Consider the following 60,948-nt stretch of genomic DNA (forward strand, 5'->3'; position numbering starts at 1 on the left):
ACCCTTGTAGAAGACGAGCGCCTTCTTGACGCCGATCATGGCGGCGCGGCTGCTGCTGTCGGAACTAGAGCCGGCTCCGGCGGCGGAGAGCGTGATGGGCTTGTCGGTGCCGGTGGCCTTCCAGTAGCCGGAGCCGGCGGCGCGGTTGGGGCGGACGCCGTTGGGGTACTTGCGGTCTCTCGGGCTGAAGAAGTACCACTCCGCCTCCCCGAAAACTGCCTTGGCTGCATGAAACAAAAATGGCAGGAGGAATATATTGAATAATAATGAGCACGATGACTTGCAATATAATTCTCCATGGAAAGACACGAAAGATCGATTATTCGAGATATATGGGCATAATATATACATATATAACCTGGCAGGTCCCATGGGTCGAACTTGTAGATGTCGACCTCGGCGATGACGGGGGCCGGGCACGGCGCCGCGGCGGCGCGCTTGCGGAGGTAGTGGAGGATGAGCTCCTCATCCGTCGGGTGGAACCGGAACCCCGGCGGCAGCGCCGTGCACGGGGTCGACGGCGGCGGCACGCCGCCGACGCGTCGTCCACCGGAAGACGATGACGCCGCCGACGCAGCCAGGCCAAGGTCAATTGTCATCACGATCGTCTATCTATCTGTCCACGACCACGTACGAACACACTTGCTAGTTGCTAGCTACAGGATCGAGCCGTACGGATGGGACCTATGTCTTGATGCGATTTGAAGAAGGGGTGGTGAGCGAGGGAGAGCGAGGGGAGAAGGTGGTGGAAATGGCGAGAGACCTGAAATTTTGAGAGGTGGGGGGTCGGGGGATGTTATATAGAAGCAAGCAGCTAGCGTGAGGAGGAAGGGCGGTTGCTCAAGGAAGACGAAGCTACCTCTAGCTAGCCAGCTGCCTAATAAACTACCAGCATAATGCCACATCAGATGCGATTTCTTTTTTTTTTTTAACTGCGCCGGAGATCATCATCCGATCCCGCCGTTGGATGCAGCAGGCGACGGCGGAAATTACTATGAGGGACCGGGGGACACACCGACGGCAGCCGATGCCGTGCACGTGCGCGTGACGACAGCGATGACCCATGCATGCAAGGGCCGGGCATATATGGTCAGTCATGTCAAGGGCAGTGCATAGTTTGATCGGTCGGCAGTGCAGTGCATATCAAATTGCATATATATGGCCTTGTTTAATTCACTCAAAAATCTGAATTTTTTTTAAGATTTTTCATCACATTGAATCTTGCGACATATGCATAGAGCGTTAAATATAGACGAAAACAAAAAAAAAACTAATTGCATAGTTTATCTGTAAATTACGAAATAGATATTTTGAACTTAGTTAGTCTATAATTAAACAATATTTATCAAATAAAAATAAAAATGGTACAGCATCGAAATTCAAAATATTTTCGAAATTAAACAAAGTGTATACCAACATGCAAGGTACGTATGCGTCGATCTCGTACACGTTCATTTGTGTAGTCGCGGTGCTCGGTCTCGTGATATTTTTGTTATTTTTTTCGTGCAGATCGACATGCTCTTCTTGCTTTGTCTCCGGCATCCCCACGCTGCCACGCACGTGTACTAGCTGGAAACAGAGATCTCCCTGTTGAGTGCTTGTTGGCTATGGAAACCCAAAAGAGGAAATAGGGGGGAAACAAAAAAAAACTTCCACAGATAATTTTGTTGACGGCTTAAAGCCAGCCAATGAGGAATGGCTCGGTTATAAGGCCGTTCGATGTCATACATATTTATTAGAGCGCTATGTCAGCAAAACTGTACTCCCTCTGTTCCTTTTTAATTGTCGTCGTTGGTGTGCGTGCCACAAGTTTGACTCGATTTATAGAAAATACGTGCAACCTTTGTATCTCCAAATAAATTTGTTAAAAAACTAGATTCAAAGATCTTTCTAATGATACTAATTATGTATTATAAATATTGATACTTTTTAATATATAATTGTCGGCAGTTGTTTTTCGGAAAGCGCAAGCGACAATTAAAAAGGGACGGAGAGAGTACTTTTTGCATGAAACGAAGAGGAGAGAGAAGTAAGTAGTTTCACCATGGTGAAACCGTGCGGGCGTTGTTTCCCACGCGGTGAAACGGAATGAAATTCCCACTGAGGGCTAAATCGTTTCACCATCAATTATTTTGCAGTAATTAAATGCTTTGCCAGCCTACGTCAAGGTGAAACTCATGCATTGTGGAGGTTGTTTCATTATTCATTTCATTGATGCCTTGTCAGCAGATTTGTTTTGGAAACAGTGCATTAAAACGGGCTAGTGAGACTAGCCTAAGGGCACTCACAATGCAGACTCTATCATATAGTCTAAAGTTATTTATTACTTCGAACAATGTGGACTTGGAGTCTAAATAAGACTTGGAGTCTTATTTTTTCAACCTCTTTCTTCAATAAATATGCTATCACATCAGCAAAATACCATAAATAATATATAATTAATTTTTTTGATGAATCTGGAGGGGCCTTGGCCCCTGCAGTAACTTTTTATTTTTTTTAAAAAAATAAGTCTGGTGAAGCAGTTACAATGGGAGTTCAAGATACATCGAAGGAGTAGAAAAAAATGTAAAGTAAAGTACAGTCTAAGATAAGTTTTGTATCCATGATTCAAATTCCTGTTTGAGCTGCATTTTGATCCTGTAAGAGACCAACCCTACTTCCTTTAGAAAAAGAGCTTTTACTTCTTGTAATCCCAGCTGATTATTGTTGAATATCATTTCATTTCTGACTTTTCAAATTGTCCAGCACATCATTATTATGGCAATCATGAAGAATCTGGTTTGTGCTTGGTCCTTTATGGCTGTGATGTTCTGAAAAGTTGACCCTGCTGATATTGTTTCAATGTTTATAAGGCCCCAGCATTGTTGAGCAAAGGGGCAGCCCCAAAAGAGGTGTTGTGCCGTTTCCTCTTGTCCAGTGATGCAGATTTCACATGAGTAGATATCTAGGATCATTGTTTTCCTTCTGAGAATGTTTCTGGTACTTAGTCTGTCATTTAACAGTAACCAACAGAAAACCTTATGCTTAGGTTGGCATGGAGACTTCCAAATCCAATGAAACGCAGGTTCAATTTGCTGGTGGCCCATTAATCTTTCGTAGGCTTTAGAGGAACTGTATACGAAATTGTTGCCAAAGAAGGTCCAAACATTAATTACTCTTGCATTGTGAGTGCCAAGCAAACAGATCTCCGGCCGACCGTCACGACGATTTCTAAAGGCTATCCCATAGGGAAATGTTCGTGCGTCAGATTTCGAGTCACGTGCAACCCCGATAGGTGTACCTGTTTGACCCTTACGAAAATTGACTATGCTTGTCGTCGATTCAGAGCCGACAAATTCTTTTAAATTTTTGTTGGTTTGATCACCTTGAAAATAATCCTTCTTGTGCGTTATGTAAAAAAAAATAAACCAACAAATTAATAATGTTGATTTCTTACATGTTACGAGCATAAAGTAACTCGTAACCCACAGAAAACATAGAGTATATATTGGATATTTAGTAGTGTTCCCCAATTTTACTATTTTTTTCAAGCTTCACTACAAGACTAATCACTCCGGTGACTTTGCTGCAACCAAATGCCAGTCGATGACTTTTATCTCCACCTTCAGGAAGCCACTGTCGCAGCCCGTGTCCTCTTGTCGTCGCCATGCCTCCGGGTCGATCACCAAGTCAGCAAGGGCGCGGACAATTGAGGATGCTGAGGCTCATCCCCAAACGGAGTGCCTCGCCCGGATGTGAAGAGAGGAGTTCCAGAACAGCCTTCGAGCTGCCGCTGTCGCCGTCAACATGGAAGGCCATGCTAGTTCTATTTCCAGGCAAGAAGCAGTGGACCTCTAGGGCCGTGCACGATGAATAAGCGTTATCCCTATTAGAGAAGTCGGCTAAATGATGACGTGGAGGAGAGAGAAGAGAAGAGAGAATAAAAACGGGCTGTAAGTTTACAGCCGGCTGGCTCAGACACAAGAACCAAAAAAGTATGTGAGAGAGACAAGTGGACCATGTATTAATAATGATGAACTAACCATTATATGAGTGGGCTGCAAGAAGCGCAGCGACGAAGCCAGTAGTGGGGCTAGGGGGGCTCCAGCCCCCCTAGGCCCCTACTGTTGCTGGTCTAGTGGAATCCCTAGTGCCATCATTCTAATTTTAGACACAAATTTATAAGGTAGAGTGGGCTGAGAACTTTATTTTTTAAATATATTTTGTGAATTTCATCATTAATGTATATTTACAAGGGGTAATAGTAGAGCTAAGTCGATGTAGAACTTTTGTTCAGCTCCCTCTAAATTTTTTCATGGCTTCGTCCCTAAAGAAACCTTACAGCCTACAGTTGACTGTATTATTAGCCTTGCTCTTAAGGTATAATATTTGGTCCCAAATTTACATCCCAAATATATATTGAAAATAAATTTGGTAGTTAGGTCAGTCGCAGCCTGTGATGTTGGCTCCTCACCAGCATCGTTGTTTGGCTTCTCTGTAATGGATTAAAACTTCTTTACTTTTAATGAAAACAGATCTAGTCACATGGCAAAAAAAAAAAATACAAGGCTGGTATCTTTCTTAATATTCTCTTTTGCAAGTGGATAATATTCTCTAATACATTTGGATAACTACCTAAAATAACTATGGATAATTATTTTGTTGGAGATTTGATGAAGCTGCTATTGAATATGCAAAATTATACTCTTTCTATTTTAAATTATAAACCACTTTGATTCTTTCGGTACATCAATTTTGCTATATAACTAGGGCCTTGTTTAGTTCCCAAAAAATTTTGCAAAATTTTTTAGATTTCCCGTCACATCGAATCTTTAGACGCATGCATGAAGTATTAAATATATATGAAAATAAAAACTAATTGCACAGTTTGGTCGAAATTGACGAGACGAATCTTTTGAGCCTAGTTAGTCTCTGATTGGATAATTTTTGTCAAATACAAACGAAAGTGCTACAGTGTCGATTTTGCAAAAAATTTTGGAACTAAACAAGACCTAGATGCAACGTATATTTAGATACATACCAAAATTCATATATTAAAAAAATTTAAAACGATTTGTAGCTTGAAATGGATGGAGTATTATAGAAAAACTATCGATTGGACAGTGCTTTGGGTGGGGTTGGGGGCGATAAAACTCACCAAAATTGTTGCGCAGCCATATATACAAAGTGCCGGAAAATATATATCAGGTTTCTTGTAGTGCTTGCGTTGACTCCATTTTATCGCCATTTCTTAGTAGTACTATGTAATAACCAGTTTGCGTCTAGAATCGCCGAAGACTTGGCACAAAAGGTTTTCTTCCACTCATACTCCATAAGAATATGCGTGCATACATTACCTAATCCATCACATCATCGGTTGAGAAATAAACTAATTATTAAAGCGCTGCGATTCCATCAAATGGAATGACCGTACCGATTGGTGACGACACCATATACTGCATGATGCGTTTCCAAAAAACCAAAAAAAAAAACAATTCCATGCCTGCATGAAGGAAGCAAGCTAGTAAAAATTGTATATTGTATAATTGACTAGTGGTTACCAAACATAGGGTTTGTGTGCGTGCATTCTTAGGGTGAGTGCACGTGTATTGTGAGGATCTGTGTGGTACTCAACACACATAAGCCAGTGATCCACATGGTGCTCACACGAGGACAATCTTTGTTGTGACGTGTATCATCGTTATCCACAAGTGACGCACGCGTGAGGCCACCATTGAAATTAGGAGTAGGATGAGAACGTGCGGTGGGCGGTGTGGCTGGTGGCAAGATTTCCATGGATTGGGGCAGGAAACTAGAGGACTATGGTGAGAATATGATGCTAGGGTTTGGGGTTGATGGGGTTTTCCATGATCGGTAGGCTTAGAACGAGGAGGGGTTCAACAACAATGGCGGGGCTAGTTAGCAAGCTTTTCTCCTTCGGTTGAATTTAGGAGAGGGCAGGGCTAGGCCACTTGCAGTTCATGAGCCGATGGTCACCACCGGCCATGGACGGAAGTAGAGGCCAAAGGCAGAGGTGAGTTGGCATGGTTTATCAAAGAACAACCAGTCATCGAAGAAAATGAACAGTGGAGAGAAAGAGAATCGTAGGCACGGTAATAAAGGTTGTCCTTACTTACAAACGAATAATATACTTCGCTTCAAGCATGGATAACTTAATGAGTAACTGAAATAATAATCTGAACGGAAGAAAAAATTTGTTTAGAATATCCTGCTTGCTTCAGTTTATCTGCCGATTCTATCAGTCATTCAACAGTATTTTTCTCTCATAACAAATCCACATATTATTAGTAACTTTTGTGCAGTGCAATATGAGGCTACTGTTAGTACGTACAAGTACAATCACTACCGTTGACTTTAATCGGTTTGACAGGATCGAAGATTCGAATATAATGGCCAACCTAGTGTGTGCATGCTTTTCAATGATTAGCACACGTGCGCGCACACACACACACACAACAGAGGTGCCGACGTCTATTCTTAGATCTCCTTGGTCCTTTGCTTGCTAGGTAGGAGCACGTTGCCATCAACTTGCTGCCTGCATGCATGTTGTCTATCCATGTGTCCCAGAAATTCTCACCGACTATGGCCGCCCCATTTGTCTGTTCGTGCAAAATCACACACACCGATGCGTACCTATGTCGAGTCATCGAGCACGCACACGGCACACACGCATGGCGAGTCTTCCTACTTAAGATATGTATATATATAGGTTCTTATCGTCCTTATTTAATTAGTTCAGTGACGGACCCATGATTTTAAAATTGGGTATGTCCAAATCAGAAAATATATATCATAAATAAGCAAGGGCATGGATTTGAGATATATCTCTAAATTTTATTAAGAAGGAGAGCGAATTAAGATCTGCTCCGGCTTCTAACTACCATAAATTTCCCATTGAAATTGCCCTTACTATGCTAGCACCAGGTGGAATAGGCGACGGCCCACGGCCAAGCTACGGTTGAACACTTGCTGAGTGCCCGAGCTGCACGAGTGGTGGATATACCGTAGCACTACATGTCTCTGCGCCAGCGACGAAGCTAGAAAAAATTTTAGGTTGGACTGAATAAAATTCGACGGTGAGTTATCTCTACTATGACCCCTAACAAAGTCATAATAGACATATATATAATAGCTTGAATCAATCTTATATTGAAAATGTCGACCAACGATAAATTTCACAAAATACATCATAAAAAAATAAAGTTCATTCAGACTGACCAATTGCGAAACTAATAAACAACCCCACGTTGCTCCACATTATTCGTCCGAAGTAGCAACCTACACAAATATACATAATTTATTAGTCATACATTTATGGATCTCTAAATTATAAATTTAGAAGAGAATAGAGTGTACCACTACTTTCTTAGGCAATAACATATGTCGCTTTTTCATCTCTTGAAACCACTTTTAATCTTTTCATTATCAATCTTTCTAAATATCTCCTTCTCAGTATAACATATCATCAAGTCATTGAGCCATTCATCACCCATTTTATGGCGCAAATCTATCTTTGTAATGCATGTTCAAGGCTGAATCAACTGAAGTTGTTGCCACTTGTACTATCAAGATTAGCTCAATGAGACGATAAACCAATTTAAAAGATATGTGCATTTTAGTCTGACCATAATTTCAGCAATTTTTCAAAGCTCAGTATCCTTACTTCCTTAGCATTCTTCCAATTCTAATAACCTTGATGAGTAAAGACAACACTCCCAAATTTTTAGTCTTCCCCGAATTAAAGAAAAGATAGCAATATAAGCAATAAGCAGCATCCTTGGACTCACTATAATTGTGCATAAAAAATCAAGGCAGGGCTAAGGGGGGCTTCACGTTACCTAGATCGGTAGGTTGGGCTGAAGCCCGGCTTGCCTAGCTAGTAGCTTCATCGCTGCTCTGCGCCCTTAGGGCGTTACTACGCTAGGGTGGTTCCGGCCGACCGAGCATCTACTTCTAATTAGGCAGGCGCTAGGGTTCCATTTTGTGACTCTAGCGCTCTGCCTCCCTAGTTAGTAGACCAAGGAAGGAAACAGGACTAGGATGTCATCCTAAAACTATAAGGGCCATTCAGGGTGGTCAATTGACCTGATAGGTAATGGGCCACAACATGGCTACATAGGCTGTTGTTTTCTGATGAATAAGGTAAGGACAATTGCAAATGGAAACTTAATTATACTATACATATGTATATATGTAAGTATAACCTACTAACCTTTGGGACAAAGATGTTTGGTATACCTAGGAATATCTAGGCACAGCTGCAAGTCCACCCATGTTTTAGTTGAATGACAATTTATGACAAAGTACAGAGTACACATGCGTGCTAAAAAAAGTCAATTGTGTGACCCTATGGATAGTGTGTGCTAAGGATGCCAGGTCAAATAAATAATGTGATAGAATCTGCCATAAGTTTAGCATAAACAAAAAAAAATTAAGTTAATTAGTTTGGTTCCTTGCGACAGAACCAAGTCCACCCAACCCTTGAATCAACATGTATGCTTGTATTTTTTGGATAATTATGTGAACACAAGGTTGATATGTGCCTATATGTTCTAAGTGATGAAGGTTTGTCAGGTAGATAATCAAAGCTTTGGTAAAATATGTGTGGGACTCAACGAGGCTTGAATTGTGTGTGCAACATATCTCTTACCTTGTGAATGTGCGGTAGTGAGTGTAAGATAGTCGATGATAGTGGAAAAAGTTAATCAAGGAGTATGTGCCTAATGAACCGAAATGGTGAAGGATGGAAACAAAGGCTCAGACCAATCGCAGGTATATATGTACATAATAATCCACACAAACAAGAAACAAGTACAAGCCAAGGTTGAAAAATAAACATTTGTACTTAATATTAGTTTTAAGTATTGAAAAGAGAAGGGCTCCATATATGGTTGAGAGATAAAACTATACTCTACAGTTGTAGGCTGTAAGGTGATTGTATAGTTTTTCCTTCTATATGAAAGTTTACTTACAATATAAGCAAAATGCACCTCTCCATACATACTATGTACTTTCTCCTATTGAAAGTATCGTTTTTGACTTTTTGTACTGTGTTTGATTGTTCGTCTTATTTATTTTTTTAAATGATAAAAATTATTAAAGTATTTCTAATAATAAAATAATTAATATAAAAATAATTAATATTTATATAAAATTTTTAAATAAGACGAATAATCAAACAAGATGACACGAAATCCAAAACGTTATTTTTATTGGAACGGGGGGAGTTCATACGAGGGTGGTAACAGGATGCCATGTGGCCATTCCTGGCCTTGGCATGGCATGTGGCGGTTGCCATCTGTCACCTGTGGATACGTGTACGTGCCAGAGCGACTCGGACGGACAGCCGAGATGGCGATGGGGCGATGAAGAAGAATCCGGTGGAGCTCGATTTCCATCCACCGGTCGGGCAACGCGTACCTAAGCTAGCTTTAGCTTCCGTTTCTTTATTTCCCTCAAACCTAGCATATATGCCACCACATGATGTGGCCATGTACACGTATGCAGGTCGATAATCAGAAAGAAAGAAACCATCCATCATTATTGTTAAACTGAAAACCTGTCGATCCATTATTAACAGTTGCTTTGGAGTAGCTATGAGGTCGTCACACAAAACCAGAGCCAGCCAGGACCTGCAGCTAGCTGCAGGTACGTACGTGTGCAATCCGAGCACACACACATATCTGGCCTTGTCGCAACCAGATTTTTCAATTTCTCTTAGTAATGTGGGTTTTTTTCTAGTGTTTTAGCATTTAAAATTTAGTATAAATTTTTTTAGTAAATGCCTCCTAGTGAGGATTCTCTAGTGTTTGACTAGTGGTAGTGTTTTATTACTAACTAAAAATACTAGGAGAACTCTACCATTTTGTAGCGTGTTGTTGTAAATTAAAAACCGTCGACGATATATGATGAGTTGGAGGCAGTGGCAAGCAACACTTGCATGCCAGTCAAAAGGAGCGAGTGTAACGTGCGTGCCTGGTACGGTTTGGCGATATGTATGACTGGCGGATCGTCGTCAGAGATCGGGTGGAGGCTTCTCACTGCCACATCGCATTCAGGCTAAAGCGAGCCAACAACTAAGATCGGACGCACGTACGGGTGTCAACACGTGAATAATTTAGAATTTATCCCGGAGTACAAGCAACAACATGGTCCATATGATCACCAAAAAAAAAAAAGCTCCCCCTTGGTTTTTCTTAGGCCCTATTTGGAGCCGAGACCGGCCAACGTGTGACCGCAATAAGCCGAACGCAGTTCGAATTTTGCGATTTGTGATTTCGGCTTTCGTAGTTTATTTTCATACTTATTTAGTTACGCACGACCGATCAACACGTAAAAATCACAGGGCGTTCAGGATTTTCTCTGGCATCTCGGGTATAAGCGCCACAACCGCGGATACAATCACGGCCTTAGTGATAAGCTAACATAAACATTAGTTCAGAAATAAGCTTGTCCCAAATTAACATGCATCGTATATATTTAATTAAGGCCTTGTTTAGTTCCCAAAATATTTTGTAAAATTTTTCACATTTCCTGTCACATCGAATCTTGCGGCACATGCATGTAACACTAAATATAAATAAAATAAATAACTAATTATACCGTTTATCTGTAATTTGCGAGACGAATCTTTTGAGCCTAGTTATTCCATTATTGGACAATATTTGTCAAATACAAACGAAAGTGCTACTGTTCATATTTTGCAAATTTTTTTTGAAGTAAATAAGGCCAAAACAACAAAATGGACTCAACTGGTTGTGTCAACGCACAGTACTTGCATAATACATACTATTTGTTTCCTGGCCCACCTTTATTTAGGCCTTATTTAGTTCACCCCAAAACCAAAAAGTTTTCAAGATTCTCTGTCACATCGAATCTTTTGGCACATGCATGAAGCATTAAATATAGACGAAAATAAAAACTAATTGCACAGTTTAACTGTAAATCGCAAGACGAATCTTTTGATCTTAGTTAATCCATGATTGGATAATATTTGCCACAAATAAACGAAAGTGCTACAATAGCGAAATCCAAAATCTTTTCGCATCTAAACAAGGCCTTAGACTCTCCTACCAAGGTTATGTTTTTCTCAAGTGCATAATTTAGCATTTTAAATAAATAAATTTGGTCATCATCTTTTATCCCCGTGCTCCATTGTCCATTCCATTATGGAATTTGCATATGAGTGATGGCCCAACAGTGTAGGTGCATACATCAGTGATGATGATTCCATTTCAACAAGACCACACGTGTGTCGAAAAAGCTCAAAGAAATCTTTGAACAAGTCCGGAAAAAAAAACTTTTATTCGATTCAGCTCACGCACGCACGCACGGCTGATTAACTTGTTATATATTATACTGTAATAATAATGAGGCGAAAAGTCCGGTCCAAGTCTGCTAGCTAGCAAGCTGCTAGCCGCACACATGTTTCCTGCTTGCTTGCGTCGTCTGCAGATCTGCACGATGATGTCAGGCTAATTAGATCTGATCCTCCAGTTTTCTTGGAGCATCTGCGGGGAAAAAAAAAATCCACAGTCGCAGAATTGACTCTTTGTTTTTTTTTTAAAAAAAAGAGAAAAACTCAAACGGTCATGCGTCAGTCCTAATTCTGCTGTAAAAAAAGGAAAATGTAAAACTGACCAAGTGGAGAAGACACATCTCTGCATCGCTCATCGCGCCAAATGGGCACTGGAACTAGAAAATGGTGGAAGTGGAACGTGATTTTACCACGAGTGCACATCGGGTAGCTGGCGCAGGTGTCCACCTCAGAATTATCCACAGTAGCCGCCGCAAGGAGAAGCACTGCACCAAGACTGGACTATGAACGTGCAGTCACCATCCATATGCATGTGTGCCTTCTTCAGTGAGTGCTTATCTCTCTCTCTCTCGTTATCCACTGTAGTGCACTAATGCCACGAAGGAGCAGTGATCCTACCTGCTCGAGGTGACCATCAGCAGAGGCACACTAGTAGTACTAATTTACAAGCTACTACCTGGTGGGTGGTGGCTAGGCTGAAAATTAAAGAATGGCTTTGCCTAATGCAATCATGAGAATGGAAACACGTACGTGAAACGACAGCGAAGGTTACCTCAACGAGCTCAAGTTCTCCGCTCTGCACACACGATCCGTTACATAATCTATCCTAAGGGATGTTTAGTTGAGGTTGGTAAATTTTAACATGTACTGTATGCATGTATTCAAATATTTGATATGACGGACGGTAAAGTTTACCGAAGGAAACCAAACACCCCCTAAATCAGATGCCCAGGAGGAACAGATAGCTGCGAACAATCGAGCGCAGCGAAAGTAATCGACCACATCAGTATGAGTCAGTACTCAGTACAGACGAATCTGTTCAGTGCTAAAACATTCAACATAGCCTGCAGACGAGCACTTGCAATATAGGCTGAATCAGTCACGGACTCCTTCCAGAAAAGAGCAAATCAAAAGTGGACAGCTAAAACGTGCGCCACTGTATTCTTCACGAGTCAAATTTGCACCAGCGACAGATCTGCGATCGCCAGGCGCCAGGCGAGACCTGGCATCCAGTCAAACAACCGTCTCTCACAAGGAATACATGGTTATACCAAGACACGAATTCTTTCTGACTTTTTGGGTTTCTGACCCAGATTTACCAGAGACGCACCTAAAATATGCAAACAGCTTGACCTGGGAATCTCCTCTAAAAGAAACAACAGACATGCTTTTGATTGGCATCTCCCTGCCTTATTGTCAATATACAACAGGATAAGTGTTCACACATGACACGGTAAAGCGAGATGGAACTTCCCACAAGTTACATCTTACGCGCTGCTCCAGGCTGACATTGACAACCTAGAGTGCTTAGACTACCAAACCATATCGGCAATCATCAAGAGTACTCGATGGGCATATATATATGATACATTTATAGTGCATGAGTACTTATTTTGTGCCGTGACAAAAGTTTCAAACGGTGGTAAACACACATACTGATCGCTGCTTCTAGGCCAGCTCCTTCCAAAGGGAGCCTTAAGTAGTGGAGTTGAACATTACCATGAGAAGACATCTGTCATTGGTGCATTCTTAGGAGAAGACCATGTCTTATTTATCTGCCAATTGGTTGTTTAGGAAGTCAAGAACCGAAAGGCGCTGCATTTGTACATGACGAAGGTTAGTTCAGAAAAACAGATACAGGCTGAGGAGGAATAATGAGGATCAATATTCAGAAAAACAGATACAGGCTGAGGAGGAATAATGAGGATCAATAATAGCTACCCGCTGTTCAAGGCTAGCTTGTTCAGAATCCAGCTTCAACTTCTCAAGGCATTGAATTGCTTCCTCAAAACCCTCAACTGCTGCACTTTCATTCCCAAGATTTCTATCCACATCCGCGACTTTGGCAAGAGAAGTTGCTAGATCAATGACCTATATCCAAACATTGCACATTAAAATACCATAGTACACTATCCAGAAGCAAACCACTCTCTGAATCATGTGACCATTCTATGCAACAGCTTAGCTCTAATAGAAACAGCTAAAATCAAGCTTGCCTGTTCAAACAAAACAATTCTCAATCTCAAAAACAAAAGTTTCGCCAAATGCTAGCAACCCCCACAACCCCAGAGGAGAGAATTAAGTTAAAATTCAAGTACTGCAGGTTGACCCAAAAGAGGCATTTGGATCCTAGCAAGGACAGGATTTGACTAAACACCTGCAGTGAAGCAGTTAGTTTTCATATAGTTTGACCGAAAATTATTGATTTTTAGGCCATCGGTTCAAAAAGAATCGGTCAGAAAAGTACAAAAAGTCCACTCCTATCCAATTACGACAGACTAACATTTTCGCCAGAAGAACAGTAAAAGTACTATTGTGCCAAATTTCCAGATCATTAGTTTGGTTGCTCCCCCTATTTCCTCTTTCCTATCACATCACTTCCACATAGCACTTCACAGATAATCCTCTATTCTAACTAAACGTTCTGCCATATGTGCATGTCAGCATTTGCTTCCTCTCATGTATACTTGTGTTTGTGTACTACTGCCGTTGTGTTTATGTGAATACATTGTCATGCCTTGTGTGCCAGTGTCCCTTTGTCCATGTTGACATCTAATGACAAACACCTTACAGCATCTGATTTTCTCTACATGTTCATTTAATAACCCAAACTACAGATAAATGCAGGGCTGTTGAAAATTTTGTCCTTCAGGAGTGACAGTGACACAAGAGCAAAATTTTGTATCCTGAAGGTATATATAAGTCACTTGATCGGAACTAATGCATATAGATATCTAGGTTTGTGCCCGTGCGTTGGAACATATCCTAATCGTCCTTGGACTGTCTTCAATATACCAGTCCAAAAATCTGTCCAAGCCTTCTTCTCTATTGTGGTCGTTCCTGTGTTTGGTTGCTGCAACCCTATTTTGGACAGGCAGATGGATATTTGGCCAAAGCATTGCTGATCTTGCACCTCAAGTTATGACCTTAGTTTCCACAAGGAAGAGGAACAGGCAGACTGTTCTTGAAGCTCTCACTGATCGAGTGATCATGCCTGGGTGCACTACATTCATGGTGCCCTGTCTGCTGAGTGCTGTGTTCTTTTCTGAATACTTCCCCTTTGGGACATCATCCCTGAAATTGTTCTACAGCAGTACAACGAGATGTGGAAGACTCAAGTTTCGAGGTTCTCTTGTGACGGCCATTATTCACAAAAATCGGCCTCCTACGAAAGCATGTTTCAGGGTACTGTTCTATTTGGTCCATATGAAAGAATTTGGAAATCTTGGGCACCCGGCAAGTGTCATTTCTTCATATGGCTAGTAGTGTGTGATAAGTGCTGGACTGCTGATCAGCTTGCAAGGGGAGGTCTTCCACATCTGGCCTGCTGCTCCTCTGTGACCAGGAAGAAGATATAAAACGCCTAATGACAACCTGCGTCTTTGCTCGTGAATTTTGGTTCTTTCTCCTGAGTCAGGTCGGTTTGCGTAATCCCACTCCCCAACCTGATGACTGTTCTTGAGTTAGTTTGGAAACTTAAATCTCCTAGGGATCCCTGACTTTTCCCAGGGTGAACAATCCATGGGGATGTTATTTGAATAAGATATTTAGTTATTCATGGGAGGTTTTCCCTCCCTGCATTTGGCTCCCCTTGTTCCCAAATTAGGCCTTGATGATTGGTGGGACAAAGGCTCTAGTGTGCTCGCTGACCATTTAAGAAAGGGTCTCAACTCTATTATCATCTTAGGGGCCTGGTCCTTGTGGAATCTTCGCAGCCGCTGTATTCTTTATGGTGATTCTCCTAACTTGGCTAGAGCCCTGTTGCTTGTGAATGAGGAGCTTTCTAGGAGATGGCTGGGCCATGAGCCCAAGGGATGAATGTGGACTGATTTCTAGTAGGGGTCATTTCTTTTGTATGTAAAAGGCACGTCTTTTCTGTTTTATAAATCCTAGTGGTGTATGTTGGTGGCATGATGTGGCTTTGTATGGACTCTTCTCTCTTTTTTTCTTCTTAATACAAATATACACACCTCTCGCATGTTCGAGAAAAAAAATCACAAAAAAGTTATAATGTTTTGTCTTGTGCAAATGCCACCATCAGGCCAAAAATAAGACATCAGTGTTCATGTTAATGTATATCTAGATGTCTTTTGTACAATGATTTTATTTAAAAAAAACAATCAGATCAAACAAGACTAATACAGTCATATCCTTCTCCTTTTCAGAACTTCTTTGTGTGAAGTCGACATAACCAATAACTAATCAATTTTATCCTGCAAGCTAGTTACATGTGATTAGGATCTTTAGGATTAAGGTTTCCGTACAAATAGAGATAAGCTACTCCCTCCATTCCAAATTATAAGTCATTTTGGCTTATCTAGACAGCGTATATCTAGATGCATAGCAAAACCTATGTACTTATAAAAGCAAAAACAACACATAATTTGGAACTGAGGGGGTAGTATTCTTAGTTTGTTACCAAGTCAGCTGGTTGGCTAAGGGAAATGAGGCGCCTAATCTATAAAGATTGACATAGGGTGTAGCGTATCACAAAATTAAGCAAGGAATTATCAGGAGAAATCCACCCTCTACCCAAAACCTTGGGTTTAGGTGTCGCTGTCGCCTTGGCAGCACCTGATATCAAGTGTACGGTTCAGCATCGGTTTACCAAACACTCTGAATTCCTTCATCCCCGTAGCTCTCGAATATCTGGTTTCTGATACTATACTATATCTCTCAATTCAGCATGCTTGTCAGACAAATCCTTACTTATCATGTGAAATCATACCCCCTCCCTGACCCCCCACCCCACCACCATATTATACTTCACATTGTACTATTTCCATGATGTGTGTCCATAAGTACAAAATCCTTTGCAGTGCAAGAGTTTAAGAGTAGTACAGGTCCCCCACAATGTACCTGAGAAGCCACTGCAGAGTGTTCTTTTACTGCATTTCTGCGAACATCCAATGAACGGGCATAGTAGTTTCTTGCAGATTGAAGATCGCCATCATAGTAGCGAAGGTCACCAATTTTATTTAGTGAAACAGAGAGAGTATGAACCAGCTGCAGATGAACATAAAAAGATAAATCAGCATACATTATTTTCAATGTTGTTACAATTACACTAAAATTGAATATAACCTCAAGATCTTTTGCAGGGGGTTTCGAGAGGAACTCAGCACTTTCTTCATAGTAAGTGATTGCTGAAGGAACATCTCCCAAGGTCCGACTGAAAACACAGTACAATGATAAGGATGCAGTGTGGAATGAGTTCCATGATTAAATGATTAACAAAATAAGCAAAATTATGTTGATCAACACTGAATGAAGTACAAGATAATTATATGGAAAATGACTGAATGAGGCATGGTACTATAACAGTGATGGAGTGAACATTCACTAATGATAAGTAGCAAAATAAGGCCACCACAGATTCAGAGACATATCAGATACATCAAAGCAATCAGATTCAGATACATGAAAGAAAAAGGAACAGTAAGACTTCACTGTTCTTAAATGGAAAAGATTTCAGGTAGTTGAAACTTAGAACAATCTGATACATGAAAGAACTAACAAGGATTGCTCTTTGAATAAGTACAACTATGCAGGAACCAAGCTCAATATACAGTTAAAATATCAATGTAACATCTGCAGAAAAGAAACATATTTGCTCCCTTATACCAGAATGCACTCTTTAGAGCCTAGAGCCCTAGACCAATACACTCACTATATATAGAAGGGGTAGCAAAAGAAACTAATTGGTAGAGAGATATGGTATGTTAAAAAAAATTGTACACGTCTTTTGTTTTTCTAATCCTAGTTTAACTCATCACAGTATTTTCTTAGTCTGCGGTAAGTGGAAAGAACTTCTCAAGGGAAATAGTTAAGGGCGAACAGACATACCAGCAGTCCCCAAGCATTCCTAATACAGCTCCAAGCTGTGAACATAAGTCTAGGTTAGCTTCTGAAGATTTCAACTCCTCCCTGATGTCATCCGCACACATAGTAAGCCTTGATTTTGCACTTTCAATGTTCTGGGCGCGAAAAGCCTGGAGATGCAATAGTTAGGGTCAATATCTTAAATAGATCCATGAATAATAGAGGACAATTAATTGTGAAAATTTTACAGGTTCAAGAATCTAGTGTTCAATGTAAGAGGCTAAAGCAGTTGATTTAATTACTGACCCTCATAGCTTGCTGCACCAGAAAAGCTCCTCTCTCCATGGAGACATCCTCATATATGACTTTATTCTTGCCACCTGCTGCTTCTACATCCCCTTTAGCATGTGATCGCTTGATTCTGGCATGGCCATCAATGAAGCGATCAACAAGAGTTTGAAGCTCAGCATCAGGCTCAATACCCTCTATATCAGCACCACATAGTGGGCAGTCTTTAAAGCGTGATATACATGCCCTGTCAAAGAAATCCAGTAAGAACCTCTTGAAGCAAGGAATGAAACATGAAGTGCACTTAAGCTGGATGTGAGGCACGAGACACACTTGCAGAATTTATGGGCACACGGCTTGCATTTGCTACTCTCATGGAGCAGTGCCTGGCAGACAATGCAGCTGAGCGGACCAAGCTTGAACATGTTGGAGTCATAGCCAAATGGGCATTTTGCTGGCACAACACGAGGATCAGTGCTCTTTTCCTCACCATGGTCACTACTTTCCTTGAGCTCGCTACCATGATCCTTCCCAGTGACAGGGCATACGCCGCTGATGCTCTTGTCAGATTTTGCAGGGCACACCCCAGCGTTGCTCTTATCAGATTTCACAGGGCATACGCCACCACCATTGGTGGCTCGCGCGAAAGGACAGAGCGAGCTCATGATTTCACTCGTGCTTCCCTGCAGAAAATGGGACAAGAAAATTGAAGCTGTAGATTTGGAGCACCAAATTTATCATATGACAGTGCAACAGAGATTCTATATGTATGTGTGCATAAGTAGAGTCCAGGTATTGGTGCAGAAACAGATTGTTTGAATCAAATACCTAGGGTTGGCTTCCGAATTAACCACACAGTGAGAGTGAGAGTGACATGGCCAGGAAGAGCAAACTACACAGAATTGTTGTTGGGCAAGCAAAGTGCCAGAGACCCAAATAATAACAGAAGCAATTCAATTCGATGGAATTGGGGAACACTAGGCGAACAAACATTGAGGCGTTTGGTTGCAATTGGGTTGGTTAACGGCACAAAGTGAGGGGGGAAGGTCAGTACGAGTAAATATGGAAGGAAGTTGAAAACGAAGGCATGTGAAATTCAAAGTTCAGTAAATTTCAAGTGCATTACAGAGTAGTTTGAGCATTGGAACACACAAATTTCTAAGCTAAGATTTCAAAGTTTGAGTCGCATCGACCAATTTTCTAGTAACAACTAACTTCAATCCCAACCAGGTAGAAGAGGGCGAGAATCACCCACCGCGGCTACTCCGGGCCTTCCCCCGCGGACCTCCCCACGCGACGCCGAGAACAGGCCCGCCGCCGTCCACCTCTGGGCGCAAGGCCCTGCTGCCGCCTCCGGTCCTCCTCCCCCCTGCCACCGCTGCCGCCGGCGTCCTCTCGCACGGGGAGACGAGAGACCGCGAGGGCTCAGGACGTCGATTCACGTGGCGGCGCGGATGTAAGGGCGCCCGGTCCTCGGCTCGGAAAGAAAGAGAGGTCAGATTCCGCGGCGCGGGCGGGGCGGAGAGATCGACGACGACTCGCGACGGCGATATTCTGGTTGTTGTTGGTGGTTCCTTTTGATCTTTTTTTTTTTTTAGGTGAACAAGGTTGGAGGTTGCTATTTTCGGGCAAAAGGCGAAAGAAGAGAGAGCGGCCACGAGCGCGAGTCGTGGCTCGTCGTGGGGAAGACGAGGCTCCAACGGTTAGATGTGTGCCACGTGTGAAGATCCGACGACCACGCTATAACCACCGTTAACGTGTAGTAGTGTACTACTAGTCTCTGTTTTTCTCTCTCGCGCACAAAAAGGAAAAGAAAGGAACATGGGCTGGACTGCCAGAGAAACAAAGGTCGGCCCAGCCCATTTGGCCTCCGGGTTGCCGCTGCTCCCGGGCCCCCGCGGCAGACAGCGAGGACAGCAGGGTTTAATGCGCTGCTGGTGGCCTCAGCCCTTGGTTTGGTGCGCCCTCATTTATGACGCGCGCAGTCTTCACTCTTCAGTCGTCGTCAGAATTTCTTTTTTTTTTTCTTCTACTTCTACTTCTTCCCCTCTCAAGTCTCCAGCGTCGCCGCATCCCGTCAGCCTATGCTGCGGCGAGCCGGCGACTGACCGCAGCTTTCTGCCGTCTCCAGTGGAGGCAGCGGGGTTAGCGCGCGGCCTCCGCTGCGACGGCGACGGCGGCGGCGTGGGAGGGCCATGGCGGTCCCCGAGCTCGCCTTCCACTTGTTCCTGGCTGCCTCCCTGCTCTCCGTCGCCGCTCCTGCGGTGGCTCGGAGCCGTGAGTCGCCCTCTCCCTGTCGCCCCGCCCCCCTCCCTCCCTTCTCCCTCTGCCTTCGGAGGCAGCTAGATCCACCGTTTCTTGTTTTAGCGACCGATTCTAAAACGAGCCGCGATTGCTGGTTTCTTTCGTCGCTTGCGTCATCGGCCCGGGTGTATTTATCTTGTTTGCCGTCGTCATGTATGTACAGTACTACGCTGTACCTAAGGCACCGAAGAACCCAGCTACCAAGTTGATATGATTCCTTGTTGTAACCTCTGTGCTGCCTGCTAATTCTCGAAGAATATGGGGATGCAATCTGTCTTGTAGTAGTTTCGGATGGGGATTTTGCCTCACCACAAAGAGACTACAAGAGGAAAAACAGACAGCAACCATTTCTTACTTCACTTTCCTCTTTTAGTTCTTCTTTACATTTTGGTCTGGCCGTGACTTTTGCAATTTTCCGTCCACACCTAAGATGGTGTTTATGTTTGTTATATGTATAAAAGACAGCTTTCAAGTACTTCTGAATTCGTTATGCGGCTCGTGTGCATCGTCATATGGTTGTCTTTAGTTTCTAGTTCACTTGCTCCCCTATCAGTAAATTTCTGAGCTTTGACATCAGCAACTTCAATTTTGTGCAGCATCTTGCCCTGATGGTTGGCAAGTCGGTCCTGCTCAGAACAAATGCTTCATGTACATATCAACCTCCCTTTCCTGGGATAGATCCGAGGCTCTCTGCCATAACTACAGCGGGCATCTGGCTGCATTATCATCAGTCCAGGAGCGAAATTTTGTGAAGTCTCTCTGTGGATCATCGTCCTTGGGATGCTGGGTTGGAGGGCATCACTACAACACTAGTACTGGTAATGGTTGGAAATGGTCTGATGATTCCTCTGTTTGGAACGAGACTGTCTTTCTTGGTGAGCCATTGCATGCCTGCAGTGATGCTGCATGCAAAGTAGCCACCGGCAGTGATTTGTGTACTTTGGTGACTAATAATGGTCGGGTTTCAATTATTATGGAAAAAAGGTGCAGTGAGGCCCATGGTCTGATTTGCATGATGAACCACGGTGAGTCTGTAATTTATTAAGGCTTACCAATTTCGCTAAAAATGATAGTTTGATTTTCATGGCATTCAGATATATTTGCACTGACAGTCTATTTTTTGTCATCAGTGGACAGATGCTACCATGATCACTGCCACAAGGAATATTTCATAGCCATCATTGCTGTGAGTGGTTTCATTCTGACAACCACTCTAGCCGTTGTGGTTTGGCTGCTTGTCTACAGGCGAAGCAAGAAAAGAAGAAGATCGCGAGAAGTGTTAAGTGCTTCAGCTGCCGCATTGGTGGCACCACAATGGAAAGTATTCACTAGTGAAGAACTTAGATCAATCACAAAGAACTTCAGCGAGGGAAACAGGCTTCCTGGTAACGCAAAGACAGGCGGAACCTATAGCGGAATCTTACCAGATGGATCCAAAGTAGCAATCAAGAGACTTAAGAGATCCAGTCTGCAAAGGAAGAAGGACTTCTACTCTGAGATTCGTAGAGTTGCAAAGCTGTATCATCCTAATTTGGTGGCTGTAAAAGGATGTTGTTATGATCATGGTGATCGGTTTATTGTCTATGAGTTTGTCGCAAATGGTCCTTTGGATGTGTGGCTGCATCATATTCCTAGAGGAGGGCGGAGCCTTGATTGGGCAATGAGAATGAGAGCTGCCACTACTCTTGCTCAGGGGATTGCGTAAGTCACCCTCCCCAGGAAATACTTTGTTCTTACTATGAATTCTCTTAGGTCATTTCCCTCCAGGACATTGAAATAGTGATCGATGAATGTGTTAGGCTTCTTATGTTCTACCTGGATTTGTTTTTGTTATCCAATTTTTTTGTTCCACAATATCACTCTTTTTATAATTCCCACTAACATTTGACTCATGCATAGGCTTATGAATATATTTTTGCTGTGCACTAGTTTTCATGCAGATTTTACATAACGCTCGCATAAAGAAAAAAGATGTGTTTGTCCACTCTACTTCATAATCTGGTCTGGTATTATTGGATGGTTTGCTTTACCCATAGTCATTAGATATCTGTATCAATCGGGTGGAGGAACATGGATTGGCACTTGAAAGTACCATACGAAGGGGATATACATCCTTAGGGCGATAATTTATGGACATGGTATGTGACCCTAGATATTCTTGGCTGCTGACCCCAGGAAGAAGCAGGATTGAAATGCAAAGATCCATGCCGTGAACCCACAGATAAATGAATCACATGCCTTAAAGGAAAAAGTAAAGAAAAGGAAAATGAATATAAGGATAGTTGGCCTGACATTTCATGTACCAGTACCACCCAGTCCATCTCTACCTTGCCTTGCCTTCCCTTCTAATCCTCAACTGAATCTCCCATGCATGCACAACAACCTCCTTCATTTCCTCTCTCCATTGCTGTTCTCTGTATCTCCTTCCACAGCACAGGGGACTGCTGCACCTCCTCAATCCTTCAAAATAGTACCATCTCCCATTGCCTCTGAAGCCGGCAGCAGCGCCACACTCTCAATCCCATTCATGATTCGCTGCAGCAGCAGCTCCAGCATCTTGTTGTCAGCTTCTCCTATCATTTCTAGCTGGAGCTGATGACTCCACAGCAAAACAAAAAGACAACCAGCCTAAAATGGGACGTCAACCCCGTGCAACCCCAACCATTGTGGCCACACTCTCAATCCCATTCATGATTCGCTGCAGCAGCAGCTCCAGCATCTTGTTGTCAGCTTCTCCCATCATCTCTAGCTGAGCTGACAACCCTGCAGCAAAACAAAAAGACAACCAGCCTAAAATGGGACGTCGACCCTGTGCAACCCCAACCCTTGTATTGTTACGATGCCCTGGGGTCACGGAACACTCCTCTGACTGCACTCCTGTGACTATGGTTTTGCCATATTACATGAAACATATAGCAACACCATACTAGGTTAGTAGGTTCTGTTTTTGTCATTTGTGGCATAAATTTATTATTGCATTTATGGTTGATTTTAAACATTTACAAGCTACCATGCATTGGAATGCCATTTGGCATACTTGTTTTTAACTTACTATAACCTGTAAATAATGATTACGGTATAAGACACGACACGTGTTCTGTAGCGGCGAGTCATACAGAAGATTTGTACAGTCACTAAACAGTTTTGATTCACAAGTTGTGTTTACCTTCAATAAGAACTGCAATAAGTTCAAATTACTTAATATGCGAGCTGTTTGTATCTATTTTTATCTTTGAGGCCTTACTTTCTTATATAAGTATTCCCCACTCACTTCAATTAGTGTTCTATATCTTATTATTTACTACTGGCCATTTAATGCAGATTCTTGCACGACAAGGTAAAGCCGCAGGTGGTGCACCGTGATATCCGTGCAAGTAATGTCTTACTCGATGAGGAATTTGGTTCACATTTGATGGGGGTCGGCCTTTCAAAGTTTGTACCATGGGAAGTGATGCATGAGAGAACTGTCAAGGCCGCATCCTATGGCTACCTTGCTCCTGAGTTTATATACAGGAACGAGTTGACAACAAAGAGCGACGTCTACAGCTTTGGTGTGCTGCTCCTAGAAATTATCAGTGGTCGTCGCCCTGCACAGTCAGTTGAGTCTGTTGGGTGGCAGACCATATTTGAATGGGCAACTCCTCTAGTGCAGTCCCACCGCTATCTTGATCTGCTAGATCCACACATCCAGGAATTGCCGGATACAGGAGTTATCCAGAAGGTTGTTGATCTTGTCTACTCCTGCACTCAGCATGTTCCTTCGGTGCGCCCAAGGATGTCGCATGTCGTGCATCAACTACAGCAGCTTGAACTGAAGTCTGCAGCGTCGGAGCAGCAGCTAAGGAGCGGGACAAGCACCAGCGCAACATCTCCAATGTTGCCATTGGAGGTCCGGACTCCTCGCTGAAAATCCGCTAGCAGAATTTGAGAACCTTTTATGTACTACAGCTTCAGTCAGCACTCCGTAGGTGGTAGCACATTCTTTAAGAGTGTATAATGACCCAAGAGCCACCATTATCGTAATCAGTAGTTTAGTCTCCCCAAGTGCTGATGGGGTAAGTTGTAGTCATTTGTACTCAGGTTGACCTCTACTCTGCTACATATCTCATGGGTTTTGTGTAGTGACCTAAAGAAGCTTTAGGCCTATGCTCTGAAGTCTGAAGAAGCAACTCGTGTATTTGACAGAGTAATACCAAGTAGTATGTAGTACTTCCTATCTACACAACTAGCAGTTTGGTTTCTATCATATTTACATTCGACAGCAAAAATATACCAGTATCGACATTCAGGGGCTGCACGTGCATTTATCATCTCTCTACGTATTGACAATCCCAGGTGCGAAAGTGTGTTCTTGATCTGTACAATTAGGTGTAGTTAAGCGCAGGAGAGCATGCGCCAAGGTCAGGTCAGGTAGGGAGCTTTCTCCTAAGCCTGTTGAAGGAAGGTCGCAGCGGCTGGCTTGCGATCGGCTCACGCGGCAGCAACGGCTTCTTGATCTGTTTACTGGCAGGTGCCAGTGCCGCGCCTGTGCTGGCCTTGCTGATGTTCGCTCTCTGCTTCTTCGCCCTGGGGGGCTCCAGCCTCTCCAGAATCCTTGAAGTCTTCTCATCCAGTGGCTTCACTGCAGGAGACGGTGCCTTGGGGCGGGGAGGTTTGTCAACAGCAGACCTGGGATGGGCGGGGCTGACAAAGTCATCGTCGAGGTCGTCGATGATGATGAGCTTCTCCCACTCCTCACTGATGCTGGGAGAGACCTTCCCCTTCTTGGACTGGATCGATAGCTTGTTCTTGCTTGGAGTTATGAATGTTGATGTCTGAGGCTCGCTGAACGAGTGCAGATGGTCGTTGAGATCTCCAGCTGCGTCCTCAGGTTGGTCCAGGAACATGCTTTCTTCCAGGTCCTGACATGTTGGTACCTGAGGTTCGCTGAACGAACCAATGTTGTGAGGGTCCTTCGGGGCACAGGATGGAGCAATTGATCTGCAAAATGAAGTCGGTCCAATCATGGACATCTTATTTGGCGATTGTTTCCAGGATCGATCATGATAGCCAGCGACAGAAAACAAGCAAATAACTGAAACCATGAAAGAGGATTACCCAAATTGCAGGCTGTCCTTTACCAGACGATTCAGTTCTGAATGAAAGCCTCTTTCATGATGTAGCGGGTTGTAATCCTTCAGCATAATCTGAAGAAATCAGTTGCTAGATTGTTAACGTGGGGGTAAGGAAGCTGCTAATAGTATGCGGAACAAGTTTATAGAGGCGTGAAGCGAGGAAGCTACTTTCCGTATAGAGAACACGGAATGAAAATCATTTGATGACGGCAAGTCGCAACAACACAAAAAAAAGGTGATACAGCGACGTACTTTAGACAAAGAGGTTTCGATTGAATTCTTGATTTCCATGGTAATCTTAGAGCTGCAATCCCGAGTCATGTCTGGGAGAGGCAATATCTCTTCAGATCCAGCAAGTCTCTGCAGCATGATGTGTTCAGATCATTAACGCAAGCCTATAACAGACCACAAAATACTTTCTATTCTGGCAACTTATAAGCATCTAAAGTAGAAGCTTTATGACAAAGATAGTTATTCAGCGTTAGGTTTTCCAATCCAATATGGTTTTAGGCTACTACTACAAGCGGTGAAATATGCCATTCACTACGTCACAAATCAAAGTAGAACAGGGAAGTGTTGCCTATACCCTCAGAAGCATTGGTCCTTTCTCAGATGGTTGGAGAAGATAGTAACACTGAAGAGTTCCAATTTTCATCGTTTCAATATTACATGATGAAGAGCAAACAAGTCCCTGGTCAAGCTTGAAAAGAGTTTCACATAGACCATAGAAAACTGCACAGCATAGATAATATTGACATATCAGTATCGTTTGAGAAGCTAGAGATACATCATAGTACATAAACTTGAAATACTAACTTTGGATGTTCTGATCTGAACTCTCGTCAGTTAGAGAAGCTTCAACATCATTTGAACTGGGGGTCACAACATATGACCTCCCCATTATGACTCCTGTTAACACATGTTGTCATTTGTACTTTAGTGTTCCTAATCCCTCACTAACTTTTTAATTTACCAAAAAAAATGTATCTGAACAGAAAGCAGTCGTGTGTACCTTCATTCATTGAGGCTAATTCAGTGCGCTCAATTACATGAAAAGAAATGGAAGTAGAGACTCGCTGCAAGTTTGAACTACCTTCCAAAGTAGGCAGAAACAATAATGTTTGTTCTCCAATCCTCACAGCAGTATCAATAACATCAGAAGCTGCAAGCTGTCGATTAGTTGTTGGACATATCCGTTTTGCCTTATTTGGGATGATAAGATCAATAGGGTGACCATGGCACTTGCATGCCTGTCCAATCAATGTGTTTTGCGTTAGCATAGCTGTTGAAGAGGCTAACTGTGAATAGGAGTCATGGATACGTAATTGCCATTATGTGAAAGAAATAAAAAGTTGAAACAAAAGATGATCAAATCACCAAAAATATCTACAGAAGTTCCTTTTATCAGTCATTCTTCCACTAACAAATAGGTATATAGAACAAACTCAATGCTTGCAAGTCACAGAAATGAACATTGAGCAGTGAAAGGGAAACATCAGACTCAGATATGTTCTGTCACTGAACTTTTTGAATTAAATAGTGAGTGGGGTTATAAAATGACTCATATCACCTGGCAAGGTGGAAAACCATCAGTTATCTGGTTTGCTGATGCATACAGATTGCAATATATGTGTTTAGCAGAATCAATAATGGGATCTCTGAACACAAATACAGCTTGCAGTGTATCCTCCTTGTCATCCTTTAGCTCTTCTAACCACCTCTTTACTAGCCCATGCAGAACTTGGGTCTCTGCAGTTCGAAATATATAGCAAACATATAGTTTTAGGTTACCTTACATGTAAGAAGTGTTGAATGTTAACCTGAGTGTAAGGAACTCCTAATATGGAAGTAATAGTTGTGTAAGTCAAAATGTAACTCCGTGATAGTATGATCTTAAATGATATAGAAAACAAACTAAATACCATGGCCATGTTATGATTTAGTAGGTTGAATGGTTGATCATGAAAGATCATCTTATTATTCTAACATAAACACCAGCAAATGTTTACTAATATCATGAGATTTCCTTACCAGGATTGTATCTCCGTACCACACAGTTTTCAAGATCACAAATTCTGTTTACAAAAGAATTGGCATTTTCAGAAGCACCACCATACATGAATGCAGCTTCTGCTTCCAACATTATAAAATCCACTGCAACACACTGTTCTGCTGCATCCTGATGACAATACAAGACAGTGATCAGAAGATGCTATCATAAAGATCAAGGAGTTAATGGGGGAAAGCATCACTCAACCCCTTTCAGAAAAAATACAAATTAGTATGCTAATACCATAAGAGATTTTCGGAGAGCTTCTGTATTTTGTGCAGACATACATATAGCAATCACTTTCTTGGAGATGTCATCAGTAGCCCAAGAATAGATGGCTTTGTTGCTAAAAAGGTTTGTTAATGACACATCTGTGCATAAGAAACAGGATCAGGCAAGTCTGCATCTGAAGATCATTATCCTGTTAAAATACATGCATATTCACAATATTTATGTTCTTCAGAGTTTGTTTTGATCTTGTATCCATCAAACAATGAAACAGGAAGGTCATGGACCAATATAATTGCCGTTACCTCCAGTAGGCAAAGATCCACCATGTTGGTCAGCAAGAAAGCCATCCAGAGGTATGTTATTTACTGCATGGTGGAAACCTCGTAGACTGAATTTTTCTCCAGGCCTATACCCAATCTTTAGCTGAACAAAGTTCAGATGTTAGAAAATACTAATATGACAGTGTCAGAACAGTAGGAAGGCATGGTAAGTATCTGCATTAAAAAAAGCACTACAAACAGGATGAGCTGTGTGAACATATCGCTATGTTCGCAAGTAATGCAGGTAGAAATACAATGTGAATTGTCATCGGTTAAGTTCTCCACAGAGACAGCAAATGCATATGCATTTTACTTTAACCAGCTGAAAAACATTGTGCCTCAGTAGCTGCTAAAGGTGAAATAGAAGTGATTCAAGTAATCCCAAATTCTTATATAACTGGCAGCACGCACAATCATTTGTATAATAACAGTGAAGTGATAAATTGGTCCCCATTCCTTGCAAACAGAAGGTGGCAAACCAACCGGTTCTGCCATATGAGCATGAAAAAGGAGCACACGAAGTTAACTGTGGGTCCTGTATAGGCAAAAACGCAAACAAAGGGAGCACACTGCATATACAGCAATGGAGCATCAGTGGTGTGTATCAGTGTCCAATTCGGGCCCAAAACAAACAAAGGGAGCACTACATGTCGATCGGCAGTTGGTGATGTGGTCAATTTGGAATCAGCAAACAGCTGTGCACGCAACAATAAACAAACAGGATCCGATCGGCAGCAAGGAGGGACGGATACGGACCTCAGCCCAAGAGGAGGAGCACGAGGAGGACGGTTTGGATGAAGGAGCGTAGACGTAGCCGAGGGCCAGGCGGTCGGGGAGCGCGCCGGCGGCGGCGGGGGATGCCGTCCCTGCGTGTGGCTGTGACGTAGTGGCGGCGTAGAGGTTGGCAAGGTCGAGCAGGCACTGCACGCGAGCGGCAAACCGTACGATGTTAGACTAGGGCTGGGAGCTCAGCTCGAGAGATGAAAATGCGGCGGAGCCGCGGCGAGAGGGAGTGCGTGAGCGGGCGGGCGCGGTGGTAGGTACCGTACCTCCTTGAGGAGGTGGAGCAGGGCAGGGGGGATGTTGCGCAGGTCCAGCAGGAAGCAGAGCAGCGCCATGGTCGCCGGCCCACATGCGTCCACCCCTGGTGATGTCGCCCGCTCAGTAGCCCTTCTCCTCCAGCGCCGGCGGCGACCTGGCGACGCGTGCGGGTGCCTGCCTTCACCAGCGCCTCGCCCCGCCGCCGCGCCGCGGGGAGGGAGTTTTGAACGGGTGCCTTGCAGAGCACGCCCCCCGCCCGTACGACGCAACGCCACGCAACGGTATATGTAGACAGGTGGTGGACAAACTCATCAGTCCACTTCATCTCCAGAGGCCCAACCCATAAGGCCTAGTGAAAACATTTTAGATATTACATCGGATATTTTATAGGACGTTAAAAAAAAATAACTCGTCTGAAAACCGCGAGACAGATTTATTAAACCTAATTAATCTATCATTAGAACATGTAAATTACTGTATCACTTAAGGCTAATTATGAACTAATTAAACTTAAAAGATTTATCTCGCGATTTCTAACTAAATTGTGTAATTAGTTTATTTATATATATATATATATATATTTAATACTTCATGCATACGTGCTAAGTGAAAAAATTTTTGGTTTGGGAACTAAACAAGGCCTTAGTGAAAACTTTTGTGTCTGACCACTGTAGCATTTTCATTTATATTTGACAATTATTGTCTAATTATGTACTACCTAGGCTAAAAAGATTCGTCTAGCAAATTATAGACAAACTATGTAATTAATTATTTTTTATCTATATTTAATGCTTCATGTATATGTCTAAAGATTCGATGCGACGAAAAATCATAAAGAATCTTAGAAATTTTTTTGAGAACTAAACAAGTGATTTAATGCTCCATGTATGTATAAAGATTCGATGTGACAGGAAATCTTGAAAATTTTTGGGATTTGGAAAGAAACTAAACAAGGCCTTAGTTCCACCCAAAAACCAAAAACTTTTCAAGATTCCACGTCACATCAAATCTTGCGGCACATGCATGGAATATTAAATATAAATAAACAAAAACTAACTGCACAGTTTATCCACTAGACGAATCTTTTAAGTCTAGTTACTCCATGATTGGACAATATTTGTCAAAAAAAACAAAAGTGCTACAATGCACCAAAAAATTTTCGTGTAGGAACTAAACAAGGCCTTCACCAAAAACTTTTCAAAATTTCCGTCACGTCGAATCTTGCGGCACATGATAGTGTATTAAATATAAATTAAAAAATAACTAAGTACACAATGGCTGTAATTTGCGAAACGAATCTTTTGAGCCTAGTTAGACCATGGTTGTACAACAATTGATAAATACAAACGAAAGTGCTACATTGTCTAAATCCAAAAAGATTTTGGATCTAAACAAGGCCTAAGCACATGATCTGCCAGAAACCTAGAGTCAGGCCTTGTTTAGATGCAAAATTTTTTTGGATTTTGACACTGTAACACTTTCGTTTTTATTTAACAAACATTGTTCAATCATGGAATAACTAGGCTTAAAAGATTCGTTTCGTGATTTACAGGCAAACTGTACAATTAATTTCTATTTTCATCTATATTTAATGCTCCATGTATGTGTCGTAAGATTCAATGTGACGGAGAATCTTGAAAAGTTTTTGGTTTTTGAGGTGAACTAAACAAGGCCTCATTGCCTTGTATTATTGTACTAGCCTTGTAGGAGTAGCACTATACTATCTTTCTCTAGAGTACAAGTTACAGAGGAACTGTTGCTAAAAAAAAAGGTACAGAGGAACTGGAACCTGTACTGCTTCTACACAAGTTCAAACTCAACTAAAGCCCTGAGGAAGTCAGATTCAGAATAGAAAAAGCTGGAGCTACACCTGTGTTTCATCCAGCAATCTATGTTATCTGCTTGTGTTGATTCTGTTCAGGATAGCAGGAAGGTGAAGATCGGCAGCGAATTCGGCTCATTCATGAGCTCATGCTCTCTACAGGCCTCTGTAATTTACTGCCACAAGCCCACAACACAAGCAATAGAGTGAACATGTCAACCCAGATCAGATAACAAGCCTCTGGGTCCAATCAAATGAACACAAGAAAGTGTGTTCCATCTTCCATTCCCATCACTGCAGCGGCCATTAGGTCAGGACTTCCGGATAGAGAAGATGGAACCATCGTTCAGCGGCAGGAGGCTAAAGTAGGACCCATTCTCGTCGAGACAGCACGCGTGCCACTTTATCTGATACGAGCCTTCAGGGAACGAGGAGACATCCAGCAGGCAGCCTGAGAACCCCTGCCCACTATCGGTTGGTTCAAAGCAGGCAAAGGCAGTCACCATGTCCATGCCACAATGGGAATTCTTCGTTTCATTCTTGGCCTTCCTCAGATCACTCTTTATGTACTGCAGCAGCTTGGAATTCAGTTCGACCATTTCAGTGGTCCTACGTGGATCAAACTGCTTGCTTCTCGTTCCTGCTGCGTCCAGGCAGGTCTCTAAGCTTGTGGCTAGAATGCAGTACAATTTCACGGCGCGAATGGCGCTTCTTTCTAACATGCGCTTCCACTTCATGCAGAGGGTTAGAGACAATAGGGAACCAGGCTCTATTGACATTCCTTTTTCATTCACAGGATTCGAACCAAACATGTAAAGTTCGGCACCAAGGCAAGGCCTGCATACATGCCAAAAATGAAAAGTGTCATATCATGTTTGGAAGCTCCATTCAAACATTAGCATAGTGTTTGGAACATTATCACATAAATAGGAAAGATAGCAAAGCATCTCCTGCTGTAAAAGTAGCAATTTAGTACTAATTACAATAACTTTTCTTTCTGTCCCTAGACAATACTAAACACATGCTAATATAAAAAAGGGCATTTCGTATATAATTCATCCAGCATAGTAAAACAGCATACTTACCTTACTCTGAAAAAGTACTTGGGAACCACGAAAGGAAATTCCAAATACTTCTGCAAGATGCTGGACAACACTTGCAACCCTCCTTGCAAAGCAGATAAACAATCCTCTCCATTTTGTATTTGTTCAGCTTCAGCACTACCACATACAGCAAGCAAAGATGCCACAGCAAAATGGTAAAGAGAATACAAATCCTTCTCCAGATTACATGAACCATTGATCCGTGTGCTGGACTGTAAGCTGTCAAGTTCATCAAAAGAAGTGGGCATGAACTGTCGCAGCTGGGAAACAACCTGCCAGTCAGACCCATCTACTCTTCCATGCAGATCTTGTAGGATTGAAGCATGAGAAAACCTTTTTGGAAGCTTGCAGGACTCTACGTAGTTACATGCCTTTGGGAAATAAACAGAATATGTGGTACAAAATGCCAAAAGTGAGCACATGAAAGCAAGCCTGGATATACTACTTGAGCTATGTCGATCCAGGTCCATATGGGATGCGGCAAGAAGATCATAACTCTTTGCCAAGTCACTTAATCTTAGAGAGCAATGATCCAAAGCAAGTGCTTGGTCTTTGATAAACTCTCCAGATAAAGTTAAATGGTCTCCTCTTGCTTCATAAGAAGAGTGTGCACTAAGGATATCAAGAACATTTGTTAGGACCTCAAGAAATGATGATCTAAGGCTGATGAACCACCTCTGGAATAAGAAGTCATGATCTGAAGAAGCACTGGATGCAAGAGCATTATTTGCTAATAATGTTCTGCCACAAATATCAGATATCTTTGCTCGGAAACCATGCAACTCTGATGATCTACTGAGGGTGCTATCGGCATCTGTTTCAGTACAGTAAAGATCCTCACTAAAATCACCCTCCATTTTTAACTCACCTACTAACTTTACAGTTGCTGAGGGAAAAAGCAATAGTTTCATCTCAATTTCACCAGCAGAAAGTAGCAGCAACGATTTGAGCCAAAAACTGAAAGAGTCTGCTTTAAAACCATCTGCCAGTTTTCTGAAGACAAAAGAAGCTGTGAACCAGAGACCTTTACGACAACAGTACATAGAAGACTTATAAGCTTCCCAGTATTTCTGCTTCTTTATAAGCATTTTGGTCATTCGAAGTGCGCATAATTCCTGAGTTATCCAAACAGAAGGAGCGAAAAGTGTATTACGATGCTCTTTTGAATCACCAGATTCATTATTACCACCACTAATTTTACAAGTATTCCGGGTAACACAAGCACACATTACCAAATGGAAGGATTCATATGTGCTCCAGTGCTGAGGGGCATCCTGATGCACATACTTGATTAGACCCTTGATGCTCTCATGAGAATTAGATTTAGCACCAGATGTTTCACAGAGCACCTCATGACAAGCATTTGCAAATTTGAGCGTGCAATGAATTAGGTCATTCATTATGGACTTTCTATTCTTGCAATCAAATTTGATAAGATCCAGTTTTCCATTGCCAATATCTGTTTCAGTGCAGGAAGCTTCAATGCTTGTAGCTAACAGTTGAACATTGTCATCTGAAGTGTTCAATTCTTCAAGGGCAACACTTGTCTGGAATGGTTCAGCAGAAGTAACAGAAACTTCAGAGTAATCACTTCCATTAATTAGAAACAGTTCTTTTGCAAGGCTTTTCAGTATATCAAGAGCTACAGCAGCAGCAGAAGGGTAGCATGAAACAAGCTTCAGCATAAGTCTGAAAGGAGTTTTGCATGCCTTATCCACTTCAGATGATAAGCAGGTATTTCTGCTAGCAACTTCATTGACCAGAGATATAATATGATTCACAATCATTGTAATTATCCTACACAGAGGTCCGTTCATACTATTTTCTTCAGTTAATGGTATGTTGTTCATTGCTCCTTGCCACTCAGCATATGCAAATGATGAACCCTTAAGAACTGATATGTTATTTGACCTCACTTCCTTGAGAATACAAAAGATTTCCACAAGAATTTCCAGAGCGGTACCTTGTATCTCCAAAGAAGAATCTAAAGAACTTTCAGCGGCTAGAAGAAGCTTAGATAACTCAGAACCATTGGCATGATGATTACTTGACGCTTTACTGCATAACATCTGAAAATGTATTTTTTACAATCAGATAAGAGAAAAAAAAAGGAGTATAAATGAAGCAGAGGCAATAGTCATCACCTTCTGTAGAATCCTTAACACATCGCTCTTACAGTCAAGTGGAAAATCCTCATCATCAATTAGTGGCAACAATCTGCCAAAAACAGTCCTGATAACTGGAAAATGGCAGGTATTTCTGCGAAACATAAAACGCATACATTTTAACGCCACAGACTTCACAGAAGATGAATCATGATCCATAAACAGTAAAAGTAAATCCACCTGCAATAGAAAGTTGATCAAAGAAATTAAATTAGTTCATTCAATGAACAGTGGACAATAGTCATATTTGTGGATCATTGCTAGCCCCGAAGGTCTCTAATCCGGAGAATCAGATAAATAAATAGCTTTTAAAATTAATATAGAAGTTTTGCAGGCATATAAAACGGAGGGTGCAATATGAATGCTAGCGCCAAAGAAGGGAGGAGAAAATGGCTATTATAGGACTCCAATCGTTGTGGTTTCTCTCAAATAGGACTGCAAACATTTGTGTATATCATGGACAAATGTTTGGAGTCCTATTTTAGAGAAGCCACAACGATTGGAGACCTATAATAGCCATTTTCTCAGAAGGGAAGGAGGTTTTTTTGGGTAACCTCCAAGAACTATGAAGATGTGTATATCATGGACATAATTTAAATCTTATCTAGCAGTGCTTTTACTTTACAGAAATCACAAAGAAGAAGCTGTATTCCAGTAAACTGACAAAGAATGAAGTATAGGGGAAAATTTCACAAGGGAGGCCAACGGAGGGGCCTCCCAGTGCCAACGCCGGAGATCAAACCCAGATCACCGGCTTGAGAGCTGGCTCAAGGAGCCACTCAACTCAGACTCACCAGCCCTACATATAAGAAAATTAATGTTGTTTGAAAAAGGAAAAATGCAATTGCCAATAGAAATTTGGGACCATAACCATATGTCACTTAAATTGAATCTTTTCAATAAATAAAACTATATGGTTAACATGACATAATAGGAAACACAATTAAAGGGATGATAGCATTGTGCTACCTGGTCAGGAAACAAAATGATCGACTTAGATGACAATCTTGAGAGCGAAAAGAGCATTTCAGATTTGAAGACATCTTCCAGTGTGCCTAGAACCATCTGTTTTCCAACCTGTGAGGTTGACAATAAAAATGTCTTCTTAAAGTTCAGTGAAAACAACGGCATACAAAAATATGAAGAATAACTCCTTTATAGGAATGTGAAAGCAGAATGTAACACTATCCTGTTCTCTCCATTTCAAAAATCCCCTGTATCAGTTATCAGATTTTTTTTTATCAATGACATGTATGTTAGTTTGGCCATGAGCGTGACTTAAGTTCAATATGCGTGGGTGAACAATCATCTATATGTAAAATTTGCACAGGCAGCACACATGTTGACAAAATTGAAGTAAATGGATAAATTTTGGGTTTAAGCGACAAATGTATATCCATAAACACCTCATGAACTCTATGGATAACAGCCAACGTACAATCAAGCTTCCAGAAAGCCTTAATTGCTGCCATGATAACTTGTGGCTCTGATGTCTGAGAACATATCAATCTTCTGAACAATTCAAGAATGATCCTTGAGAAGTCCTCTGACAGATGACAAATGCAGCCAGCTGCAAAAATTGCTGCCTTGACCTGCTAATCGACGAGCGTGTTTGTTAATCTTCAAAAGTGGACAAACTACAGCTTGCAAACACTTGATGGAAATTACAATTTACTATCCAATAAGGTAGGAAATGTGTCTTGGACATATCATTCGCGGCGCTGCTGAGTGGTAAAGAAAGGTACTGACCTCCAAAGGACTGGGAGCACCCAAGCTGGAAAGTATGAGAGAGCGGACGTGCACGCTGTCCTTGGCGATGTCGGCGAAGCACCCGAACACGCGCAGTGCAAGCGCCCTGTCCCGTTTGTTCCCCGTGTCGTAGACCGCCTTCACCCTCCTGAGCAGCTGGTCGGGCTCCGCGACGCACGCCCCGGCTAGCACCCCTGGCCCCGTGGAGGTGTTGAGGAGAGTCCTGACGATGCGGACCCGCATGGCGCCGTCGGCGGTCCTGAACTCAGTGGCGAGGCGGAGGAGCATGGTCTCCGCGAAGACGCGCGCCTCCCCGGGCAGGACGCCGTACGCGGAGGCGACGGGCGCGGGGGCGGTGGCGCAAGTGCAGAGCTGGCGGAGGCGTGGGCCGGCGGCGTCGACGGCGCGGACGCGCGTTGCTGCGGCCGGACGAGAGCGGAGGTGAGCTAGGGGATAGAGGAAAGAGATGAAGAAGGGAGATTGGGGCAGTCGACTCTACCTGGTTGGCGGGAGCGGAGGCCCCTGTCGAGGTCGATGCTCCAGTCCATGGCGGACGCCGCTGGAATCCGCTCCAACTCCATCGACGCCGCCGCCGCCGACGGCGGACGGTGGTCCCTGTGTTTTCTAGGCCGCGCCGCCGCACGGAGAGTCACAACGACGTTCGATCTTGATCCTACGGTTTTCTATCTCCATAAACCGTAAGAACCTTTTCGCTCACCCTATCCCACGGGCTTCGGATTTTTAGGCGTACAATTTGAACTTCTCAAATTTATATAAAAAAACACTAACCTCTCCAACATCAAATTAGTTTTACTAAATTCATAATTAAATACGTCTGGGCACTATATTTATTTGATATCATAGATTTTAGTGTATTCTTTTAGAGAAGTTTAATCTAAAACAATACTACTAAATAGTCTATAAAGTTAAATAGATAGAGTAACACAATTTTTGGGACGAGTAAATCAGTTTCAATTCCATTTATAAATCACTATAGAAACCCTAGTAAACTAATGCAAAAGAAATTAGTTCCGGCTAGAAACAATTATTAAGGTTTGGATGAGTAAATCAGCGGCCCTGTTTGTGCCACGGTTAAAGTTTACCTTCGTCATATCGAATGTTTGGACATGAAGCACTAAATATAAACTATTTACAAAATTAAAAACACAGCTAGAGAGTAATTTGCGAGCCGAATTTTTTGAGCATAATTATTCTATGATTGAACACAAATTGTTAGATAAAACAAAAATACTAACCCAAACTAAACACCCCCTTAGAAATCACTAGGAACATTAGTAAAGAAAACAAAACAGATTTGTTCCGGATACAAACAATTATAAAACAAACACAAAACAGATTAGTTCCGGATTGAAACAATTGTAAGTTTTTTTTACCGGGGATTAGAATCCAAATGACTTCCACAGTAATTGTACATTTTATATTTATATGTCAGAAAAGTGGAAATCAGTCTCGTTTAGATCATCACTCACTCTAAGAGTTTGGTTAAAATTAGTAGCCAAATTCTAATGTTTAGCCATTTTGTAAAATAGATAACTTGTTAAAAAAGACGAGGTTCACAACAGCCTTGCTATCAGATAGCTAGTGTCAGTGTTTGGCTATATATGACCAACGAAAATCAAGAGATAGCAAACTTTCTATTTTACAAAACCAAATAGCACATCTGTTGGAGCCTATTTTTCTCCAATAAAAGTTATAAAAGATCTCCATAATAAGAATAGCAGAGCTGTTGGAGTTGCTCTAATGACTCTATAATTAAACATTTACAAGCGGTTTGATGATGAATGGTCGGATGGTCTTTCACGAGCCGTAGCTTTTTTTAAAAAAATGGTCTATTTTTTCTAACACTTAAAGATAATTGTTCGGTTAATTAATTTAATTGTTTCAGTTGCAAACTTTTTCAACAGTAAATTTTTTTCATGGTACTACAACTAAAATCGTTCTTCCGTGTTGTGTGAATGGGGTGTTTAGAAAAAAATTGTAATTTTTAACGGATGTGAAAAAATCGTTTTTATATGCATATAGGGGACATGAAATTAGCTTTTCCACTTTTTTTGACAAGGTGCTTTTCCACTTTGTTGAATGAGTTTTAGTGAGGGCTTTCCAATGCAACACTAAAAACAAAGCCATGGGACTACAATGACTGATAGATAGTGGTTTTAGATGTTTTTTCTTGCATTCGTAGAACTAAACTTTACTCCAGAACTAATATAGGTCTGCATGGCTACTGCCCTAATAGGATAGGTAAATTGCAACGAGCCCACCGTGCCTATGTCACTATGTGCTCGCGAGAGCCAAGAAGAGGTTCACATTATACATTGAGTTTTGTTTTTCTCATACATATACTTTTTAGTGTTGTTACTCTAGAGTAAATTTTATAATATAATTTATTTTCTAGACATCTTTTTTTCACTATTCCACACCTTAGTTTGTATATCCTACTCAACCGCTATCAATGACTCCACACTCTCGCTAGCCAAAATTACCCCTCATGTCCCCCCATTGTCCTTCGTCATCGTGGCCCCCTCCCTCCCTCACTCACTCTCCATTGCCTGCGCAACCTCTCGCCCACTCCCTCACTTACATGGCTTCCTTGACCACCTTCACATGTGTCATTCTCTAGTTGTTTCCATCGCCTATGTCGCCATCATGCTTAAGTGCAAGTGCACTATTGTGCTCTAAGGGGGTGATTGGTTGCCCCCACGGTGGCATCCTAAGGCCCATCCGGTATGACTGTGTGCACCTGGCCCATGTTTGGTTCCTTACCTTATATCGTTTTGGTGTATCTTCTCATTCTCCTCTCCCCCTCTGTCCCAGCTGAGGTCGTCTTCTCGAGGTGAGCTTCCCTCGCCATCCTTCCATGGTGCGCTCCTTGGTGGGAAGGGGAGGCGCGAGCGCGGGAGATTGGAGCGTCCCGCCGATAAAATCACGCGCATGGGTGGGCGTTAGGGTTACCTCCCCCATTTGGCGCCTCTCCTTCCTCTACTCTCTCGGTGCGATGAATCCTCTTCCACCTTCTCGGCCTCCCTCCGCCATCACCGTCGTCAATCTCCGGCGGACCCTTGGCATTCCTCCCTAGGTCGTGTTGGTATACAAGTCACCTCCCCCTCCCTCTCCCCCTGTATGAGCTTTGATGTGCGCGGTGATTTTGTTTGCAGTTTGCATATGGAGCTAGGGTTCTTGATGTTATCCGGTTAGATCTGTGCGGTGCTTGTGTAGATTTACCAGTCAACTTGTGATTTCACATGTTCTACATTCAGATCTGTCATGGTTAAACCCTTTTTTGAGCTTTGGACATGTGGTCTGCTCTTCCACTTGCATATGATGATGCTTTGATTTATTACAAACTGAGCAAAGTGCCTAGGTTGATGATGTGAATGTAACTGTAGGCGCTGGAGGAGCACCTTTGAGTGTGGTAGCCGCACCTTGTTTATCTTGTGATGGCTGAACTTTTGCTTGCATTCTCTAATCTGTACTGATAAGTAGCATTGGTGGATTTATGTAATAAGCACTGAGACCTATGGCACTTTGCAATGATGTGTTGTTTCTTCTCTTACATTTTTGTGTGGTTAATAGAACTTTGGTGCTATCAAATTACCAATGATGATATCTTATTTGCATGTCAACTGTGTTACCAAAAACTAATGACCTTGAGCTTGTGTTGAGGTACTAAAACTTTGTTTCTTATGCTCCAAGCTCAAGTTCAACCGAGGAGCAACTGATATCTGAGGCCAATCTGTTGAATACTACATCATTTATTGCTATAATTTAGTTTTGTTCTTGCTGGTGACTAGAGTGGTAACCTCACCAAACCATACATGTGTGCTCACACCTTCTGTCATGCACCAAACCAAACATAGCTGGTCACACCAAGTCATACCACAAAACTGTCCAAACAAGCAACCAAACACGATTCCTATGATCCAGTATGCTACACTCATTTGCAACCAAATAGGCTAACGTGATGGTCTCATTTGGAATAGTTTGAGCCTGCACAAGCCCTCCATCCCGGATGGCAAACCAAGGAGCAACCAATCACCCCCTAAGTTAGTTGTGACGGAGAAGGATGATAACAAGGAGGCGATTACTAGTTGTGACAGAGAAAGATGATAACAAGGATGACATCATCTATTGGTTCATCGATCTTGACCTCACTTGTTCTTCAACGTTGCCTTGATCCATCAGCACCAAGTCTTGCTCAAGCTTCACCATCACGTGCGGTCCCTCTCTTCAATGCCTCCGACTTGCCCTTCACTCTTGCAACTGGTCCATCGAACCAAGCTGTCACACCCGGTTTTAAGGAACAAAACCAGGCTAGATAGGGCAAGAGAGTACACTACCCCACTTTAACAAGATTGAGCTACTTCTCAAGATGGTTCCTTCTCGATCTCCTTTGAAATATAAGAACAGAGACAACACATAGGCATCACGCAAACAAGACAAGCACACAACACATCTTCGATTCTACACATGTTTCTTCAACAATGGTGGTCATCCTAAAGGGCAGATGAGAGATGATATAGGCGATCGAACTTTTGAATGAAATAGGATTAGAAAACTTTTAATAAACTTACATAGAACAAAAACAAGGGAGTAAGCAGTAATAGCTCAAAGGAAGCTATCAAGGAGGGGATACAACGGGACAAGGATTGAGAAATAATCAAAATTAAAGAGTCAATGGATAATAAAATAGTTTTATAGCAAATTAGACTTTTCTAATCGACCAGTTCTATCTAGGCATACGTCCTACAGTCAACACTGCTCTGATACCACTCTGTCACACCCGGTTTTAAGGAACAAAACCAGGCTAGCTATATGTGTGCCCAGGAAGTCCACACATACAACAATACAAAGGAACAGTATCAGAAACAATGTTATATAGCGAAAACATACTTATAATTAACACTTACATCAGAGTATCGCGGAACGGTAACTAATCTTCACGCTCAATCTTCATAGGGACGGTTGAGTGGGGGTAACATATGCCTAGCACTTATTGTAACCTGAGAACATCGGATGTAACTCCTTCGCTCCTCTGATAACTCTTACTAGTAAACTGGGGTGGTGGGAAATAGCAAGAGTGAGCACATATCGTACTCAACAAGTATAACCAGGGGTTCATGAGGCTCAATTAGCTGACACTGGTTTGACTGCATTTAGCTTTTATATGTAGATAGCATATTTAATCGTTGGATAGCAAATATTAAGGTAGCATAATTAATCCCATAACCACATGATCAATGTATACAAGAATTAAGAATATCACATATAAACAACATAATAAACCATCATTTATCATCATTAATCATGTTCATCAGTGTCCATCTATTCCGTCAGTTTTCCGGGCCGCCCGTATCCGTGGGCACAGCTAGTATACCAGATTTAACACTCTGCAGAGGTTGTACATCTTTACCCATGAGTCATGATTTACCCTTTCGCCCGAGGTAGCTAGTCTCTAACCCCCTTCCTAGGGAGGTCGGCAGGGATCACTATAAAGTCTTTCAAAAGTTCGTCTAACAAGTTAGGGCCGCTTGGTTTCATTAGTCAGTCCATGTGATTCATCCGCAGGAATCCACGGTCATATAGCCCTCATGGTTGTACGAGTTGTCCCAGCTTTTGCCAAGGGATAAGTCCTTATGGAGGGTCAAGATCAATCCAGCAAAAGCCAGAGTTCTTTCCACCTTTATATTCAAGTTGCTAGAAAGTTTATTTTATTGTTTATTGTATATCCAAATATTCATGTTACAAGATCATGGATTATAATCAAGCACTAGCAAAACTATCCAAATGCATATCCAAATAGGTAACAAGAAATCCAGGTAACAATCATCTATGATTTTGCTAAGGTCATCAAGGTGGACACATGCATATGATATATGTATTAAAAGTGTGTAGGTAACAAGGATGATCCCAAGTTATACTTGCCTTGAATATTTGCTTAATTCTTACATCATCAGCTTTTAGTCATCACCTTCTGACCTTCAACACTCACAAGCGGTTCTCGTCTACTCGCAGATCACAGCAACCAAGCACACCAAAAAACACATACAAGCAACAAATAGAAACAACTAAGAACAACACACGAGACAATGTTAAACAACATACTAAAAGAGAGCTCGCTGCTACGGTCACGAGAGCGCAAGAAAACATTAAGAACAAGTCTATAGTTAAAAAGAAAACAACTATAGAGAGTTATATATTATTTTATTATTCTATTTTATAAAAGAAAACCTACATCCTTGATTTATTTCGATTTAGCAAAACCATAAGAAGCAAGTTAATTTAGATTACACAAATTATATCCTAGTTTAGAAAACATTTATCTATAAATATTGTCATATAGCTTTAACAAGTTAAACAAAATCATGACAAAATATATTTTAATTCAAAAGCTAAGTTAAGACTAGTCATATTTTATTAACATATATTATCGTATAATTCAACTTAGATTTATCTTGGCCAAATTAAAAATAACGTGTGGGAACACCTACTCAAAGTGCATGTGGCGTGAATTCAAGCTAAACAAGTTATAATATAAAAATACATTTATGATACTAATTAACTAAACCATATAAATATTTTTATTTAAACTATCGAAGTGTAACTCCTACGTCATTTTTGTAATTAGCAAACTAAAGTAAATTTAATCATATTTAATAAAGTTAAATTTTTATCTTTGCAAAAGAAAAAGCATATGCAAAAGCAGCTAATTATATTAATACTTTATTTATAAATAAACATGTCTTATACTATTATTTAATTCATTTAAACTTTAATTGGCAAAAATAAATAAAAATATCAGAGCGATACTATAATCTAACTATAAAGGACACGTGATTTTAAATTAAAATTTGTTTCTGTTGTAGTTAATCAAGTTAACAATGGATACTGGAAAGGCCAAGGTCAAACCATGTGTTTGCTTGCTTCGATTGAATGATAATGCTATCTTTTGCTAAAGATACATAGGCACCAAAGCTAGTAACAGAGCTACAGAGAGATCATGCAGAGAGACGTGGATATGCTCACCATAGCTAAAGACGAACGATCAGGCACAGATAATAGCATCCTTGCCCTGACGATGAGAAGAGCCAGCGGCAAGAGCTTCACCTAGCCGTGCTCCTCCGTCAGCACGAAATCTCGCAGCATCCGACTGCGCAGGGTCCCAGCATGATATACAAGTATTCACGATGTTCATGGCTGTGGTCTGCTAGCCTCTAGTTGACGAACTTGAGAAGATGACTCACAAACCTTTAAGAGGATTGGGCTTCAAACAATGCTCCATGGCTCACGGCTGGAGATGCCGGACCAAAGATGATCAGAGCATCAACATGGGGATCTTTGGCCTGCTATTGATGGCCGATGAACTGGACTTAGGGCAGTGCGTTAACGCATCTAGGGATTTGACGTGTGATGCTTTGATGGATGTGGTCGGCGGCGCCAGCAAAAGAAGTCGGCGAGGCGCAGATTGCCGGCCGGGAACAAGACGCACCCATGTTGGAGATCGGTAGGAACACAGCCGGCGGCTTTGCTAGCTCAGATGTTGTGTGCGGCGGCGTGGATCATAATCAATTGCCTTATTTTCAAGGGTTTGCAAAAGAAACGTTAGATGCTATTTATAGTCAGATACGACTAGATAAATATAAAATTTCCGGCGTGTGCGATTCATAGAGATTGATATATATATATATAATATTATATAAATGATTGATTACTTTATGAGGAAGCGCACGATGTGATCTTTAACCATGAAGGACGTGGCCTGGTCGATTGCTCCTTTTGGAATGTAAATACGTGTCATCACGCCAAGCAAAATAGCCCAAATAAAGTATCTGGAGTCCAATAAATATGAGTTTCCTTGGATATGTTGGAAAAAGTTTTAGCAGAATTCAGAATATTTCCGGTGAAGATATATATTAGAGATAATTTGATGTGCAATGATCTCAAATAGATTATTTGAATTGGAAGAAAGATATTTTGGGAAACTCTAAACATAAAAAAAATTAAGCTTGAGAAAGTGGCGAAGTGATTTTAGAAAAAAATAGAAAAACGCGCTCTAAAATTTTACCCACTCACAATACAAAGCCAAACAACAAACAAGCATCACACCACATCAACAAAATCCCATTAAGTTAATTTGGAACGATTTGAAAATTCATATTTTTCTATAACTAAATTTGCACTAACTCAAATTAAACTTGGCAAATCTTATACAAATATTAAATTCATTTTATATTTATTTAGTGTGTTCTATGCACAACCCAAAATTAGAAATTTTGGGGTGTGACACAAGCCTCATTCTGATCTTCTCCACCTTGGTCACATGACTCCACGTCATGTCTCATATGCAATGAGCTCCTCCATCATCACATAATCACCTGTGGACTAATCTCTCGTGTATCTCACATAAATACTATCAGTTCACCTAAGTTATCACTCAATTACCAAAACCAAACATGGACCTTTCTGTGGGGTTTGGGGAATTAGGGGTGGTGAGCGCCTAGGGTTTTTTTAGAAAGGGCTGAGCACCTAGTAGGATGGGCTGCAGGAATGGCAGGCTCCCAAAAAAAATTCTGACAGGTGGGCCACATAAAAAGTTGGGCAGGAAGTGGGCCAAATTGCCGCGTGGTATGGCAGCCAATTGGTGGCGACGGTTAGTGTGTTGTTAAAAGTTGGATATAGGGACAAACAGTCCGACATTAAAGCCAATTAACGTCAAACGGTGTATCGCTATAAGGAGCTATAACGTCGGATAGTCCATGAGTAATTTTTGACGTCGAACCTTCTAACATTAAATCGATATTTTTAGCGACTCCAGACGACGTTAATTCTGGGATGTGGCGTAGTGTTAGGCCATCTCCAATCTACAATGGTAAGAATCAGGTGTTGCCTTTTAGATGACATCTCATCTTGTATGCTCCACATGAAAATGCATCTTTTTATTCTATATATACATTCTCTCTTCCTTCATCTATGCAAGACTGCAAGAGAGTATAGAGAAGGTATGTGATGAAGACGTCACTCCTTTAGGTACTCGTAACACTTCTCGAGTTGATATCCAACAACTAATTCACAATAATTATTAAATCTCAAGATAAACTCATCCTAAGTACTTATTTTTATGATTATTAAAAATACCACCTAATGATAGTTCAGACATGAAATTAGGCCAAAAAGTAAAACTAAGGACCGAAACAGCCAATTCTTCTTCTTCTTTTTTGAAAAAAAAAGTTTAAAATTTGCACCCAATATCAATAGAAACATACACGTCTTGAGACCAAATCAAGGGGGCATATATATATACAGTACTAGCTAGAGATAAGAGAAGACAAGCTTTGTGTTGCATCTCACGAACCTGCCCTGAAACTTTGAGCAAAACAAAACTTTGTAATTCATCTTCTGGGTGTAGACGTGTAGTTGCCCCTTCTTCTGTTCTTTCGTGGACTGCAGTTGAGAGTTGAGACTTGAGACTCCCCCTCTCTTCTGTATCCGCGCGCGGCTTCCTCGCGCCTTCATCTCCGCACTCCGGCTCTGCATTAGAAAAACTCCCGGCAGTTCGAGCTCAAGCGTCACCCCGAGGCACGAAGTCAACGACCTAGCTGATCACCCATCCATCCCGCTCAGCGCGGCGCTCATCGGATCTGCCGCAAGAAAGGTTATGTTATTATAAGCAAGCTGCTGTTGTGTGGCAGCCACGGATCGTCATCTTGCCCCAACTCCATAGCGTAGCGCGCAGAGGGAGCCTTCTTGCTTAGGACAGTCCAGAACACGAGGCAACGGCGACGGCTATGGGCGGACATGGCCACCCTTACTCGCCGGCGGAGCTGGAGCTGCCAGGGTTCGTGCCGCAGCGGCTGTCGCAGGGCCAGATCCTCGCCCCTTTCGTGGGCACCGCCGTCTTCTCCGTCCTCGGCGCCTGGCTCATCTCCGGTAACCCCACCACTGCCTCCACTCTCCTTCCCGATTCGTTCAAAAAAAAACTCTCCTTCCCGATGATCCTCTGCACAGGTGTGGATCCCGATCGGTGATGGTGATTGATTTGCATGCGCGCGCGCTTCGCAGGAAGATGCGGCGGCGGTAGATTATCCAAGACCGACCGCTTGCTCTTGGGCTGGTGGGTGTTCACCGCGCTGGCTCACATCGTCTTCGAGCCACCCTTCCTCTTCACCCCTGATTTCCTCAGCAAGGAGAACCCAAATTTCTTCGACGAGATGTGTGAGTTCTCGATCTGGCGCTGCTACGCTACGACCCCAGAGATCTCGATCGCTGTGCCAATTGGCCACCAGTCGTAGTTTTCAAATCAGATTATTGTTCTTTTTTTAAGGCCGTGTATTATTGTTTGACTGACTGACCACTGACAGAGCAAATGCAAATGATGTTTCAGTTAAAGAGTACAGCAAAGGTGACTCCAGATACGCCTCTCGGAACACTGTAGTCCTCGCACTTGAAGTGATAACTGTTGGGTTCAAAGGCCCTGCATCGCTTCTTGCAGTGTAAGAGCAGAGCTGATTCTCATCTCTTTCCAAGCACGCAAAATTGGTCACTTCAAGTTATTTTTCCTATGTAACCACATGCTTTGCTTGATGCTTGCATTGCAGCTATGCGATTGCATCCCGGAAGTCGTACAGCCACATCCTCCAGTTCGCCGTTTCTCTGAGCCAGCTATACGGATGCTTGGTTTACTTCATCACCGCGTACTTGGATGGCTTCAACTTCTGGGTCAGTCCGTTCTACTTCTGGGCATATTTCATCGGTTCCAACAGTTCATGGGTGATCATACCGACGCTCGTCGCCACAAGGAGCTGGAAGAAGATTTCGGCAGCATTTCAAGCTGAGAAGGTCAAGACCAGATAATCCTGCATTCCTGTGTGGTTGTGTCCTGCCGTGCGTTTGCCACACGTCAGAAGTTTTATCCTCTTCGCTTGAGCTTTTATGTATATTCAACAGTATTTTTTCCTCACAATAAATCAGTGGATAGTACTTTGAGTTAAACAAACAGTACTGTACAATGCATGCTATACGAGAATGGGCATCATGATCATTTGTTGCTGAATATGGGGTTCTTGTGTTCTTGGTAAAAGTAAACCTATATGCCTTTTGTGAAACTTGTACTGTTTTGCCGCTTTTCATGCAGTAATAGGCAACAGTAATGGTCTTATTTCAGCCTGGCGTGTAGAGCAACTCACGTTTTGGCATTTCATTTGAAGCTGCTCCTTTCTTCTGCCATATAATTTCGTTTGCATGCCTTATCATTATAACGGAAACAGGAAGCGAAACCACAACATGATGTTTTTTTTTAAAAAAAACACCCTAATTACTCTAAGGTCTTAGATAATCATTCATTGTTTTTTTCTTTCACGTCACACCACAAAGTGTTTCTGATGTGTTTAGTTCAAATCTAAGCTTAATATACGTGTTCAATAACATGTAAATTGATACGCTCATCGTTTCCTTCATACATGAATATGAGGTTTGCATGAAGTCCAGTTCATTAGGTTACTTCTGACTAGAGCTAGGATTTGGGCCGTGCCGTTTGAGGGCGGATCATGACACAGTCTTTTGGCACGACCTGAAGCACAACACGGCACGAAATATTTTAGGCCGTGTTAGCACGACACGAACACAAGAGTCATGCCGACGGTGCCGTTCCCACAATATTGCCACAACGGGCTATATGGCCTGGCCCGTATCTTAGGCCGTGCTTGGGCCGACACGACACAAAATTGACATGTAGACATTTCTCTGTCCTCTCTTCGTCCTCAGTGACTCCTCACCAGCGCCTTGCACCGTCTGCTTTTTTCTCGCAGAGCCATGGACGCCATCGAGCACGCCATCCAACTCCGCAAGGAGGATGTCAGGGCCATCACGCGGATCTAGAACCGCACCACCGCCATCGCGCGGATCTAGTCACATTGTTGTCGGGTCTGGCTCCTTTCCGTGGTGTCGGATCCTCACCGTGGTATGCGAGCGCGGGCCGTCGGGCACCACGGTGGGGCAGCTCCCACACGCATGCCGGGGAGCACCGGCGGTAGGGGGCTCCTGCATGCAAATGGTGGAGCGGACATGGTGGGATGGGGCACGACCTGGGAAAGGGCATGTGGGGCTGGAGGTTAGCAGGGCTTGCCACAGCTCGTGTGGCGGCCGATGAGGGTGCAACAATTGCTGGCATGGGCATGGGCGTAGGCGCAGGCGCGGCCCCGACCCACGTCGTGGGCGGGACGGTGCGGCCAACATCTAGAAGAGAACAGATAGAGGAAGGTTTGGGCTGCTGACTAACGGGCCCCACTATAGGGCAAAATGGTCCTTTCATCTGTCTATTTGACAGCGTTAGAGGTAAAAATTGACGAAATGACATATTGGGCAAAATAGTTTAGCGTTATGGCATCGGGGTCCGTCTGAACTTTTTAGTAACATATAGGAATCAACTATCTTTTATAATGACATACGGGAAAAATGTTTCTAAGTAATCACTTCTTGGTTACCACAATTATGTACTAAACGTCAAAAATTTCGGGTATGGAGAGAGTACTATTCTCTTTGTAGTAAGGCCAGTCTCAATGCATAGTTTCATGGCACAGTTACCAAGACTATAAACTAGGTAACCGAGCCATATAAGTTTTATGGGGATGAAACTCCTCTCTTATCTGATGAAACTCTTTCATTTAATGACTCTGCCAAGTCAGCAATTATGCTTATGTGGCACCCATTTAATGTGCATGACACTCTCATAAAACATGCATTGAGACTGACCTAAACGACTTGCTTGTCGACCTTAAATTTATTGGTCTAATCTTTCACAGAGGTTTGTTATAGTTGGAACCAATTTGCATACCAGTTAGATTAATAGGACGACTCATATGGGGAAAGAGGTATTATGTTTCCCCGTGTGGTTGACTCAATACAAACTAAAATGAAGAGGCTTTACTCAGAGCATCTCCAAGAGCTTTTCTAAATTTAACTCTTTAAATCATTATTTAGAAAGTCATTTGTATAGAAATCACTTTTTATATTTCTTCTCTCTCCAACAGTTTTTCTATATCTCATACATACTTTAGAGAGTCATTCTCGTCTTTTATATTTAGCTAGCAAAAAATCCAGAATAGAAGATGACTATATTTAGATAACCATTTAGATAAGCCGTTGGATGATAGTTTTTCACTAAAATCTATATTCCTAACATTTAGAAAGGATATGGAGAGTATCTTAGAGATGCTCAGTGTTAATTTTTTTTAAAAAAAATAAAATGATATTAATATAGGGACTCTATTACAGAACTATATCTAATTAATAATAGAATCAGATAAAATAAGGGATTTGACCAAAGCGGTACGGACACAAGGTTCGTTCCACTGTAAAAAGTTGGCTAACTAAAAGCAGTATGAATGTTTATACAACATATACACGTACTGTACCTTTTTAATTATCAAAAAGGCAGGTCAAAAAGCACAATGGCAGCATTGCTACAACGTTCTTGGTTATTGCACAGACAACTCAAAGAACACACAACGAAGGCAACGCTATTTGAAGTTTCTTTCTTTAGTTTTGATCGGACACATAGCTACACGTTGGCCAGGCAAATCAAGAGCAGTGCGTGGATGGAGCTTTGACCGAGTTCTATCTACCTGAGGAAGCCGTGTGCCATCTTAGGCTTTGTTCAGCTCCCTGGAACCATATTCTTGCCCTTCAACAGTTCCGGGTTAGGATCAAGCAGTCTACTTCCTCCACTCATTTCTACACTCGGGTCAGAAACCGATGAGAGGTTCGATTTCATTCCGGGCCGTGGAGATTAGAAAAAAAAAAGGCAGTTTTTTTGGAATAATTTTCATTCCAGATCAGCCCAATGAATACATATTTTAGTTCTGATCCGATTTAAAAACGAGTTATAGTAATCCACTTAGAATGGGCCCGAAAACAAGTCAATCCTGTAGAAACAAACAACGCCTTAAACAGCTCATCGGCAGCACTGCCGACACTTTCCTCCCTGCCACCCTGCTTCTCCACCAGCTGCTCAGCACCCTTCACGACGTCCCGGTGCAAGCACAAGCTCCTTGAGATATAACTTAGGCCTTGTTTGATACAGCTCAACTTCACTAGTAAAGCTGTTTTTTTAGAAAATAGCTTTATGAGCAACTTTCTAGATGAAGCTAAGCTATTTTGAAAAAAGTGTTTGGTAAAATAGCTTCACCAACTACTTCTTACATAGATGAGAGAGAGAAATGAGAGAGAGAGCTGCAATAAGCTACTTTTTTCAGCTTCATCCCAACTCATGTCTTTGGGAGAGAAGAACAAAAACAGCTTCATCCATGAAGCTGTTTTAGAAACAAGTGTTTGGCAAAAAAAAAAACAGCTCACAACAGCTCATGAAACTGTTGTGAGTTGTATCAAACAGGCCCTTAAATATGACATAGCAAGGGCAAAGTAGTCCAGAAACACGCCTGTGGGCCTGTGGCCGTCTGGCGACTTCCTTTGCTTCTCTTTCCTCTCTTCCTAGGACAACTACTAGAAGCTATACGGAGAGCGAGTATGTCTTGCATATTGAGATAGATCATGAGATGTTGTGGATAATTTGCATTAAGATGTTGGAAGTTAGTGGCATGGCATGACTATTAGTGGAAGATGATGTTGATGTCTTGCTTGTTCAAAAAAAACTTGAGATGATGCATGGATAGCTTACATTAAGAGGTTGAAAGTTAGTTGTACGACATGTCAATTAGTAGAAGATGATGTGGATGTCTTGTATGTTAAGATAGAAGTTGAGATGCATGAATAGCTTGCATGAAGAGGTTGGAAAGTAGTGGCATGACATGTCTATTAGTGAAGGTTGGAAGTTAGTTGTATGACATGGCAATTAGTGAAAGATGACGTGGATGTCTTGCATGTTAAGATAGCACTGAGATGCATGCATAGCTTTCATGAAGAGATTGGAATGTAGTGACATGACATGTCTATTAGTGAAAGATGATGTGGATCATATTAAGATATAACTTGTCATGTATACCTACTATCAAGAGGTTAGAAGGTAGTGGTATGACATGTCTATTAGTGGAAGATTATGCGGATGTCTTGTATGTTGAGATAGCACTTGAGATGACGCGGATAACTTGTACTAAGAGATTGGAAGTTAGTGGCATGACTTGGCTACTAGTGGAAGATAATGTGAATGTCTTGCATGTTGAGATAGAACTTGAGATGATGTGAATAAATTGCATTAAGAGGCTGGAAGTTAGTGACATGCCATGATTATTGTGAAAAATGACGTGGATGTCTTACATGTTAAGATAGAACTAGATGACGTGGATACCTTGGTTCAAAGTTAGGGCAAAGATGACGTGAATATCTTGCATGGTAAGATAGATCATGGGGTGGGGATTAACTTTAGGAAAAAGTTCATATTGCTCCCTCCAAGTTTGGCTTATGCCAAAAAAAAATCCCAAACTAACATTTGGTTCAATTTACTCCCTCCAACTATTTAAGTTGGTGCAACTAACACCTTAAAGAGATTTTTCTTTTTTTTTGTCTATGCACAAATTATATTTTAGTTTCAAATTTTGTGAGGTCATAGAGGACGTTGTATTTTGTGTTAGAAAAATACACTATGAATTTTTCATCACTGTATTTTATACAATATTGTATCTTTAATATTAATTTATTATTAAATTTTCTAAGCTACAAAAATATAGTGGCAAAAAGATAAGATACATTTTTTTAATATAACTTATGATGTTCTCCACAATATCACAAAGACTCTAATACATGGAAAAATAAAAATAATAAATTATGTTAAGAGGTAAACTAGACCAACTGAAATAGTTGGGGTGAATAAACTGAACAAGTATTTATTTAATCCTCTGTATCCTTGCTCTTATTAGCAAGCTGCTGTTGTCAGCAGCGACGATCGTCATCTTCCCCAACTCTATAGCGTAGTAGAGGGCTCCTTAGGCTTGCTTTAGGCTAGTCCAGAACACGAGGCGGTGGCTGGCGGCGACGGCGGCTATGGGCGAAAATGGCCACCCTTACTCGCCGGCGGAGCTGGAGCTGCCAGGGTTCGTGCCGCAGCGGCTGTCGCAGGGCCAGATCCTCGCGCCTTTCGTCGGCAACGCCGTCTTCTCCGTCCTCGGCGCCTGGCTCATTTCCGGTAACCCCACTGCCTCCACTCCTTTCGATTATATAACCAAAATCTGTACAGATCCCGATCGATGATGGGCTTCGCAGGAAGATGCCGCGGCGGCGGTAGATTATCCAGGACCGACCGCTTGCTCATGGGCTGGTGGCTGTTCGCCGCGCTGACTTACATCGTCTTAGAGTCACCCTTCCTCTTCACCCCTGATTTCCTCAGCAAGGAAAACCCTAATTACTTCGACGAGCTATGTGAGTTCTTGGGCGCTGCTTCTACCCAGATCAGCATATATTGCTAACTGTAGTTTCGAAATCAGCAGATGGTGTATTGCTTTGGCCTTGTTTAGTTCTATTTTGGCACTGTAGTATTCTCGTTTTTATTTGACAAATATTATCTAATCAGGCTTAAAAGATTCATCTCGTGATTTACAGACAAACTGTGCAATTAGTTTTTATTTTTGTCTATATCTAATGCTTAATGCATGTGCTCCAAGATTTAATGTGACGGAGAATCTTGAAAAGTTTTTGGTTTTCGGGGTGAACTAAACAAGGCACTGACATAGCAAATAATGCAAATGTTGATTCAGTTAAGGAGTACAGCAAAGGTGACTCTAGATTCGCCGCTAGGAACTCCACAGTCCTCGCGCTTGAAGTGGTAACCATCGTGCTGGAAGGACCTGCAGCTCTTCTTGCAGCGTAAGAGCACAGCTGTTTCTCATCCCTTAATTTCCAAGCACGCAAAAATTGATCACTTTAAGCTATTCTTTTCTAATGGTAGAATGTGTAGTTTAAAAATAGATTTAGCTAGTGCCACTACTAGTCTACTAGTATTCCTCGTACTGGCAGAGGTATTGTTATTTATTTGGAAAACATAATTAATTAAGCCCATTGATGATATATAGTTCTTTCTTCTTATTCAGAAGTTCATAATTCATGGAAGAACTAAGAGAAGTTTGTAATTACTAATATAAGATGAGATGGCTTATTTGTTCTATGTAACCACACATGCTTTCCTTGCTGCTTGCAGCTATGCGATTGCATCCCGGAAGTCGTACAGCCACATCCTCCAGTTCGCCGTTTCTTTGGCCCAGCTATACGGACGCTTGCTTTACTTCATCACCGCGTACCTGGATGGCTTCAACTTCTGGGTCAGTCCGTACTACTTCTGGGCATATTTCATCGGTTCCAACAGTTCATGGGTGATCATACCAACTCTCGTCGCCACAAGAAGCTGGAAGAAGATTTCAGCAGCATTTCAAGCTGAGAAGATCAAGACCAGATAATCCTGCATTCCTGTGTCCTGCCGTGCGTTTGTCATAATTGCTTGGAAGTTGTAACACCCAAAATTTGATTTCGGATTAATAGGATTTAATTTGATTTAATTAAGTATTTTTGAGAGCATTTAAATTTAGCACTTAAATAATTTTGTGGAAAATAAAATTTATCATAAGTTTTAGAAACATGTTGTTGCATTCATGTTGGAGCACATTTTATTCTATGCTTGTTGTTTTTTTTATGAGAATTTATTTTGCACACAAAACTCTAGTTGGAAAATGTTTGGAAAAAGAAAACAGAAAAGATTTTTGAAAAAAAAACCCAGCCGAAACCCCCCTCACTCCCTCGGCCCAGCCCCTCTCCGGCCTGCTTACTTTTCCCCACCTTGGCCCATCCGCGGCGGCCCAGTTGGGCAGCTCACCCGCGCCCTTCTCTCCCTCCCTTTGGCTGACGCGCGGGCCCAGCGCGCAGCGCCTTTCTTCTTCCCTGCCGTAGCCTGGTAGGTTTCGGTTGGGAGCGAAACAGAACCGAGCCCAATCTTCCCAATCCCGAAAACCCCGGGATAACTTGCCTTTCCGAGCCCTATAAATATCTCTAGCCTCGCCCGCATCCCGTTTTCCCACCGCGCCGCTGAAATTGAACCGTAGCTACCGAATTCGTCGAAGTTGGATCACGCCGTAACGTGCAGGAAGTTTCTTCCTCGTCTCCTCGCGGCCGGACCATCCTAAGCCATCCCCGACGCCCGCTAAGTGGTTAGGTGAGTCCGCGGCGAGCTCCTCTTCCCGCCGGTGTTTTTATTTCTTGAAACCGTGCTCGGAAACGAGAAGTCAACATTCTCCGGCGAGCTTTCCGGCGGCTCGCATGGCCACCGCCGCACCGGAATGCCCCTGGTGGCCGGCGCCACCGTGATTTGGTCCTGGAAGCTCGTGAACCGTCGGATCCAAGATCAAGGGCCAGGATTAGAAGATACCCTTTCATTGCGAGAATTCGTGAAGAGTCCCTGGAAAGATTGGTTAATTACCCCGCGGTCCCTGGCGCCCTGGAACAGATTACGTTTCCTTGTGTTGAAAGCGTATTTACGTTTGGTTAAGGCCAAATACGTTTTCGGCTAATTACAGTTTTGCCACTGGTTTGGTTTTGCTCATAAAATATTCATTTTAACTCCGTTTTTGTCCATTCAAATTCCGTTGGATTCGTATTTACGATCTCTACATGTTAGAAATATTAGTTTACTGTTTTGAAACTTTTTAATTCTGCAGTAGCATTTAATTAATTATTTCTTTATAGGAAATCTTAGAAAATTCATATCTTTCGCGTTTTAATTCCGATTTTCGTGAACTTTACGTTTGTGATCGTAGCGCTGCGTAGAATATTTTGATAAACTTTTATATTTGTTTTACCACTGTTTGGTGTAATGTTCTAATTATACCTTGTTTGCTTTGTGTATGATTGTCTCCATTGGATTGCGTGTTGTTGATTGATGTTTGGGAATAGACGGTGAGCTGTACGTTGGTGATCAAGACCAAGCTTTTGAAGACCAGCGGGCTCAGGAGAGCTTTGGTCAAGGCAAGTATAACTTGGGATCATCCTTATTACCTATACACACATAATACAATATTTATCATATGCATGTGTCCCCCTTGATGACCTTAGCAAGATCATAGATGATTGTTACCCTGAATTCCTTGTTACCTATTTTGGATATGCATTTGGTAGTTCTTGCTAGTGCTTGATTATTAATCCATGATCTTGTGACATGAATATTTGAATATACAATAAACAATAAAATAAGCTTTCTAGCAACTTGAATATAAAGGGTGGAAAGAACTCTGGCTTCTGCTGGATTGATCTTGACCCTCCATAAGAACTTATCCCTTGGCAAAAGCTGGGATAGCACGTACAACCATGAGGGCTATATGGCTCTGGCTTTAGCTCAGTATGAAGAACTTTTCTAGCTTGTTAGCGGTTACCCGAAAGGGCGCTAGAGGGGCTGAACCGTTTTGGGTATAGTGTGGCCTCTGTCTGTATGTGTATAGGCTGCGAGTCATTGTGCCATCGGAAGGGGGGCTCTATATCTGCGCGCAAAGGAAACCTTGCGGCCCTAACATGTTAGACGAACTTTTGAAAGGCTTCATAGTGATCCCTGCTGACCTCCCTTGGAAGGGGGTTAAGAGACTAGCTACCTCGGGCGAAAGGGTAAATCATGACTCATGGGTAAAGATGTACAACCTCTGCAGAGTGTTAAACCTGGTATACTAGCTGTGCCCACGGATACGGGCGGCCCGGAAAACTGACGGAATAGATGGACACTGATGAACGTGAATAATGATAATAAATGATGGTTTATTGTGTTGTTTATATGTGTTATTCTTAATTCTTGTATACATTGATCATGTGGTTATGGAATTTATTATGCTACCTTGACATTTGCTATCCAATGATTAAACATGCTATCAACTATTAAAAGCTAAATGCAGTCAAACCAGTGTCAGCTATTTGAGCCTCATGAACCCCTAGTTATACTTGTTGAGTACGAAATGTGCTCACTCTTGCAATTTCCCAACACCTCAGGATATGACAATGAAGATGACTGGAATGAGGATTACCGTTATGAGTACTAGGTTTGAAGTCAACCAGTCAACAGTGTCCCTGTGTGGAGCTTCCGTCGAGAGCGTTGTTTACTTATTGCTATCATTCTTGTATGAGACTATGTGATATATTATGTTCCGCTATGTAATAAGCACTGCGATGGTACATTTGAGATTTGTCTACTTATGTGTGCGACTGTTTCTGGGGCACATATGAGTCTTTTTATGCATCCTATTTTGTTCTTAAAATATGGGTGTGACAGAAGTTTATTGGGAGGTACTGTACAATGCATGCTGTACAATAATATGGGCAAATCATGATCATTTGTTCCTGAATCTGGGATTCTTGTGTTCTTGGTAAAAGTAAACCTGTACTATTTTGCATCCTTTTTGTTTTTGTGCAGTCAGTCATATGCAATGGTCTTATTTCTTTTTAAGCAAATTGGCAGGTGCTCTGCCGTTTTCACAATGGTCTTATTTTGAGCCTGGCGTGTTCAGGTCAAACAACTGGATTGTGACTGTACCAACTCACATTGTGGCATTTGATTCGAAGCTGCCCCTTTTGTTGTGCCATATAATTTTGTTTATATATATGGCTTGTCGTTACAATGGAAACAGGAAACAAAACCACAATATGATTATTTTTTTTTAAAAAAAAAGTCCACCACACGCTATTCTTTATCCATTATTGATGCTAGTTGAGAGATGTCCGACCGACTCGCTAAGAGCAAGTATTATGGTGTGTTGTAAGCTGGCTAAATGCTGATGTGGAGGAGAGAAGAGAGGAGAGAGAGGAGAAGCAGGCTGTAAGCTTACAGCCAGCTTAGACACAATAACCAAGAAACTTTGTGAGAGAGATAAGTGGGCCATGTATTAATAGTGAATAGCTAACTATTGTATGGATGGGCTGGGAGAAGGCTGTAAGGAACCTTACAGTCAGCAAGTGGGTTGTATTATTAAACTTGCTCTAACCTGCCCAACTGCCCAAGTTTCCGCAGTCTGGCTTCCTGAACTTAAAGCCAGCCAATAATTGAGCTGCTGCTGCCAGGCTGAGATATAAAATTACTATAGATTCAAGAATCCTTATTGAAAATTTGTGTTTATCGGATGATATGGGTCCTTGATGAAAATAATATGACTATAGTTCACTCGATATTCTTTTAGTGTGTTTTCACTTGGAAACATTAAGCAAAATTGTACTTGTACATTACCTTTTCTTTTTCATTTGCAATTCTAGTCATATAAACTGTAACATTAGATTTATAGTATTGGACAACACAAGTTATTTTAATTTATGTTGATCGTCAAATACTTTTGCGTTAGACATATTAAGTACGGGATTTGACCAAAGTGGTACGGACACAAGGTTCTGCTGTTTAAAGTTGACAAACTAAAAAAGCAGTACAAGGCCCACCTGAAATTTTAAAACTTTTTAAGATTCTTCTTTGTATCGAATCTTACGGTACATGCATGAAGTATTAAATATAAATATAAATAACTAATTGCACAATTTGTCTATAATTTGCGAGACGAATTTTTCAGCCTAATTAATCTATGGTTAAACAATAATTACCAAATACAGACGAAAGTGCTACGACACCTAAAGACTCTTGGCCCAAAGAACTAAACAAGGACTGAGTGTTTATACAACATACAATGTTTTTTAAATTATCAAAAGACAGGTCGAAAAGCACACTGCCACCACTGCTACAACGTTCTCGGTTATTATTACACAAACATCTTGAAGAACACACACAGCGAAGGCAACATTATTTGAAGTTAATAATTACATAACAGACATACACAGCTACACGTTGCCGTTGGGCAGACAAATCAAGAGCAGTGCGTGGATGGAGCTTTGATCGAGTTCCATCTACTTGAGGAAGCCCTGCGCCATCTTAAACAGCCCACCGGCGGCGCTTTCCTCCCCGGCGCCGCCCTGCTTCTCCACGAGTTGCTCAGCGCCCTTCACGACGTCGCCGAGGCCAAACCCTTCCGACGACGACTTGCCGCCTTCCTCCTTGGGCGCCGGCGCAGGCACCGGCTCCTTCTCCTTGGGCGCCTCCTCCGCTGGCTTCGGCGGCGCCGCGTCGCCTGCAGCCGCAGGCTCGGCGGCGTGTCCTCCCGCGCTGAACTCCTTGAGGTAGCCCTCGGCCTTCTCGATGTACTGCCCGGCCGGCTTGTCCTCGAACTTGCCGTACGTGGACGCCGCGTGCAGGATCTCGGCCGCCGCGCCGGCGACCTCCTTCTTGTCGACGTTCTCCACGCTCTTCTGCTGGAACGCCGACGCGGCGGCCTCCGCGACCAGCTTGCCGCTGGAGAACAGGTCGCCGGAGCTCTTGCCCTCTGCCATTGGATCGATAGCTTCAGTTCTTTTTTCGCTTCAGCAGATAGTGAGGACGCCACTAGCTAGCGACCTAGCTTTATAGGCGAAAGAGGAGGATTTGAGGAAGAGCTGGGCACTGCAGCGATCGAAAGCAACTTTTCTGGTTGGATTTGATGGTGGATAGAGAGACGTGATATCTGCCGTTAGAAAAGAAAACAATAAAAAGCACTGTTGGCTTCTTATCACAGGGTTTTTGTTTTTATAATAAATCAGTAAATAGTATTTTTTTTTGCTATAGTTTATCTACCAAACAAACAAGATAAAAGAGTCTGTTCGCTTATATAAAAAATCAAAAATATTGTTCACTGATTTGTTGCCAGAAAAAAACACTACTGATAGATTTGGCAAATAAGTTTAACAAATAAACTCGATGAGATACATGTCGCCACTAATTGACAGACGGCATTTTACGTGGTCCTTGTTTAGTGCCAAAATTTTCTTTGCTGTGATCGGCTTTTGGAGCAATAGAGAGACGTACCCCGTAATCTGGATGAGTGGATGTAATAGAATCAGTTCGTTGGAGATATTTTCTGACGTGATGATTTTGTCCAAACAAATGGCCAAGTGGCCAACAGGGCAGACACTTGTCCCTTTCGCTACGCGGAGTAGCGACATCGCGAGTGGGAGTTTACTTGGCGAGCAGGGAAAGTAGTATGGGCCGTTACATCACGGACTGTCGGCAGAGCTTAACAGCCTATTCGTTCAACCAAATCTACTAGTCATTTATCAGTATTTTTCTCTCACAATAAATCAATGAATAGTACTTTCTGTCATGGTTTCTCATCTAAACGAACAGAGCAAGCCTAGATAACGGATACTCGATACAGAGGTGTGTTCGTCTCGCTTTTCACAGTGAATGTGGCCTTCACCGTCGGTCTATCAACTTAAAATCTATCTATACTATCCAATATACTATTGAAGAGCCAAAATTTCATTTTATTTGTAGCTCTACCTTCCCTAATTAATTCCATGAATATAGACATGGCATGACTTTGACACAGGTTAGCTAACCTGGATAGCTTAGCAACCCTGATTTAAATAGGTGAGTGTACGTAAGTCGAACAACAATATAATCCTAATTCAAATAAAATAGAATATAAGTAGAAATTAGGCAAATTTATGCGCCTGCCCGCCCCACACCCTTCCTCCCAACTCCGATGAGCTTAGAAGAGAAGAGGTTTATGGGGATGGTGGCCAAGCGGTTTAGGGAGCCTGGTGGCGGACAGGCCAGCGCAAGGGAGCTCCACGGCCATAGCTCCACGGCCATAGCTGCTGGCTGGGGGCGAGGCAGAAGACCATCAACAAAGGCGAGGACGCAGGGCTACTAGGGGCAAGAAGGGTGCAAGATTGAAGATGACTCATGATTTGCTAACCATCAGTCACATGTGCAGGAGACACACCCATTTTAATTGCTCGTGCATGATTCATTTTATTTTTCCCGTTTGGATTTTTATTATCCTTCATTTTTGTCCTCCTCGTGTGAGCATGGAGTATGATTGTGTCGGACACAGACACGTGAACAGGAATCAAAATTTTATTACATGCATATATATTTTTGTTGACGTTAGATGCATACCTATGTCGTTTAGCAATGAACATGATCAGAATGTCCATGTGTTGTCCATCAATTAACTTTTGACATTTTTCTAACTTATATATTTTCTCATGCAGTTGGATCCTTCAGGAACCATTTCTGTGGGTTATGGCTTTAAATTACTTAATGTACTAAATTTAATTATATCTTTTCTTTTTTCCCTGAAGAAACAGTATACCTTCTTTACCATACATTATTATGATGGTTGTCTTCATGTTGATGTAGCTTATGCCCCCACCCCCCCACCCCACAAGTCACATAAATTTTCAGATATTGGATGCTTTGGTGCTTGGATTAAATTTGGATCAAGAATGAGCATTATTTTGGATTAAGAATGCAGTGAGAAGTATATTGGAAAAAAGAAAGCAAATTTGGAAACAAATTTTTTGACCTGCACATACCAATATATCTGGTATGCATACTGAACGAGCGAGTTTGATATGCATGGGGCATACGAGAATGCATACCCCTTTCGGACCTGACATCACACACATTTCCTCCACAACTAAATGGTGATCTATTGACTCAGCCGTGGTAAAGGATGGGGTGAAGCATGCAACTAGTAGGTTGCTCCTTGGACAAGATTGAAGATCCCCTACGTTGGATTTCATCTCCCATCAACTTCTCTTAGGTATTCAAATACTGTACTTGATCTGATCTGCTTATGGATGCCTCAAACTCCTTTGGTGAAGATGCAACATTGGTGATGTAGAACTTGTCTCTAAAGTTTGTAATGGATTGATTGAGGTTTGATCGATGGCCATTGATTTGGGTCCATGGCACTCATACCGGACTAGTCTCGTATGTGCCCATCAGTCATCAGAGCTGTTTTCAGCCTCCCTCACCCAGTCCCATTTGGATGACATATAAACATTTTGAATTTTCATGTGAATCACCAAAATCGCTGCCAAACACCTAAATAGGTGACAGAAATGTTTCGGATTCTCACAGAAATGTTTTTCGTTTTTGTACTAGAAATGAGAGAATCACCCAAATAGGTGTTTCGCAGTGATTCTAGTTCATTTCAAGGAGAATCTAGATCAATATAACCAAACGTTTCGCCGATTCTTATTACCAAGTGATTCCTATTTCAACAAAGAAATGTTTCTGAAGAGAATCTGAATCTGAAATATTTCTACGAGAATCTAGATCTGTACCAAACGGTAACCACAGTTGCAAGTTAGGAGTAATTGAGTAAAGTAACCTGTCTATACTATTTTTGCATTAATTTTGTGACCTTTTGTATGGTTCAAGTCCATGTACCTAAAAAGTACTGGATTTCTTTATGACTAGTAATTTCAACTTGAGAATATTTGTTGGCAAGCTTCTAAAAATAATCTGTGACATCAGGATAGCAGCAGCTATGAGTGGAAAAAATAATAATAATCTGGTCCTAGCTAAAAAAATAATAGCTGTGTACATATTGCC

At 42.0% G+C, this 60,948-nt stretch overlaps 7 protein-coding genes across 10 annotated transcripts in view; 2 read left to right on the plus strand and 5 right to left on the minus strand.

Annotated features, from left to right (window-relative positions):
- The window catches only part of LOC8072366 (NAC transcription factor NAM-B2), a 2,526-nt gene extending 1,684 nt beyond the window's left edge, over positions 1-842 (minus strand). Inside the window, exons 1-2 of the mRNA XM_002457488.2 lie at positions 359-842; positions 1-224 (exon numbers count right to left, since the gene is read on the minus strand). The exon at positions 1-224 is cut by the window's left edge and continues 114 nt beyond it. Of these exons, the coding sequence (XP_002457533.2) occupies positions 1-224; positions 359-599 (465 nt within the window). The 5' untranslated portion in view covers positions 600-842. The remainder of the gene's footprint in view (positions 225-358) is intronic.
- On the minus strand, positions 12,685-19,260 carry LOC110433960. The gene is made up of 8 exons (XM_021457215.1): positions 18,903-19,260; positions 17,981-18,330; positions 17,666-17,894; positions 17,384-17,529; positions 16,622-16,709; positions 16,397-16,543; positions 13,259-13,408; positions 12,685-13,132 (listed from the first exon to the last, which is right to left on the minus strand). Exons 2-8 carry the CDS (start codon positions 18,310-18,312, stop codon positions 13,085-13,087), a joined length of 1,140 nt encoding a protein of 379 aa, XP_021312890.1. The 5' UTR covers positions 18,313-18,330; positions 18,903-19,260; the 3' UTR covers positions 12,685-13,084.
- Positions 19,607-24,171, plus strand: LOC8072367 (C-type lectin receptor-like tyrosine-protein kinase At1g52310). The gene is made up of 4 exons (XM_002455298.2): positions 19,607-19,924; positions 20,548-20,976; positions 21,082-21,652; positions 23,273-24,171. Exons 1-4 carry the CDS (start codon positions 19,843-19,845, stop codon positions 23,856-23,858), a joined length of 1,668 nt encoding a protein of 555 aa, XP_002455343.1. The 5' UTR covers positions 19,607-19,842; the 3' UTR covers positions 23,859-24,171.
- LOC8085049 lies at positions 24,129-29,012 on the minus strand. Its single transcript, XM_021456938.1, has 12 exons — positions 28,716-29,012; positions 28,423-28,587; positions 27,649-27,769; positions 27,359-27,486; positions 27,097-27,244; positions 26,636-26,814; positions 26,078-26,315; positions 25,882-25,974; positions 25,652-25,797; positions 25,318-25,425; positions 25,049-25,137; positions 24,129-24,931 (listed from the first exon to the last, which is right to left on the minus strand). Exons 1-12 carry the CDS (start codon positions 28,782-28,784, stop codon positions 24,358-24,360), a joined length of 2,058 nt encoding a protein of 685 aa, XP_021312613.1. The 5' UTR covers positions 28,785-29,012; the 3' UTR covers positions 24,129-24,357.
- Positions 30,313-36,218, minus strand: LOC8072368. Of its 2 annotated transcripts, XM_021457050.1 has the most exons (7): positions 36,046-36,218; positions 35,547-35,965; positions 35,204-35,389; positions 34,767-34,874; positions 33,777-33,977; positions 31,615-33,701; positions 30,313-31,366 (listed from the first exon to the last, which is right to left on the minus strand). In XM_021457050.1, the coding sequence occupies exons 1-7, from the start codon at positions 36,125-36,127 to the stop codon at positions 30,841-30,843; spliced, it is 3,609 nt and encodes a 1,202-aa protein (XP_021312725.1). In that variant the 5' UTR covers positions 36,128-36,218; the 3' UTR covers positions 30,313-30,840. The 2 variants fall into 2 exon arrangements, with proteins under 2 accessions (XP_021312725.1, XP_002457535.2); XM_002457490.2 differs by lacking the exons at positions 35,547-35,965; positions 36,046-36,218 and having other exon boundaries at positions 35,236-35,377.
- LOC8085050 (probable 3-beta-hydroxysteroid-Delta(8),Delta(7)-isomerase) lies at positions 44,940-53,004 on the plus strand. Of its 3 annotated transcripts, none has more exons than XM_021455774.1 (4): positions 44,940-45,491; positions 51,774-51,929; positions 52,265-52,373; positions 52,705-53,004. In XM_021455774.1, exons 1-4 carry the CDS (start codon positions 45,350-45,352, stop codon positions 52,958-52,960), a joined length of 663 nt encoding a protein of 220 aa, XP_021311449.1. In that variant the 5' UTR covers positions 44,940-45,349; the 3' UTR covers positions 52,961-53,004. The 3 variants fall into 3 exon arrangements, with proteins under 3 accessions (XP_021311449.1, XP_002455344.1, XP_021311448.1); XM_002455299.2 differs by lacking the exons at positions 51,774-51,929; positions 52,265-52,373; positions 52,705-53,004 and adding exons at positions 45,624-45,776; positions 45,946-46,054; positions 46,160-46,652 and having other exon boundaries at positions 44,992-45,491; XM_021455773.1 differs by lacking the exon at positions 44,940-45,491 and adding an exon at positions 51,434-51,696.
- Positions 57,165-57,953, minus strand: LOC8085051 (nodulin-related protein 1). The gene has a single exon (XM_002457491.2). The coding sequence runs from the start codon at positions 57,891-57,893 to the stop codon at positions 57,414-57,416; it is 480 nt and encodes a 159-aa protein (XP_002457536.1). The 5' UTR covers positions 57,894-57,953; the 3' UTR covers positions 57,165-57,413.

Source organism: Sorghum bicolor, chromosome 3 (assembly GCF_000003195.3).
Source record: "Sorghum bicolor cultivar BTx623 chromosome 3, Sorghum_bicolor_NCBIv3, whole genome shotgun sequence".
Lineage (NCBI taxonomy): Eukaryota > Viridiplantae > Streptophyta > Magnoliopsida > Poales > Poaceae > Sorghum > Sorghum bicolor.

What these genes read in the sequence shown, in the direction of transcription:
- LOC8085051 (XM_002457491.2), bottom strand. Translation starts at nt 57,893, where the DNA reads ATGGCAGAGGGCAAGAGCTCCGGCGACCTGTTCTCCAGCGGCAAGCTG.
- LOC8072368 (XM_021457050.1), bottom strand. Translation starts at nt 36,127, where the DNA reads ATGGAGTTGGAGCGGATTCCAGCGGCGTCCGCCATGGACTGGAGCATC. An exon ending in TCATTTTGTTTCCTGACCAG is followed by an intron (nt 33,978 to 34,766) that starts GTAGCACAATGC and finishes TTTCTATTGCAG; the next exon opens with GTGGATTTACTTTTACTGTT. An exon ending in TGTTAAGGATTCTACAGAAG is followed by an intron (nt 33,702 to 33,776) that starts GTGATGACTATT and finishes ATACATTTTCAG; the next exon opens with ATGTTATGCAGTAAAGCGTC.
- LOC110433960 (XM_021457215.1), bottom strand. Translation starts at nt 18,312, where the DNA reads ATGAGCTCGCTCTGTCCTTTCGCGCGAGCCACCAATGGTGGTGGCGTA. An exon ending in TGTGCCCATAAATTCTGCAA is followed by an intron (nt 17,895 to 17,980) that starts GTGTGTCTCGTG and finishes TTTCTTTGACAG; the next exon opens with GGCATGTATATCACGCTTTA. An exon ending in AAGCTAGCCTTGAACAGCGG is followed by an intron (nt 13,133 to 13,258) that starts GTAGCTATTATT and finishes GTACAAATGCAG; the next exon opens with CGCCTTTCGGTTCTTGACTT.
- LOC8072367 (XM_002455298.2), top strand. Translation starts at nt 19,843, where the DNA reads ATGGCGGTCCCCGAGCTCGCCTTCCACTTGTTCCTGGCTGCCTCCCTG. An exon ending in TCCTGCGGTGGCTCGGAGCC is followed by an intron (nt 19,925 to 20,547) that starts GTGAGTCGCCCT and finishes AATTTTGTGCAG; the next exon opens with CATCTTGCCCTGATGGTTGG. An exon ending in ACTCTTGCTCAGGGGATTGC is followed by an intron (nt 21,653 to 23,272) that starts GTAAGTCACCCT and finishes CATTTAATGCAG; the next exon opens with ATTCTTGCACGACAAGGTAA.
- LOC8085050 (XM_021455774.1), top strand. Translation starts at nt 45,350, where the DNA reads ATGGGCGGACATGGCCACCCTTACTCGCCGGCGGAGCTGGAGCTGCCA. An exon ending in TAATTACTTCGACGAGCTAT is followed by an intron (nt 51,930 to 52,264) that starts GTGAGTTCTTGG and finishes ATGTTGATTCAG; the next exon opens with TTAAGGAGTACAGCAAAGGT. An exon ending in CCTGCAGCTCTTCTTGCAGC is followed by an intron (nt 52,374 to 52,704) that starts GTAAGAGCACAG and finishes TGCTGCTTGCAG; the next exon opens with CTATGCGATTGCATCCCGGA.
- LOC8085049 (XM_021456938.1), bottom strand. Translation starts at nt 28,784, where the DNA reads ATGGCGCTGCTCTGCTTCCTGCTGGACCTGCGCAACATCCCCCCTGCC. An exon ending in GCTCCTCCTCTTGGGCTGAG is followed by an intron (nt 27,770 to 28,422) that starts GTCCGTATCCGT and finishes AACTTTGTTCAG; the next exon opens with CTAAAGATTGGGTATAGGCC. An exon ending in AAGGACAGCCTGCAATTTGG is followed by an intron (nt 24,932 to 25,048) that starts GTAATCCTCTTT and finishes TTCATTTTGCAG; the next exon opens with ATCAATTGCTCCATCCTGTG.